The 66,280-nt window shown below is 44.0% G+C and overlaps 7 protein-coding genes across 15 annotated transcripts in view; 2 read left to right on the top strand and 5 right to left on the bottom strand.

The window, feature by feature from the left end:
- The window catches only part of hspa13 (heat shock protein 70 family, member 13), a 4,884-nt gene extending 298 nt beyond the window's left edge, over positions 1–4,586 (bottom strand). The window contains exons 1-5 of the mRNA XM_067246135.1: positions 4,460–4,586; positions 3,638–3,978; positions 3,206–3,419; positions 1,792–1,959; positions 1–1,689 (exon numbers count right to left, since the gene is read on the bottom strand). The exon at positions 1–1,689 is cut by the window's left edge and continues 298 nt beyond it. Of these exons, the coding sequence (XP_067102236.1) occupies positions 1,109–1,689; positions 1,792–1,959; positions 3,206–3,419; positions 3,638–3,978; positions 4,460–4,484 (1,329 nt within the window). The 5' untranslated portion in view covers positions 4,485–4,586 and the 3' untranslated portion in view covers positions 1–1,108. The remainder of the gene's footprint in view (positions 1,690–1,791; positions 1,960–3,205; positions 3,420–3,637; positions 3,979–4,459) is intronic.
- A 3,034-nt stretch (positions 4,587–7,620) lies between these two features.
- On the bottom strand, positions 7,621–12,050 carry samsn1a (SAM domain, SH3 domain and nuclear localisation signals 1a). 2 transcript variants are annotated; one of them, XM_067246321.1, is made up of 8 exons: positions 11,882–12,050; positions 11,067–11,144; positions 10,714–10,848; positions 9,946–10,063; positions 9,656–9,813; positions 9,312–9,524; positions 8,899–9,046; positions 7,621–8,274 (listed from the first exon to the last, which is right to left on the bottom strand). In XM_067246321.1, exons 1-8 carry the CDS (start codon positions 11,933–11,935, stop codon positions 8,111–8,113), a joined length of 1,068 nt encoding a protein of 355 aa, XP_067102422.1. In that variant the 5' UTR covers positions 11,936–12,050; the 3' UTR covers positions 7,621–8,110. The 2 variants fall into 2 exon arrangements, with proteins under 2 accessions (XP_067102422.1, XP_067102423.1); XM_067246322.1 differs by having other exon boundaries at positions 9,656–9,807; positions 11,882–12,049.
- Positions 12,051–24,371: 12,321 nt separating this feature from the next.
- On the top strand, positions 24,372–27,090 carry LOC136952269 (V-set and transmembrane domain-containing protein 5). 2 transcript variants are annotated; one of them, XM_067246983.1, is made up of 4 exons: positions 24,372–24,705; positions 25,992–26,321; positions 26,407–26,550; positions 26,842–27,090. In XM_067246983.1, exons 1-4 carry the CDS (start codon positions 24,627–24,629, stop codon positions 26,871–26,873), a joined length of 585 nt encoding a protein of 194 aa, XP_067103084.1. In that variant the 5' UTR covers positions 24,372–24,626; the 3' UTR covers positions 26,874–27,090. The 2 variants fall into 2 exon arrangements, with proteins under 2 accessions (XP_067103084.1, XP_067103085.1); XM_067246984.1 differs by having other exon boundaries at positions 24,382–24,705; positions 25,995–26,321.
- On the bottom strand, positions 27,065–32,464 carry med17 (mediator complex subunit 17). Of its 2 annotated transcripts, none has more exons than XM_067246981.1 (13): positions 32,358–32,464; positions 31,743–32,009; positions 31,455–31,618; positions 30,961–31,180; positions 30,675–30,811; positions 30,447–30,528; positions 30,094–30,246; positions 29,586–29,716; positions 29,109–29,293; positions 28,825–28,962; positions 28,379–28,496; positions 27,874–28,033; positions 27,065–27,656 (listed from the first exon to the last, which is right to left on the bottom strand). In XM_067246981.1, the coding sequence occupies exons 2-13, from the start codon at positions 31,978–31,980 to the stop codon at positions 27,448–27,450; spliced, it is 1,935 nt and encodes a 644-aa protein (XP_067103082.1). In that variant the 5' UTR covers positions 31,981–32,009; positions 32,358–32,464; the 3' UTR covers positions 27,065–27,447. The 2 variants fall into 2 exon arrangements, with proteins under 2 accessions (XP_067103082.1, XP_067103083.1); XM_067246982.1 differs by having other exon boundaries at positions 32,290–32,369.
- A 497-nt stretch (positions 32,465–32,961) lies between these two features.
- cep295 (centrosomal protein 295) lies at positions 32,962–45,618 on the top strand. Its single transcript, XM_067246614.1, has 29 exons — positions 32,962–33,189; positions 33,318–33,518; positions 33,708–33,832; positions 33,912–34,005; positions 34,334–34,447; positions 34,726–34,866; positions 35,281–35,464; positions 35,634–35,828; positions 37,511–37,747; positions 37,839–37,939; positions 38,074–38,292; positions 38,426–38,502; positions 38,593–39,424; positions 39,660–39,834; positions 40,229–40,414; positions 40,515–40,733; positions 40,857–40,966; positions 41,527–41,647; positions 41,784–42,011; positions 42,125–42,288; positions 42,399–42,888; positions 43,245–43,427; positions 43,560–44,125; positions 44,239–44,388; positions 44,506–44,575; positions 44,656–44,916; positions 45,001–45,097; positions 45,240–45,339; positions 45,447–45,618. The coding sequence occupies exons 1-29, from the start codon at positions 33,091–33,093 to the stop codon at positions 45,486–45,488; spliced, it is 5,781 nt and encodes a 1,926-aa protein (XP_067102715.1). The 5' UTR covers positions 32,962–33,090; the 3' UTR covers positions 45,489–45,618.
- A 121-nt stretch (positions 45,619–45,739) lies between these two features.
- On the bottom strand, positions 45,740–57,309 carry LOC136951477 (tripartite motif-containing protein 16-like). Of its 3 annotated transcripts, none has more exons than XM_067245897.1 (7): positions 56,676–57,309; positions 55,742–55,837; positions 55,304–55,537; positions 54,979–55,138; positions 54,674–54,733; positions 54,358–54,546; positions 45,740–46,303 (listed from the first exon to the last, which is right to left on the bottom strand). In XM_067245897.1, the coding sequence occupies exons 1-7, from the start codon at positions 57,276–57,278 to the stop codon at positions 45,969–45,971; spliced, it is 1,677 nt and encodes a 558-aa protein (XP_067101998.1). In that variant the 5' UTR covers positions 57,279–57,309; the 3' UTR covers positions 45,740–45,968. The 3 variants fall into 3 exon arrangements, with proteins under 3 accessions (XP_067101998.1, XP_067101999.1, XP_067101997.1); XM_067245898.1 differs by lacking the exon at positions 45,740–46,303 and adding an exon at positions 52,324–52,667; XM_067245896.1 differs by lacking the exon at positions 45,740–46,303 and having other exon boundaries at positions 52,810–54,546.
- A 6,501-nt stretch (positions 57,310–63,810) lies between these two features.
- Positions 63,811–66,145, bottom strand: LOC136951478 (THAP domain-containing protein 1-like). 4 transcript variants are annotated; one of them, XR_010877761.1, is made up of 4 exons: positions 65,877–65,978; positions 65,405–65,565; positions 64,914–65,111; positions 64,159–64,272 (listed from the first exon to the last, which is right to left on the bottom strand). XR_010877761.1 is itself a non-coding variant. In XM_067245899.1 (2 exons), exons 1-2 carry the CDS (start codon positions 66,091–66,093, stop codon positions 63,935–63,937), a joined length of 555 nt encoding a protein of 184 aa, XP_067102000.1. In that variant the 5' UTR covers positions 66,094–66,145; the 3' UTR covers positions 63,811–63,934. The 4 variants fall into 4 exon arrangements, 1 of the variants encoding a protein (XP_067102000.1); XR_010877762.1 differs by lacking the exon at positions 65,405–65,565 and having other exon boundaries at positions 65,877–66,017; XR_010877760.1 differs by lacking the exon at positions 65,877–65,978 and having other exon boundaries at positions 65,405–65,685.
- Positions 66,146–66,280: the final 135 nt, after the last annotated feature.

Here is a 66,280-nt window from a genome sequence, read left to right as displayed (position 1 = left end):
CTAATTTACCGATGTGAGTCTGTGGAGGGAAAAGCCCGCTTTGCGTCGAGTGCAAACTAGGAATGATGCTTGCGTTGTAGACAAAGTCAATTGCGCTGGGTGCAAGATAGGGCCCATAATCTACAATGTACAATGTAGACTTGACTGGCACATCTTTTAAGTCAAGTAAGTAGTCAGGTGTCCTAGGGGGTTGTGTGTGTGAGGGGAGGGGGGCGCGGATGGGGGCGGAAAGCTTAAGGGGCCTATGGATCATCACTTAATATGGTACCTGGAAAATCAGGAGGTAGCATGGAATTATTTTTCAAGGCAAGCGTGGGAACCCTGATTATGCTCTTTTGTCAGTATGTAGGATTGACCATGTTTCCTATAAAACTAACTTTTGTTTCTCAACACATTCAACTGGCACCATATGTAACCATTTGGTCCTTATGTGGCACATTGAGGTACTTCAATATACTGTTAATATTGAAGAATACTGAGAACTACTTTAGGCATGTGTTAAACCAGTGTGTGAAAAAAGATGCATTATAGCAACAAACAAATAGGTACTGTTAGTTTTTAAAGTGCAACAACAGGGATGACCCTTATTTCCTTTCAATATCTCATCAAATACAATGACAGTGACAAGAAATCAGCACACAAAACGCTAACTTCTTACAACACTATCAAAGCTCAGTATGCAAAGCTGTTAGACTGCATATTATTAAACTTCTCAGTGATGTGAACACAACAATGCTTAACCTTAGCAGCCCTCAGAAAAAGGCACACGCACATTGAGATGGGAATTAAATACACACTCACATTCACACCTACAAAAATAAATAAAATGGTAATAAAATAGCATGTGTATTGGCTGGCCTCATTTGAAAAATATTGTTCCCTGAATTTAACACAACTGAAATCTTCTATAACAATCAATACAACATGAGATGGTGTTCTCCAGTATCCAAGCTTCAAAAGGGGCCATGACATTTCAGTACCCAATAAAGCTGGAGATGTTAACTCGGCAAACAATTAGTCATATGGAGAAGCATGGTCAGTTGAACAGCAGACCATAATTTTAACATGATTTTAACAAGTTCATCTTTCCCTGCAGCAAGCGATGCTGTCAGTTGAAGTTCGTCTTGCGCAGGTGTCTGTTGGGTATTTCTATGGCGCTGACTTGCAGGGGCCAGGAGCCCCCCATGATTCCTGCCTGGATGGCCACCCCAGTCACTACGGCCATGTCTGGGTCCACAGACGTATTGGGCTCCTTCCCAAAATATTCACTGATCAGCCTCCTGATCCGTGGAATCCTGGTGGAACCCCCGACCAGTACGATCTCGTCCACCTCCTCCTTCCCAAGGTGGCCCTCAGCCAGCACTGTCTCGACAGGGTCCAGAATCTTCTGGAAGAGATCAGCATTGAGCTCCTCGAACAGCTCGCGGGTGACGACGGCTTGGAAAAGCACTGGTCCTTTAGTGGAGCCTTGGGGAACCTCCAGGCTCTCGGGGGCATCCAGGTGGAGGGGTACCTGGAGCTGGACGCTTGGCTGCAGGGTGAGGTTGAGTTTGGCCGCTTCCACAGTCTGTCGGAGGCGGTGGATGTCCTCTTTGAGGGTGGGGGGGAGGCCATACTGCTGGTGGACTTGTTCCATGGTGTACTGGAGGAGCCTCTGGCTGAAGTCCTGGCCTCCTAGCTTGTTGTTACCTAGAACAGATAAAGACACAGTGTTGCCACCCAATAAACACAAAAAGTAAAAGACAATGACTCAAGTCATTAGTAATGACTAATTACTCCCTCTCCACCTACCTGCCATGGCTCTAGTGAGGAACATGCCCCCCTGTTTGTTGAGCAGAGAAACATCTAGAGTGCCTCCTCCCAGGTCAACAACCAGCACGTTGAACACGTCCACCTTGTGCAGCCCATAGGCCATCGCTGCAGCCGTAGGCTCATTGATTACTCTGAGAATCTCCAGCCCTTTCAGTGTTAGGGAGACAAGTCAGACATTGGATTCACTTAGGGGTGGACTGTATAGAAATATACCGGTATGAATTTGGCCTACAATATGGATTTGGACTATACCGTGCTAACAGCGGTAGAGCTTTCCAGAAATAAGATTTGTCAAAGCTCCATTCACAGCATAAAATTACTGTAAGGAACTTAAACGCAATATCGCAATCACTCACGCAAACATAGCAAGCAATCTTCCGCATCCTCATAAGTATTGCACAGATGGAGAAGAGCATAATTTTCTGGCTTTATTACACGGTTTTATGACACAACTTCTACGTTTACAGGGACTTTAATGTAAAAAATGCAGCATGGAATAGTGTAGCCATGCAAGCAAAGATGCCAGGTGATTAGAATTATTAAATGTTTATTTTAGGCCAACAGAATCGAGTATTAAGCCATGTAATAATCTTTTATAGCTAGCTCACTACAAAATATTGAAGTAAGTTTTCTTGTGATCCCATAAACGTCCTGTTGAAATCTACATATTAGTTTTTCTTCCGTGGAAAAGCAACCCCACCCAAATCCGGCCGAGTGTGGTAGATTAGACGCAACTGTGTGGATTGCATTCTATTCAAACGAATGGACTAGAAATTTTACAAAAAACAAATATTGCGATATATACTGTTACCGTCCGTATTTAAAATTATACCGTAATATACATTTTAGGCTAAACCGCCTAGCTCTAGATCCACTGTACAGTCATGGCCATACGTTTTGGCAATGACAAATGTTGTGTTTTGCAAAGTTTGCTGGTTCAGTATTTGAGCAAAATGTTTCCACATGTTTCTATAGAATACTAGAATACAATAAGGCACATTTCATATTTTGTAAAGCATTTTGGGGGCGAAAATGTTCAATATATGCAAATAGTCCCCTCTTTTACAGCAGTCAATCTGCTCTTAAAATCCAATCAGAATGATAGTGATTTCACCTGGCTAGAACTAGTTCACACTTTTCCCTGTGCTGATGATATGACTTACTGAAATTATGTTAGCAGTCATTTAATGCCAATGCCCAGCAAGCTTTGCAAACACAAAATGTATGTCGCTCCCAATACTTTTGGCCACGGCTGTACTATCAGCATAATGTGGGGTCCAGTCTATTACATCAGAGAGTAACCCAATAATCATTTTAATTTCACTCTTTGCTATGTCACTGAGCAAGGGGCCATTGTTTACATTACGAGTTATCAAACAGTTGATATACTGACCAGCTAGATTAGCAGCCCGGATAGTGTAATTTCTTTGCCTTTCGTCAAACTCTGCTGGCACAGATATGACTGCCCTCTGAATGGGCACTCCCAGATGTCGTTCTGCCATCTTCTTCATCTTTAGCAGGAGCCGAGACCCAATGAACTCCGGGGTCACCGTAAAGGTTTGGTTGGTGGAGACCAGAAACTCAGCACTACCATTGTTGTTTATCACCTGAAAAATGTGTACACATAGTTCAGGACTATTGGTTATGGCATTAAGTGTAAAGTAAAGTGTAAGGTGTAAAGTGCCACACAACATTACATATTGTAAGCCTAACGAACATTACCCAATACCCAGGTAGATAACCTATTCTTTGAGGAATTTGTGAATAGACATTAGTTTGGTTACATGACAATGATCCATTCAGTAGTTGAGCAGCCATCACACACCTTGAACGGGTATCGAGCACTTTCCTGCTCTAGGAGCTCCTGTTCAAACAGCTTCCCAATGAACCTTTTGGCATCATAGATGGTGTTTTGAGGATTACTGTCAGCCAGGTCCTGGGCTTCATGTCCCACTAGTACCTCAGTAGTAGTGAAGGACACAGCACTGGGTATGCTCTTCCTTCCCTCTTCATCTCCAATCACTTCCACCTCCCCTGTGCCCGGGTGGAAAACCCCCACTGAACAGAAGGTGGTCCCCAGATCCAGACCAATCACCCTGGGCTTTGGGGGAGGCAGGTACTGTTGACCCAGATAGCCTGCAAGGAACAGAGCCAAAATAGTGCCCCCTGCAAAAGAGAGAGATAAGGCACATTGATTTGATGAAGATAGTAATTTTGTCATGGATTAAGAGCTTGATAACAACTCACTGATTTATATTGAGGCTTTCCTGCCCAAATCCTAAACCATGATGATAGGTGACATTTAGAATAGTGTGTGGTTTAAGTCAAACCACAAATTAAACCGTTTAACTAAGCTCATCAGGCAATCAAATAAACTTGACATGAAGCGACTTCAGCATTATTTTAGTGCTGGTTACGAACTACTATCGAGGTTGTAATTGATGCGTAGGCACTGCCTTGCATTACCGAGTAATGTAAGTATGTAAGTATTTCCGAGATTAAATTACCACTTATATCAATGACCAACATTAGGGTAGCTTGACATCATAAGAACATCTGGCTAACTTGAGCTAGGTAAGGTAAGGCTATATTCATTAGACGGCTAGTATTTCCCAAGCGGACATCATAATTCTCTATCTGTACTTACCGAAAATTGACATTTCTCCTGCCATTGCCAAATACTTACTACCAAGAGAAAAATAGATATGTTCTCAATCAAAACCAGAGGCAACTCAATATTTAACTATTGAAAGCTACAGCATCTGCGTTTTACCGGTTTTGTTGATTAACCACGAACAACACGTCAACGTTACATTCAGTTTTGGGTGGCTGGAAAATGTAGTCCGGTAGTGACGTAATCATGACGCGGTAAGCTTTCCGAAAAAACTATGTAACTACATTAACCAAAAAAACAATCAAAGACTGACGTCTTTACAGTATTGTGTTCAAGACCAAAATGTTGCACTGGGTTTTACCTTAAGCAGCCTATTGTACATTTTTTCTATTTATTTTGCAACACAGAATGGTGATTTAAATAATTACATATTGTAGATGTTCTAATTCTGCCGATGTAACCTTCCAGGAACAAGATAAAAGATATGACACATTTGTTTGCTTTTCTTGTTGTTTTCCCATCTTAAAATTTGACCATTGGCTATTAGATGTAATTGTGTAAAGTACTTCTGGACGTTGAGTTTACCCTTCATGTCAGAAGTTTAATAGGTTTATATTGTCTCCCTTTATTAAAATTCACATTTGGATTTTCAGTCATAATACGCTTATTTTTGCTCTTGGTTGTGTCCTTGAGGTAGCATTTGTAGATGTACTGTAGTCTACACTAGAAGTAACTAAATTCGGCAAAGTACTGCACCTATGTCTTGACTGAGCAACAGAGAAAGTGTTTCCAGTTACCATGTTTATGCATGTGGTCATTTTTACATGCATCCGGAAAGTATTCACATCGCTTCACTTTTTCCACATGTTGTTATGTTACAGCCATATTCCAAAATGGATTAAATTCCTTTTTTTCCTCGGAAACTACACACAATACCCCATAATGATAACATTTTTAAAAGTTTAGCTAAAAATTGAGCTTAGGTGCATCCTGTTTCTACTGATCATTCTTGAGATGTCCACCCGTGGTAAATTCAGTTGATTGTACATAATTTGGAAATGCAGACACCTGTCTATATAATGTCCCACATTTGACAGTCTATGTCAGAGCACAAACCGAGCCATGAAGTTCAAGGAATTGTCTGTAGACCTTCGAGAAAGAATTGTATCTGGGAATCTGGGGAAGGGTACAGAAAAATGTTAGCTCCATTTTGAGTGTCATGGCAAAGGCTGTGAATACTTATGTAGGCCTAAATGTGATGTTTTTTTATCACATGTACGTTTTTATTTTTAATAGATTTGCAAAAATTTAAATATTGCTTTTTTCATGTTATCATTATGTGGTATTGTTTGTAGAATTTTGAGGGGAAAAAAACATTTTATTCATTTTGGAATACGGCTGTAACATGACAACATTTAGAAAAAGTGAAGCGCTGTGAATACTTTGCGGATGCACTGTAGGCTACGTTTGAAAATGACGACATGCATAAACATGGTAACTGGAAACACTTGTTTCTCAGTCAAGACATAACTTCAGTCCTATTTTAATTAATTGCTGAATTTAGTTACTACAGTAGGCTGACATCTACAAATACTACCTCATGGACACAACCAAGAGCAAAAATAATACTCTGAAAAGTGTATTCTAACTGACAATCCAAAGGTGAATTTTTATCAAGGGAGACAGCATAAACATATTAAATTTAGGACATTAAGGGTAAAATCAACGTCCAGAACTTCTTTACACAATATGCTAACATCTAATACGTACACATTTTAAGATGGGAAAATAGCAAGAAAATCAAACGAATGTGTCATATCGTTTATCTTGTATATCGGCAGAATTACACCATCGACAATATGTCATTATTTTAATCCCCAATCTGTGTTGCAAAGTAAATGGAAAAAATAAACAATAGGCTGAATAAGGTAAAACCCAGTGCAACATTTTGATGTTGAACACTTCACTGTAAAGACGTCAGTCTATGATTGTTTTTTGTGGATAATGTAGTTACATTGTTCTTTCGGAAAGTTTACTGCATCCTGATTATGTCACTACCGGACTACCATTTCCAGCAACCCAAAACTGAAAGATGTCAGTGGTATTGAAGGTCCCAATGAGCACAGTGGCCTCCATCATCCTTAAATGGAAGTTTGCCACCTGGCCAAACTGCGTGATCGGGGGAGAAGGGCCTTAGTCAGGGAGGTGACCAAGAACCCGATGAAACTCTGACAGAGCTCTAGCATTGCCGGAAGACAGAAGCCACTCCTCAGTAAAAGGCACATGACACCCTGCCTGGAGTTTGCCAAAAGGCACCTTAAGGCCTCTCAGACCATGAGAAACAAAATGCTCTGTTCTGATGAAACAAAGATTGAACTCTTTGGCCTGAATGCCAAGTGTCATGTCTGGAGGAAACCAGGCTCTCATCACCTGGCCTATACCATCCCTACAGTGAAGCATGGTGGTGGCAGCATCATGCTGTGGGGATGTTTTTCAGTGGCAGGAACTGAGAGACTAGTCAGGAACGAGGGAAAGAGCGCTATGGACCTCAGACTGCGGTGAAGGTTAATCCTCCAACAGGTAAGGCAAGATAGGCAAGATAACAAAGGAGTGGCTTCGGGACAACTCTGTAAATGGCCTTGAGTGGCCCAGGCAGACCCCAGACTGGAACCCGATTGAACGTCTCTGCAGAGATCTGAGAGCTGTGCACCGACGTTCCCCATCCAACCTGATGGAGCTTGAGAGGTCCTGCAAAGAAGAATGGGTGAAACCTCCCAAAAACAGGTGTGCCAAGCTTGTAGCATCATACTCAAAAAGACTTGAGGCTGTAATTGCTGCCAAAGGTGCTTCAACAAAGTATTGAGAAAATGCTGTGAATACTTATGTACATTTTATATTTGTGTTTCACATTTTTGCAAATCTATAAAAATATGAAACAAACCTTTTTCATTTTGTCATTATGGGGTATTGTGTGGAGAATTTTGATATATTTTTATTTATTTAATACATTTTGGAATAAGGCTGTAACATAACAAAAGGTGGAAAAAGTGAAGCTCTGTGAATACTTTCCTGATGCAGTGAATGACAGAGTACTACTAAGCTCTTCTTTATTACACATCTGTGTATTTCCATTCTGGTCAAATACAAGTAGAAGGCTGCTCATTTAAATCCACTTAAGGGGAAACAGGTTCTCATAATGTTGCATAAATAGTTTATTAGGATGGCATAGATTGTGTTTATACTTTCAGTTGTATTTACAAAAACAGTGACTTTTGAAAATCTTTAAAAATCATTCAAATAAACACTCTTACACACACACAGAATATATTACATATAACCATCATAAAGTGGAAATATTACAAACACACTAAGAACGGAATGGAACACAATCCTCCCATCACCCGTCGCAGTGTCCTTTACAAGCTATCCAAATATATGTCAACATCTTGGTGACAGGCTTTCACAAAAACCAAAGGCATTTCCTAACTGTTCTGAAATGCTTTTGATGTAGCAGTCTAATAAGTACATAGAAAAGTTGCATAATACACAAAAGCTCAGAGAGGGGGAAAATGGTTCGAAGGACAATACAACTGTGTCACAGTTCATCCATTGCAGGCATGATGTGGTACATAAAGGATAGTAACTCTTTACAATAGTCTAGTTGATTGTTTTATCCATGGGTGGTTAAACGGTATGTGGCTCTCCTTGGTTGTCTGTATCCTCTTTGCTGTTGTCGGTGCATTCTGAGGGGATGAAGCACCCAGAGTCTCTGGGACAGTCGCTCTTCTCTTCCTTCAGACTGTGTGACGACAAGGACTTAGGCTCCTCGCTCTCTCTCACATCTTCACCTGTGTGGTCGGGAACAGCAAAAGAGCAGTGTGGTTAGAATCTGAAACCCATGCTAGCCCATGTTTGGCTCAGCCTCATTTTAGTCGGTTCAATTAGGATGCCATTCTAACACAATAGCCTAATGGATTTAAGCTTGATTAAATCACTGAATCCCTCTCTGGCTGATAACTTCAGCTGGTGTCAGCCAACAAGCCAGGGGCTGTGCATTAGTAAGTGCCATCTGTTTGGTCCAGACTGAAACCAAACACACGTTCATTCTGACCTAATTTAGACCAATATACAGAACTAGAAGTGTTATTTGGATGTAAACATGATTAAGTTACTTAAACACACCCGTGTACAGAAGGCTGCAAATAAAAACATCCCAGCATTGCTATTTTCTAAAATTAGAGCGATAACAAATGTGTTGAGTTGAATTGAGTCCGTCTACGAATATCGGAGAGAAAAAGGAAAATGCATTGGGCACAACTCTACTTAAGTTGAGAGTTGAGTAGAGAGATAACAATTTGTTATCAATCTGGCTTACATACTGAAGATGTTTCCACATTTGCTGTGGCTTGAGTGTCATGTGCTGGCTGTTTACTCTATTGTGAGAGCTGTTGTCTCGCTGTTCTGACACTCACTCTCAATGTAGCGGTAGTCTGCTGCGGCCAGCAGCCTGCGTCTGTGTTCAGGGTCCATCACGTTGAGTTCTATCAGGTGCTTCTCCTGCAGGTGTGTCAGATCCTCCACGGTCTGATAACCGTTAAGGAGCAATGCAGAAGCATACTCCTGAAACAGACAAAATAGTTATCTATGTCAGTTATCTCATGTAACAGCTGTCATCAGTGGACATCGACTGCTTCCTGTATTTTGTAACAAGGGCTAAGTTCCTTTTTAAAACCGTCATGTCATTATTGTACAATGGGAAGTTTGAAATTGATACTTCTCCGGTAATGTTGTGCTGTGTTTTGTGGAATTTCCTAGTTGTGTATAGGAATAAAAAGACGGAATGTTCAGACATTTAGCGGTGGTTTGACTTGATCAGAATCCTCACCTCCAGCTGAAGACGCTCAAGTAGTTCCAGTAGTGTTTTGGGTCGAGGCCTCCTGCACACCTTCTGAGGTCTGATCTTAGGGGCTTCTTCCTCTTTCTCTTTCTCAACCAGAACATCAACGTAGATGAACTTGAAGTTGCCCACCTTGTTTTCCAGCATGCCGGTCCATATGCCCATGGGAGGTTTACTAATGATGCTAATAATGTCACCAACCTTTCAAGAAATAACATGACTTTAAACAAATGTGGGTTTCTATACCTGGACTTGTTCCCATGGCAATCCTATCTACCTAAACCAAAAGTGCACTAATTACTACAATCCTAATTATTGGTTCTCCTACCTACCTTAAGTTTGAGAGAGTCAGTGTCATATGGGCTTGGGACAAAGTCTGTGTGGACCCGAGCTTTTCCACAGAACTGTCCATGGTAGGACCCATCCTCATCCGCCCTCAGACTGTCTCTGGTACTGGAACCTTCCGAAGCACTGGTCACACCACCTAAGCCCACAGGGGACAACACATGAAAGTATGATTACACTGCTCCACTGGTGTGTGTGCATGTCTGAGTGTGTGTGCGCGTGAGTGTGTGTGTGTGTGTGTGTGTGTGTGTGTGTGTGTGTGTATGTGTGTGCTTACTGGAGGAGCTCTGGCCACTGTAGAGGCTCTCCAAAGAGTTGCTGGTCTTCTCAGAGCCTTGTTCCACAGCAGGACTGCTCTCTGCTTCTCCTTCATGGTCTCTGTCTGTCTCATCCCCCTGCAAAGTATAGTGATACACATAATAGGGATGTTACTAAGGAGCACCAGTACAAGTACAGCCATCCCAACCAAGCCATGTCTACAGTTGTGATTGAATCCTAAGGTTATGAAGACATAACTTTTTGGCAACAGTTCACATTAGCATTACATTGACTGGCATGTACAGTAACAACATAACAATACCTATAGTAAAAACATTGTAGGTACGCAGGCATTGCTATGTAATTAAATGGTATGAAGTGTTGGCGGGATAGGTTATTTGAAAAGTGTAAGAAGGCACAGTATGTGGGAGGGGTGTAAGAGGTAAGTGGATGTTGGAAAGGGGATCAACTAAATTGTGATGAGGGATAACTACATAGCAATTCCCCATGTAAATACAATAATGTTACAATATGTACTGCTCTTTAGTTATATGGTAGTTAATGTAACCTTAATGTAAAGTGTTACATCAAGTAAGCCTAGTGAAAGGTCCCCTAGTCCCAATTGCAAGACAGACATTGTCAGTACATCTCATAAGATCTCTCAGCAAGCTATTGAATGTTGTGCTGGAGGATGTGGGTTCGAGGGAGATTTAAGATAGGTAGCCTACATCAAAGGATTCCTGAGAAAAACAACATACACGGGTTCGAGGTGCAGCATGTGACTCACCATTTCCTCTGAGAAGGATTTGACATGCTTCTTGCCCATCCTTCTGCGCATGGTCAGAGAGATCGCCTTCATCTTCTTCCCCAGGCTCGCTGATTTTGTTGGATCGATACTCTCACCGCCAGACTCCTCTGCACCCTACACACACACACATACACACGCACATACACACACACACATACATATAGATATATATGCATATATATGCATTCACACACACATATACTTAAATTAGCTTTAAAATGCAAACATTTTGAATGTTTGACATATTAACTTTATATGAAGTATATATTCCTGAGTCTTGACACAATTTGTGATGCATACAGTTTACAGTATAGTCCTGTATGGATCTTTACCAATGTGACTCCATTTTCTTCTAACTTGGCTGGTGATGGCTGTCGATTGTTCTCAAACTTTCCAAAACTAGTTGAGCGCTGTATGGAGAGATGGGAGATGGCAGACTGAATATGTGTTTACCAAACTGTACCAGCCAGATCCCTGGTATCTACAGGGTGAATTAACATCTGATTAAACCTGGTACATCATTATTTGAAACTCCCAGGGGTCCTACAATAAAGATACATATTAATGTCTACAGTGTTTTTGTATTTTGACATACACGGCTATATGTGAGTGAAGAACTACAGGAGAGTTAGTATGAGTAATTCCCTGACACTTAATATTGTCTTGCTCTCCAGCAATGTCTGAAGTCAGAAATCCTTCTACAACGGCTATTTTAATTAATGAGATAGAACAGAATACAGCACAGAGATTAGAGTTGCGTGCGTAAACACTATACTGCATTGACAAGTTCTATTCTCCTCAATGCAATACTCTCTATACATTTTCTTTTTTCATATTCTGAAACTCAACCAAACCTCTGATGTGTCTGCTTCAGAACATCCAATATGAATCCATAATCTCTGAAAATCCCTGACATCACAGACCATGTCAGGGCTCTTGGCCAGACCTTATATCTGACACCTCAGACCATTTTTTAATACCTACCACCTATTGAAAACATGTATGAAATCAAATTGAATATAATATGTATTATACAGAGTTTAAATCAACCTCTCTGTCTTTTTATCTTTCAATCTAACTTCTGCAAATGCACACACACTGTTCGCCCCTAAAAATGTCCTTGTTCTTGTCTGTGCACAAAACTTACCTTTGGTTTGCTCTTTGGTTTGTCAGAGACATTTGAAACAGCCCTTTGTAGCATTTTCTATTTGTTCTGCTCGTTTTTCAACCTTAATCTTGGATTGCTTCTCTTTCTCTCTTTTTCAAGTCTCTGACCACCTTCATTTACAACACCAAAGTGTTAACTACCACTAAGACTTGCAGTCTGGTTAACTTCCTCAAAAGTGACAGGATGTGAGGCAATTTACATTCTGTCTATTACTGCGGTATCGGTTTCAAAGGGGAAAACAATTTCTGCCTAAACAACCATTTCTGTGGTCTATGTTTGATAGTCACTGCCAGGAAAACCTTGTTGGTATTTTTCTTCCTCAAATGTCAGTTGTGTAACCTTGTTCCTATTGGTGATGGGGCTGCTCATGTAAAATCTGATATGCAGTCCCACTAGGTCATAGGAAGACCTGTTACCACATATCAATGTGATGATTAGAAGTGTAATTAGATTTGATAGAGTTGATTTCCTTTTTCAAATCAGGCCTGTGACTGGTCTAGGGCAATATCCACATCTGAACAACAAAAATAATACATATAAAAACAAAATGTTATTCTTTAAACTCTAGATATGCCATCTCATCTACTACCGACTGAAAATATGTATAAATGTTTTTTTTATATATAATAAACAAATCCAAATTTGAAAATACGTTTTGCACAAGTGATGACTGATCTTACTTCCTTTTGCTATTTCAACATTTTGGATGAATAATTTTGAGGAAGTGATGAAAAGGGTATACTGAGGATGAGCTGAAGACGGTAACCCTGACATGTTGAAACGTTTTTAGTCTTCAACTAATACAGACATTGTCAGCGTGGAGATTACAACAAGAATTAATTAATTTGACTGTAATTAATAACAGCAGAATCACATTCCCATTTGATTGAGAGGACCAACGTTATTGATTGTAAAACTGTATTTAATGCTACAGTTTACATCTTCACATGTAAACTGCCCTTTCACACACGCAATCTCCCGTCAACCTATTGAAACTAGGACATTTAACTAGTGTTTACAATGGAGCACTAGCTACAATCGACCAATGACAAACAAGCAAGCACCATTGACAATAACATGGCCTAATCCCACTGCGTGCAATCAGCGGCGCTTGTCTCAATCCAGGATTAGAACTTCTAATATATATCTTCAGACCCCGCAGACCCTTCAAAGATTGAGCACACTGCAGCTGTTTATCTCTTGTGACAGAAACGTGTTGTTCTCGATTGCACTGTACATTTGACAGCTGTGGACCAAAAACAACATTGTTTCTTTTCACACACATCATAAACACACATGCTGGGCACCAGATGACATTATAGCTTGTTTCACCTGAAGCAAAACCCTTGCATTAGCACCAATGCAATTCATGTTTTTAGGTAGTCTACATTGTCAATTGTCTACAAATATTTGAGTGAATACTGCAATTTGCAAATAGCAAGAATACAATGCCCATATCACTGTACAAAGCAGATATGTATAGAAAAGATTGTTATATTCCATTCTCCCACACACTTACTGTAACAATTTTTCACACTGGTGATAAACAATAGGTCATCATCCCTCTCTAGGAATGAAAGAAGTGCTTTAAGCTACAGTATAGGAGTCTGCACCACAATAGTGGTAATGTAATCTTGAATAAGCTGCTCGGGTGTCACATGACCCACACAGAAAAGCTTTTTGACCGATGCAGCCCTTAGAGCACATGTTCACCGGATGTCAGGGACTGCATCAACTAAATCTCTAACTGGTCCCATCCTCTTCTATTACCACTTTGAATCAATCTTATCAGTCTTTGTATCAAAAATAGTTCTACAAAAGGGAAGATTATTGGATGTCACATGGAAGATATTTAACTCAAATCGACTCAAGTGGCCAAACTCATCTCTTAGAACAGGCCTGTTTTTGCTACTTACGTTGGGGTCGGAGAGATCCACATCGGTGACAGACCGTCGAGGAAGCCCATGGGACAACTGAACTTGTCTCATGCTCCCACTGTGGGCCGGGTCCTGGACCTGGTCCCAGTCTTTCCCCCTGGGCAGGGTGAAGTCATGGGCGTAGGGGCGGTACTCAGTGAGGGGCCGCCGGCAGGTGTGGAAGGAGGTATCCCAGGCTGGGATGCTCTCTGCTGGGTTGCTCCAGCGCTGGTGGCTGGGCGTGGAGCTGGCGGATCCTCCAGGGCCCTTCCTCAGATCCGGGACCCCAGGGGTGGTGTTCTCCTGGGCAGGGAGAGTTGAAGCTCGGCTTGGGACCGGTATCCTGGCTGGTCCCTGGGCTATGTCCAGATACTGTCCCACAACTAGCAAGGGGTCTGGTGGAAGGTGATCTAAAAGAGAGACAGCATGTGATTCCGACTGAACAGAAAACAGACAACTTATATACCTGGTGCAGTGTTTGGTCTCCCCCCCAAACAAAGAAAACGATCAATGCAGTAATTCATATATATAATAATTTGTTTCAACCTTTGGAATCATGGCTTTTCTTGGTGCCCTCTTTTCCATTCTTTCCACTTGCTTTCTTCCCAGCCTTCTGGCTCCTTTTAGCAGTACCTCTAGGCTCTGCCACACCACCATTGGTGTGAACAATCTGGAACAACACATAGGTAGCAAACGCACACACACGGCACAGAATCCATGGCCCATTAGTAGTCTTCCCATTAAAGTTTCATTTTAGTTGGTGGTGCATCTTTTTGAATCTACAGTAATCCTTTAGGACTACTGGCACTGCTGACCAGCCCCAATCAAATTTTCAGCTATTAGTGCTTTGCATTAGTCTTGTTAGCCTCTGTGTCAGGCTGCCTGCCAAGAGACTGTATGTGTGTGTGTGGGGGGGGGTGCTGAGTGCTCAAGTGTTCATCCACTATTGGCAAGCAGTGTCCTAGAGCTCATTGTGACAGGCTTTACTGACTGGACCTAGACCTGGCATCAAGTTCTCCCCAGTAAAACATCTGCCCCGTATTAACACTCCATCAGCATTTGTTGTAAGTGATTGCTCCATTTGGGACTTGAGGCTCTTTGAATCTATTTGAATGTACCATCAGGATGCCATGGAGCACTGGCACAGGATGACACGGTGCCATCCAGAGGCCCACTCACCAGGTCCCTCTGCCTGCTGTTGGGCCGATCCATTGGCGGCGGCCACACTTCTGAAACTCCATTCTGAGAGCAGCAACAGAAATTGTGTTTGAGTTGACTGAACTTTCAAAATGGCCTTGTTATGAGAAATATTGATCGAGCGCAGATGATATTTGCCATTTTGGCTTGAGACTACACACTTGAAGCTACATTTAGATAGATTTCTAAGGTACTCCTGAGATTCAGTCCAGTCCCAAAAGAAGTTACATTTACGATACTGAGATTGTAGAGTTTGCAGTTATTTCAGAGCAAGTGGAAACCAGCATTCACATTGTTTTGAAACTGGCAGATCCTAACCTGTGATGGAGATTTGTCTTTCTTCCTGGTGCTTGACTGGTGTCCTCCTCTTCCTGCCTTAGCCTGGCCTGTTCTGGGAGCTGTCTTCGCCACATCTGAGCAAAATCAAACACACTTCTGACCCATGCAGTCTTTCCCAGGCAAAGGCAACTGTCAGCCATAATGGTACTTCTGAGCTTAGGTATAGATGCAAGTTGCCCATGCTCAGGTGTTTTTGCAATTGTTAGGGAAAAGTAGGTTACAATAACTTCAAGCTGGCTGGTTGGGCTCCTGCTGCCAAAGACGGTCTTGTAGTACTATTCATATTGTCACCCCCCCACTCACACACACTCACACACACTCCCTGTTACACTAATACTCTGTTGGCACTTAATTAATCCCAAGACTGACAGCCAAGTGTTTTAGGAAAAGCCCTCTAGCTGGTCCAACATTAACGCTCTCCCTAGACCTTGTTTATTCTCCAGACTCCAAAGGTCTACCATAGTATTAGTTCACCCCACAATGCCTGTGGAGAGTCTCAAATGAGCACAAGCAGTATCAGCTCAGCCTCCCAAATCTCTCTCCATAATTTACCTTCATTTTGATTGTTCTTCATGTGGACTAAATCTTCTGGGTTGTTGGCGGGCAGCCAGAGAACAGTATCGCAGCCGGCGTGATCTGTGTGGAGTGGGAAATCAAAACCATTAGTGGGATTTATTTGGGTCGATCGAGGTCAACAGCAGTTGCAGCTAAATCAAAATGAAGAGCGTCACTGTCGCTCAAGAGACAAACAGGTAGGTTACTGGCATCAAGGGAAGTATGAGCCAAGGTTTTAAATGGTCTCTTTTCCCCAGTGTCCCACATTAAAAGGTGGATTATTTAATTACAATAACAGAGCAGAGAACACCATTCAAACCGTTTTTGTGACAAGTCCGCTAGTGTTATGACCAAGCTTATCAGAATAGTAGGCCATAGATGAAACTATTTGATAATGCATCATGGAAGATTAAACATTTTGCATTGCCATTACACTGTTCAGTACATACCCAGGGCTTCATTGTCTGACATCGATTTTGATACATGTGTTCTGAAAAAAAAATGGAGAGACAGAAATTAAGACATATTTATACTCATTACCATATCACTTCTGCATGCTTAACAAATTACCAACAGCTGGATTGATTTTATTTTTATCTAAACTAAAAACTTTCAAGTTGAATACAATCAAGCCTTTGTTGAAAAATTACACCGGTAAAGGATAGGATTCTGAGGTACGTTCAAGGTCATGTCATGATGCACTTCATCATACAGTAGATACATAAAAAAGGTTTGAACTGAGCGTCTCTAGAGATGAAGAGGATGCACTGTGGGACAGCTTTAGTGTCCTATTAGAATCCCTAGTCTGACAGCCCAAGCGAGAAATAAGATTATACCTGAAGTAAACATACTGCAAGTTATCAATAAATATGTGAAAGTACAAAATAAAATATATTTAAAAAGAAAGAAAGAAAAAGATATAATATAATGAATATTTGTTGAGCTGTCATTCTCTTTTCCGCTTGGTTGTAACACTTAGTAAACAGCTAACAGATGAATGCAAGCTGCTGCAGTGTTATGCTGTTTTAAGATGGTCACAGATATATATGTATTTTCTTTGTAAAATCGGAGAAATCATAACGCTTTTAACACATTCAGCATTGTAGCTAAAGTTGTTTTGAATCAGCCAGAAGCTCCATATTGCTCTAAAGTTCGATCCTTGCAGTATTTGAAGGAGGACACCTGATCTAAAGCACTGAGAGGTCAGAGTGGGCAGGAAACAGTAAGTGGATGGACAGGAATCCACTTAGTCCAGAGGGCACAAAGCCCCTTCTGTCAACTCTGGACCAATGGGACGTTTGCTTCTTAGCATGCGACATTCATTCAATCTCAGTGGGATTGGAAGTAAATAAATGAAAGGAACGTCCGATTCAATATTGACGTTTTGTGTTATGTAGGATATTTCAATTGTTTGTCCCTCTGCCTCATCACTCGCTTAAGACTTCATTGTATAAATAGACAGATGCTCTGGGCTTAGGGGGAGAAATCCACATAGGGCCACAAAGGCAGGAAACATGGTATAGAGCCCCGACTTAAGGTCTTACATCTCAGGATGGACAGAGCACCTTTGGCAGTGATTTTGTGAGGAACTGCACTTTCACTTGCATGGACAGACACCTTCCTTCTCATTTACTGTAACCTTGTACTGGATGTGTCCTCTGAGTACGAACTAGAGGACAGATAAATGGGGAAAAAACACACCTTCTTTTCTTCTTCTTCAAGTTGGTGCTCTGCATTTGAGATATCTCCTGAAACACAACATAACAATAAGTTCAGTGGTAGGGCATCTGACTGCAGATCAAGAGGTTGCAGGTTTAAAACTTCCTCTGTATATTGCTTTGGATAGAAGGGTCTGCTAAATGATCACATTATTATTACATTGTCTTTTTAGTTATTTGATTATCCATGTTCTAGAATAGTTAACTACAGTAATAGACACTGTTGTGTATTGATTAGGATAATTACGTTGTCAAACCAGACAGGATAATGCTTTGAGTGACGTGACATTTGTATTTTAGGGCCAGCTGTCAGTGGACTGGTTTCATTATAATAATTTCATAATCAGCTTTATTGTATGGGAACAAGAGGTTCTGAAAGCTCAATTCCACAGGGAACCACCAGACCTAACAGTCTTAGTCCAGATGGCTACAACTTATTGCACACTCATGGCTTGACATTACGCAAATTATACTACACAGTTGAGCATTTGCTGTCATGAAATGCTCTTATCAGATATTGCCAGAGTTCCAATATTCCTTGGATTGGATGTTGCGTGTTTTTGAGAATGGGCATTTGTGTGTGTGTGTTGGGGAGGGTGTTTTTATGCAATATGTGTGTCTGTAAAGTATTTGAATGCATGCCTCTGTAGGTATGTGAGAATGTGTGTGTGTGTGTGAAGCATTTGTATGTGTGTGTGTGTGTGTGTGTGTGTGTGTGTGTGTGTGTGTGTGTGTGTGTGTGTGTGTGTGTGTGTGTGTGTGTGTGTGTAAATGTTTGCATGTGTGAAGTATTTGTATGTGTTATGTGTGAGTGTTTGTAAAGTATTTATATTTACATTTACATTTACATTTATTCATTTAGCAGACGCTTTTATCCAAAGCGACTTCCAAGAGAGAGCTTTACAAAGTGCATAGGTCACTGATCATAACAACAAGATATATGTGCAAGCTTATGTGTAAAGTATTTCTATGTGTGTGTGTAAAGTATTTCTGTGTGTGTGTGTAAGCACCATGGAGATGGAGCGCCCTGAGCTGCTCCACTTGGCGTTGTCCTCCAGCAGGACAGCTGGGCTGCAGGAGCGGCTGCAGGAGCGGCTGGAGGAGCGACTGGGGATGGTGTACACCGGGGCGTCACTGGAGTCCTGCACAGCCTCATACAGGCTGTCCATGGAACCCTCCTAAACACACACACACACGTGCATGTATATACACACGTTCATGTAGATGTTGTCAAACATACACATGTTTAAATACACACAGATACAAACCCCAAAATATACACACACACATTCATACACAAGTATGTACAAGAAAGGTTTATCCAAAAGTGGATGTTCATTTGGAATGCAGGAAGTAGGCTTCATTGGATTAATGCAACCTACTACTGTAAAGTTATCAGAAATGTCATGGATGAATGTTAACGTCCAACTACAGTCCTAGTTACAATCTAGCACAGTTTACTGAAAGTTGTAGGTGAAGAAAAACCCTTTTGCTACAATCGATATTCATTTCCTTGCAAAGAATGCTTGCAAGGATTCTTTTATAGGCTTACATCTGATAGCTTGGCGGATTACAATCTCATTCAACCTGATTGGATTCTTTCAAAGAAAATGATCTGAGCAGATTTATTCTTCAACTATTTCTTGACCTTCGCATATGGACAATGACCATTCAACCATTCACACTGAACCTCCATATTAGAAAACCAAGGCCTGGATTCATTAATGTGGCATCAATCAGTCTAATAAAATAAATGATAGAATGCTTCCAATGCAATACCTAGACCTGTATATATTTCTGGTTTCTCCATGTGACGTAGTGGGATTGATATATTATGTTTACAAGCAGATCCTGTTGAAACCCAATAACATATCTGAACTGCAATATCGGGATCTTAGATCAGTTGGTCAGTAATCCTGAACCGTCACCAGGATCTGTCCGAGTGTAGGAGAGTGGACACACACGCACACACACACTTCACACTCATGCACGCCAGTGACTGTATGAAGGCTTTGCTTTCTATGAAATCTTCACGCTACACCACAAGCGCGGGCTATCCACAACTATAACACACACTTCTGATAACAAGACTGACAAACGTTACATAAGACTGAGAAAAAAGCCAAAGGGAGCTTCAACCTTACCAGTGAGAAACAGAAAAGGTTCATCTCGGCAAAAGAGGTCCCTCTGTCACGCGTCACTCAGGTGCCAGTGAGGAGCAGAGCCAGCAGGGTGGTAGTAGCAGTGGCGGAGGACCCAGCTAGAGACTGACGGAGAGACACGACAGAGATCTCTCTCTCTCTCCAGCCCTGCCCTGCCCCGCCCAGAGAAGCCGGCTGTCCTCCACTCAGATTAATACCACATGAAATCCCTCTCATAATCCAATAGATGGACGCGAACATCACTCCGGCTGAGGCAGACTTCACAGCAGACACCACCAGCCCCCTCCCACCATCCCCACCCTACCTCTCCCACGTGGTTGTGGGTTAGCTAGAAGAGAGAACGTACTGGGTACTGTGACCGCCTACGTTGCCTATGCCTGGAAAGGCCCCTGACTGTAGGTGTTAATCCTGTTGTTCCGCTGTTCTACTGACATCTCTGTAAGAGGCAACAGGATAAGGGATGATGGTGTTTTGGTTGCTGGTGGATGAGTTTTGGTTATTAGTTGCTAGATCCATTAGGATGAGAACAAGAGGATACTGGCATAGTCTTTTGACAAAAAAAAAACTAAACAACTTTAGAAATCTCCAAGTAATCCCATAATTGTTTTGTTAAATCCTAGAAAGCTTTTTAGTCATCTGAAATTGATTGTGGACCTTGTAATTCTTCTGCATGAGCTATATAGATGGAAATATATTGTTTGATTCGATTTACAGACTTAATAAAAATGCCATTACATTTATATGTATTAGTCATATTCTTGGGTGAAGTGTAAAATGTTGCAGGCACCATACACATACGGAGATTCTGTTGTGTTCTTCTAAAAGCCTTGGATAAATAATCTATATCACAGTCCTTTGAGGTCAGGAGAATTCAATTTCATGCCACAATGCATCTCTGCAAGCTCTCTCTCTCTCTCTCTCTCTCTCTTTAAATCTCACTCTATCAACCCCAATTCTCTTTCTTATCTTTGAGTGTGCAACGTTCATCTCTTCCTTCCACGTCAGTAAGCAGTCAACAGAAATCCAAGCACATCATGCATAGCGAGGACCCCCGCAGGGAGCATCGCCAACTGGCTTGTGGATGTAGTCGTGTTATTGTAGCAATACAAATCTTGCTGTGAAGTGATCAAGGTCAAGGCTGCATACTGTGTGTGAGCACATGCAGAAGGAGAGAGGGAGAGAGAAATAGAGACAAAAGAGAAGGAGAGTTGGAGTGCCCACATACAGTATATGCTCTTACTGTACAGTTCTGTTCCAGTGAAGTTCCCTCAAACACCAACTCCCAGACACTCTCCACTCAACACAGCAGGGGGTGGTCTGACTCACAGGGTCGTACCTAATATATTTGTCACTCTTATGCTGTTTTAAACCATGTGCAGAGTATCGACACAGTGGTTCTTACTGTAAGTGTTATGAAACTGTATAGTGGATGGTAAACCGTACATACTCTCTAATGGTTTAGAATAGAGATGTTAAATATATATAAATAATACAAAGCTGTATTGGCAGCAGACAACTCTAAAGTGACATAATAGATTAGATAGCTGTGTACTGTGTACTTTTCTAGGACATTTTATATTGAAAGAGGTGCACAGTGTGTGTGTGTGTGTGTGTCTGTTTGTTTGTGTGTCTGTGTGCCTGTGTGTATGTCTGTGTGTGAAAAGGTGTGAATGTTGTGAATGGGGTTCACGGATGCCCATAGAACTGCACCAAAACCAACCTAAGCCCTCAAGGAAGACAAGGAACAATAACACAATATCTACAATCCTAAACACACATTACAGTATGTAAAGGTGTTGCATCACTGGCTCTTTTCTATATAAGCCCTGAGTTTTTGATCGTGCTCTCTAACAGCTATTGGTTAACTCAAAACCTTTTGATGGATTACCAGAAAGAAAATAATAGATTGTCTAGTGTACATGAGATTAGGTGATGCCTTATCAACACTGAAAACAGTTCACTAAAAGTTCACAATGATTGAATTGTTGAAATAAATATACTTACTATTTGACGTTTTGGAAATATTGGAAGTACTGTCATTTCTCACCTTCCTTAGTAAAATAATGTTTTTACATACTCTCAAGGAACCCTTTATATGCCCATTGTAACACTTTAGAATACATTTATGAATGCTATTTATAGCCATGTAATCCCCCTATTTTCCCTTTGTTGTTGCTGGTGACAGTTGTAGTTGGGTTGCTCGGGAATGCATCGGGTTGCCAGGTAAACTGAGGCCCATAACCCCCCTCCCCCTTTAAAAAAGAGGAAAGGATTTCTATAATCCAGCCATACCCAGATTCCTATTGCCATCCTTGTCCCTTCATTTTCACAGTCTGGCGACCCATATTCCTGATGGTTGTCGTAGTGATGACCCACTCACTTTGGAACATCAGGGGACAGGATTAGGTGTTGCTGTGTGGACAGCCTCTTAGTATTAATTCATAAAAGAATTGCATCCACATGTCAGCCTAGACATTGGAAATCTCCATTAACTTAATACCCCACTGACTGGAGATGTGAGAGTCTTGTATTGAATGTCAAACCAAGGGCAACACCGGCGTGCATGCTATGTACAGTATGTATGTGTGTTTGTAGGCTATATATGCTGCTCTTGACATTAAAATTTGTGCTCACCAGCCACTGTGGCTAGTGGTTTTCCAAAGTTACTAGCCACTCAGTAATTTCATTAGCCACAATTTTGTTGTTGGGAAATTACGTTTTATTTGATTAAAGTTGACTGGTTTGCTACAATGTACTTGAATAACTAGTTTTACAATCCTTTCACATGTAAATGACCATTGTCAACACCCAAATAAAGATTACATAAAATGTATATGTACAAAATATATGAACTAAACTGAAAAAACCCACAAGCAAAACTTTGTCAACTTAAATATTTATAAACAACATCATTATTTTTGTCTAATCAATTCCTATTCCCAAATGTCCTACAAACAAATGTTTATCTTATATTGTATGTTTGTGTATGTGTGAAAGTGAGAATAAATGTTGAAATGCGTGTGTTCCACGGTCAATGCGTGAGGCTTGAGAACCCTGCAATGAGTTTATTATTTTAGATGTGTTTTGAGAAGACTAGCCTACAACAGGGTTGCAAACTTTTCAAAAAGCCTTGGAGTGAGATTTGGTGGGGCTGTCACAGTTACAGTGAACCTGACTCCACCCGTGCAGGGTTTAGATCTCGGCACAAGGCAACACAGAAGACTAGTAGAAGCCGTACAAAAATATATTTTATTATTTAGTAAAAACAAGTATCTCCAGCCCCGCTCAGCCTGATTAGCAACCGGTGCGTCAAAACCCTGCCTCTCCCGTTCCACCCCGCGACAGGGCCAACCAAAATTTTGCTGCGCAACCCAGCCCCGAGACTTCACGGGTGTTCCGTGTTCGCGCGTCGTGAGCTTGAGTGTTGCTTCACTCAGTGTATCTGCGTCTCGTCCATTACTGGTTACAACGTTAGCAGAACTACTTCGTTTCCTTCTCAGCGTGAGAAATACAATGTGTGGCGTGAGAGCGTGTGAATTGGTTGAAATGCGAGAGAGTTGGCAGCCCTGCTACAAAAAACAAAACAAATAGAGATATAGAATTGCTCCCGCCAAAGTGGCTAGTAAGACTGACTGCTTGCTTTACCCGCCACAGACAAATTCTACCCGCATTTGGCGGGTGGGCGGGTGCTAATGTCATGCCCATATGTATATATCTATCAATCTTATCTATTTTATCTTTCTATTTTATCTTCCTATTTTATCTATCTATGTATGTATCCATCAATATTATGTATCTACTTATCTTATAAATCTATCCTATCTAATCTATCTATTATAGATATCTACTATTTTATCTATTGTGATTATTATACATTTGAGCACAATGTCAAAATACACATTCAATATTATTTATTTAGCTTAAAGCTGCACTAGGTGACATTACTGTATACTCTATAAAATCGAAATAAAATAAACAGCGCCCCAAGGTTTTGTGTGCTTTCACAGTACTGCACCACAGCAGTCTAAACCTCAGAAACCTCTTCACAGCCTCAACAGGTATTGTCCTATAGTAGTAAGATGGTAGGGACTACTGTGCTGTTGATATACAATTAACTAACCAAGATGTATTCACCACATTGTGAAAGATGTATGTCACTGCTATTCATAAGACTGACCACAGGGAGGCATAATGTAGATACCGGTAGATTAGACAGTAACTAAGTGTGAAGAAGTAAATAAACACACCACTCCTCCTGTCTGACTTGCCCAGTGAGTGAGTGAGTGAGTGAGTGAGTGAGTGAGTGAGTGAGTGAGTGAGTGAGTGAGTGAGTGAGTGAGTGAGTGAGTGAGTGAGTGGGGGGATTTGATACTGTATCTGTATTAGAAAGGAAGCCTGGGTGAGTGAGAGAGAGAGTATACAGGTGTATTGTTTACTCTACGACCTGCCCCATCTCACTCAGTGTGCGTGTGCTTGTGTGCATGTGGATGTGTGGCATTGTGGGAATGCTTACACAGTGATCTCTTGTTCAACCGGTTTGAAACGTGAGCTGACTCACTCAGCCTCTGCGCAGGTATGTGTCAGTACAGCCTCGACAGCCACAAGGAACAGACCCTCACCGAGAAGGGAGAACAACCCCAAAAAGAAAAAGCGGACAGACAAACTCTTTTCAGAAAACTACAAAGGTCCCACCTCCGACGTGGAAACAAGAAAGAAGACAAACAGGCAATGCTGGAGTGAGGAGTAAGGAGAGAACTGTGAAAGCAAAAGCTCCAGAATGTGGAATGACCCAGTGGAGTTTCCATCCTGGCGATAAACCCATGGGTCTGCCATTCTGATGTGGCCTGCTCTGAAGCACTCTGACGTTCAGGACGTTTCTCTGTTTCTCAGCATCACATTCTATGTGTGGCACATAGGTATGTACTGTATCTACTCTGCAGGAACTCTATGCTAAAGTTTTTCCATCATGTCTCTGCAAGTTCTTGTTTGGCGAGGGAGTTACTGTATTGTGTACTGTATTGTGCTTTGAAGGACATGTAGAAATATTCCTCTGCTTATGTGTGCTTGAATGGACATGCCTATGTTTGCACATGGGTGAATGTACAGTATGTACAGCTTTTTCTATAGAAACTCATCAATCTCAGAGAACCACGTTTGAATTGCAGATGGACCCTAGACTCTGGACTACAATTAATCCTTTGATATTGTTTTAACCAGGGGCCAGTTGAGGAGTAATATCAGAGCTGCGCTCACACACACACCTTGATTCCTTTAGGCATAAATAGGAGTGGAATGGTCTTCCTCAAAAGGTGTCATAGCATACCTTGGCAGCCATTTTGTTTCCACTCCCCTGTTAAGTTTATTGTTTGTGATTCACCTGAATCCCCACACCCTTGGTTGGACAGGTGCCGCATGTGAGTTATGAGTCATGTTGTGACACTTACTGAAGCTCTAAAGCAAGCGTCTTGATGCGAAAAGGTGGCTGTTAGCAAGAAACTAAATTAGAACCTTCCAACTTGTCAGGCAGGTTTCAGGCCCGACAACTTAGAACAACATACTGCAACTTAAAAAATATGCATTCCACAGCTCAACCTACCTGTTCTTTAGAGTTAATCCCTTTATCTTCTTCATTGTATTGTCTAAGAGAGTTGGAATCAACACAAGTTTAGATGAGCATATCAGACTGCCAAAATACATATAAAACAGTTACTTAATTTCAGAATCGGAAAGTCTCTGAGACAGGGTTAGGAAAAGCATTGGTGTGAATCATTCCAGATAAAACAGTAGATTCCATGTCTGATCTGTACATTTGGAAATGTTTAACCATGTGTCACCTCCAATGGATTGATTGCAGTTTATGTCTTTCAGGAAAAAGGTTGAACATTAACTAGGAATTATACTGTAGAAAACGAAGATGAATCCCTGGACAATCAGCATTGATTTAAACTTTTGTAGTTGTCGTAGGTACTTCATTGACCCCAAAGTGGACATCACGGCATTGGAGTAGGCAAGAAGAAATAGGAGAATATACAAAATACACAAATTCGAAAGTGTCTTGACTGCATGTTCATCCTAATTAAACAAAGACAACTAATTAGATTTTTTTACTCAGACGGGGTTAGAGAATTGCAAACAAACTCAAGGTTATAACTTTTGAATATATTTTAATCAGATTAGCAATAACCAAATTGTCTCACACCAGCAGTGGGTGCCATCTCCATCGAGTCTCCTCAGAAGAGCCTGACAAGGTCGGTGCAGGACCATGTGTTTTTCTCTGTGGATGTTACCTGCCTTGGGATCCCCACAATACAATGGACCTTCATGTCGGGGGTTGTGAGCCGGGGCATAGGAATCTGGAAACCTGGGGTTTTCACCAATGTGACGGTGGATTACAGAGACCGAGTGCACACTTACTCCAATGGGTCCATGGGACTGGCAAATCTGCGTCTGCAGGACGCGGGCTACTATGTCGTCACGGTGACGGACGCCTCTGGGAGCAGCAAGGATGCTGGCTTCGTCTTGAAAGTGAACGGTGGGTCTCTGAATCATGCATTTGTGTCCTGGCTCACCATGTAGCTGCAGGCACACTGACATGGTCTGTTGTCTGTGTGTTGTAGAGATCCTGTATGAGGATTTGCATTACCTGTCAGTCTCCATCGTGGTGCTGGGAGTCCTGGCTGGCATCCTCCTGCTCTCCATGTGGCTCACAGAGAAGGCCTACCGCCACCTCAAGGCACAGAGGCGCAAGCAACAGATGCCAGGTACGTTGAGATATCGAAAGGCCTCTGGAACATTCTGCCTACATTCCTTTGACACATCACTGATGTGGCATGACAGGGAGTTCACTGATCCAGCCTGGTTCAACAAGTGAATACCTCTCTCACAGAACAGTGAAACTAATACATATTTTAAATATATTTCACTACCAGATTACTTGCAAAGTATGAAGTTTAATGTTTGTTACTACTTCCAAGATGTGGATTCAAGTGGTGTTTGACCACTTGACCTACAAAACAACCCATCTTCAACCTACCAACTTTTTTGTTTTACAGAAAACGATGAAACTGAGCTACAACATCTCTGATGGTCTGGAACTGAACCCAGTGTTTTATGTCCCAAATAGTTTCTACATCAATGAAAACAGCGGCAAAAGTATTGACACCGGGAACAAATGAAGACTTGCAATGAGAATAACTTTTTCTGATATTCTTTCACTGTACATACTGTGTTAAGTGCTATTTCACTGTCTAAAAAATAATCAAATATACAAATGGAAACAAATTATATATTTATTTTCCGTTTTGAGGTTTCCAAGGTTGTCTTTGCGTTTGTTTTTATTGTAACTTAAAAATATCCAGCGATATGAACTGTACATACAACTATGTCCTCTTTTGAAATGAAATCTCTAGGATATTTAGGTCATAATTCGTTCTACGGAAGATGTAAGTAAGCTTCCCCCAATCCATGGCGACATTACTACGGTTAATCTGATTAGAGAATACTAGCCAAACATGATGAGTGCTATCCTTCCCTCCAGGAAGATATATAAGGCCTGTCCATTTCTAGAGAGTGAAACCCTGACGAGGTATTCATGTCTTCGTATTTACAAGAGAAAGAGAAAGAAAATAGTGAGGGCGAGGTAAAGAGAGCAGTCCTATCTAAGGGCACAGGGTGAGGGCAGCCATGAGGAGCTCCATCTTGTAGACAAAGTTGCGTCCCTCCATCTTGCTCCAGTTGACCTCCTTGTAGGGCCCTCGCAGGTGGTTCCACTTGGCGTCTTGGATCACGTCGCTCTTGGGGAGCTCCTTGCTCTGGCTCCGGGGGAACTGGACCAGAACCTTACAGCCGCTCTCTGGCCCGTTACGCACTGGGTGACATCACAGGGGGAAGAAAATAATTGAATTAGTTCCGAGTGAAATTATCAAACTTAAATAGCATTGTCTAGTTAGCTAGGCAGGTATTCTAATTTGTATGTATATTAGTCACATCTTCCACAGTCAATATAAAGTCTGTAAATCATTCCTGACATTCGTTACAACACCTACAATCTGAAAGAGCCCTCAAATCAGAACGGTTGTCGGTACCTGAGATGGCGTATTCTCCGTTGGACGAGGCGACGGTGATGGCGGAGGCGTTGCCGATGCTCTCCACGGAGCCCAGGCCCACGTGGTTACTGAAGCTCAGCACGTGCCAGCCCATCACCTTGGCCAGCTGCTGCACGGCATGAACCTGGTGCTGGGACATCTGCGGGGGTACGGCCATGGGCGGACACGCGCACACACACACAGCTCAGATTATAAACAAAGATGGGTCGAACCAAAGGAGCTAGGTCAATCCTGATTCAGAAGTTTGCTTAAGAAGGTGCGTTATGTTGATAACAAAAAAGAAAAGAAAACTGTCCTCACATTTGTACTCATCAGTGAATAGTTACTGACTCACTAGTGACTCATAATGCAAATAGAAGCCCAGTAAAGAAGTGGTGGTAAGTGTTCTAGTTCAGGGGTATGTGTGCACCCTAGTGAGACGCTGTGTGAGGGAGGAACAGTCCAGAGTGGTGGAGGGGGTGGTGCTGGGGTCCGGGGGTGTCACCTGGGAGAGGAGGAAGTCCTGCAGCTCCTGTTCCTGGTGGGAGAGAGTGATGACGCGGCCGTCCCTGTGCACCACTCGGATTTGCTCCACCCCGATGTTCAGCTGCAGCTGGATGGACCTGCAGGACAGGAGGAGCGACCACGTCAGGATGGCCTCTCCCACTCCACCCTCATTCCTACCCAATGGTTTGATACTCCTTTACTGGGCGCATACTGATATATGACCGACGCCGAGAAAATCTAGCCATCACATCGCTGAAGGGTATCCATGGAACTTGCAGCTTAATTCCTCACTTGACTGAGTGCTTGAACAAACTTCCAACAAATCCAAAAAGAGAATGAAAGACTACACACGTCACTGTCTAACCGCCCAATTGTACAGATTGGTTGAAACAATTGGTGGTCCGCTGCTTCGGTCTGGTTCCGTATCTCTGCTTCTCCACTCACTTGCAGATCTGCTCGTAGCCCTGGGAGGTGATGAGCACTTTGACGCTGGACTCGTACACGTCGTTGATGTTGGACCAGTGGGCCTGGATCTGGGGGTCCTCAATACGGCTGGCCAGGCTGTCGATGGTTCTTGCTGTCCTGAATCACACACACACACTTCTGAATTACGGCTTAACTCCAAAACTCTTGAATTACGTACTGGGGGGGAGGGGGGGGGGGGGGGAATAAAACCACAAGAGGGACTGGCTAAATGAGGAGGGGGGGGGGGGGTGTTGTCTGCGTACCTGCTGCGGAGGAAGATGTGCTTGGCCTGCTTGATGATCTTCTCCAGCAGCCCCTCGTTCTGCTGCAGCGACGTGATCTCTGCCTTGTCGTAGGCCATCGGCCCGGCCAGGCGCATGCGCTTGTGGCCGAAGGGGGCGCTGGCGGGGTGCGGCATCACCACCGAGCTGAGCTGCTGCTTGTGGAACTGGAGGAGCAAGAGGAGCCGCGGGTATTCTCAAACAGGAACCATGACGAAATATTCGGGAATATTTACTCGTGAATATGAGTAAAGAATTCTATGGATAATGTGCGAGTGTTTATAAGGTGTGGCCTGGACTAGTGAGGATGGCTGTTAGCTGAATCTGAGGAAGAACCAAACATGGTCCTGGCAGGTGAGAAGAAGCATCCGTACAGTTCCACTGAGTTCCACATCGACAGAATACCTCAGCGGTGGAGATGGAACCCCGGTGTTCCTGGGTCCGGTTCTATGGCCTCACCTCTCTCATGAGCTGGTGCAGGTTGTGCTCCAGCACGTAGAGGTGGTCGTCAGGCTTGGGTTTCTCTGGGGAGGCCCGCTGGTTCTTCTTCTCGCCCGTGGAATGGCACAGAGATATGGACAGCTGCAGACCTGCACGACCCCCCCCCCCACACACACACACACACAGAGGAAGACAAATCAACACCTTGCCTCGAGGACGTTCTCAATGCACGAAGCTGCGGATAGAAATAGGTATCAAAATATGTAACGTGATGAGACATTGCTTGCAAAAGAGCCACCGCTTCATCTGCTGTAAACCTATTTCCAACATAAAAAAGACAAGTCACTCAAACGAATGTCAAACAGCTGGCAAATGCTCTAACCATTACCTGATCTGGTGATTGCTTTAGTGCCTATTGGCAGCAAAGCTTTTGGACTATATCAAAAGCTTTCTGGATGGGTGAATGGTTTTATGTCCATGTAAAAACACCTCGATGCTCTGGGAGGAAGATCGACCTCGACCATACCTGGGAATGGCTGGGAGATGATCTGGTTCTTCACTACGATGTGTGGGATCTGGGACTTGATCTGGACGGCCTCTCTGGACAGCTGGGCAAAGATCTCCTTACACAGCAGAACGTTCTGGGCCGCCTCCAGCTTCACATGCCACGGCTGAGTACCTGGGACGACATGGACACATCGACATAAGACGCTATTCAAGCACGTCTTCCTTGGCATGCAGACAAAAACGTATATCCGCCAAATGACAAGCGTTGCATGAATTTAAACACTTTGTTTAAGGACACGTTTGGTCCAAAAATGGTCTTCTTTTGTTCAGGTGAAGGCTATGGTTATTGATGTGTAAGCCATCTGTGTGTACCTGTTTTAGTTTTGGGTTGTCTCCTGAAGAGGTTCACCGTGCCCAGGTCCCCGATATCTGGCGCCTGTTTCTGGATGGACACCTGACAGACAGGATATCCCAAAGATCCAAAGATTATTACAACTCAGAGACGTAAATCACCACAGTATCGTTCATGAATGATGCATCAGACAATCTGAAGCGGAGGTGACCCTCGACAGCTTCAGAATACTAACACTCTGCGCTTACCTTGAGGTAGGCGGATCCCTCCAGATCACTGGGGATCTGAACGTTCAGTGGGCAGTAATCTTCTGGGAGCTTTTTGTCCAGGTCGATGTCTGTGTTCTTGATCACCTCAAAGGTGCCTTGGTGAGGAAACAAGGAGCCTGCCAACGACAATGAGGAAAGCTCACGTCTAAAATCCTAAATCGGAGTCATGCAAGTATCAACAGGATATAAATGGGTGAATATGGTATATCTACAGCGTGATAGAAGGTCAACAGATACAATTCGGGGGGACACAAATTCTGGGTACCTGCGCTCCGGTAGCTGAGGTCTCCCAGGATCTTGTCTCCGACTTTTCGTAGCTTCCACTGCGAGCGCAGGCGGAGCAGCTCAGAGTTGAAGTCCCTCTGCCTCCGGTTCTCCAGGTTCTCCGCCACAGACTTGTTGAGCTTCTCCGCCCCCTTCAGCAGCATCTGGGCCGCCGTGGCCAGAGACTTCTTCTTGCTGATCAGCTGGAACACCTGCGGGGTCTGTGGAAGGAGGAGAAGGGGGAGGGAGGTATGAGTTAAAGATACAATTGGCAAAAGGTTTCATCCTGTGGTACTTCTAGCTTTCTCTCCATCCGTGCTCCTCTGGTAAGGGTTTGTCAGGAATTTGCCTTCAACTTTATTTACAGGTTCGACAGATTGGTTGTTTTTGGTTGGGAACTAGATCCAGATCTATCCAGATGATACACAGTGACAGCCAGAGTGATGAGTCAAGTGTTTTGTTTGACTTGGACTATAGGGCTGAGTGTGACTCCACCTTGCCAGCTGTAGGGTCCTGGGACACGGGGTCCAGGGCCATGTACTTCTTCTCCTTTACCACACTGAGGACGTCGTACAAGACACACATCTCTGTGAGGGAGCTGCGCAGGTTGTTGCGTACAGAGTCCCATGGCCACAGAGACGGCTGGAACTTCACTGTGGCTGTCGGAAGGGGAATGGAGAGGTAGAGAGGGAGGAGAGATTACTCCCTGTTGTGAAGTGCAATTCAGACGAAAACACAGTGTGTGAACAATGAATGTATGTACCAGAGCCTAAGTTAACCCACCTTCATCCTCCTCGTGTTCCTGCTTGCCCCACTCCTGATCCCTGGGCTCTCCCTCTGTCTCCTCTCCGTCTGAATCAGACCCCTGGCCAAAGTCTATCCTCTGGGCCAGTTTGGCCAGGTTCTGGGACATAGAGAGTGGAGGGACGTACGTCTCCATCCCGTCCAGAGAGACCTCCTGCACCTGCTTCTCGCAGGAGGACTCGATGCTGACGCGCACCGCTGGACCACCACCCGACATGATGACGACTGGGAAGATACAGTCCTAGGCTACAAAGGCCAGGGGATATCATCAGCTCCCATTACAGTAGTGACTCACTCACATTATTTGCCTGCAATCCCATTGTACTATTAATTTATGCATTGCTATTAGCTATAATCAAATATGAGTCTAATGTACGGTAGCTATTCGGACATGACCAGACGCAAAACAAAAACATACAGTAAGGATCCCCGACTGATGGTTTGCTGATTAGCATGCTAACGTTAACGTTGGCTACAGTAGCTAGCTAGCAACAACAACACAAGTAAACAACTGATAGAAACTTACTTTCTGCACAAGCGAGGAATATCAGGGCAAAAATGATCATGAAAATGCTTTCAAATATTTGTAAATACCTGTACGTATTTTTCTTAGGACAATGTATTGTGCTAGCTAGTAGTTAGCACAGGAACTGTCCACACTCTTCTTCCTGCACTTCCCACTACCTAGGACAGTGTCTACCACTAGTCGTACAAGCCTGACACCCTCTGTGTGTTCGTGGAATTACAAGCTCCGTTCAAATCAGATGCAGAAACACCAAACATCAATGCCTGAATACGCTCACTGGTTTCTTACTTGTAAACCAAAGTAAAATGTTATGAGTAAAAATATAGATAGAAAAGAGGCATGTGAGAAAAGTGAAAAAGGAGTCAAAGCAGGAGTCAAAGCAGATTTGCACAATGTCGTTGTTGAACACAGCTCACGCTGCACTATTTTTCTATGGCTCTGGATAAATCAACGACGCGGGCCGTTTAAAATACAGGATATGACGAAGGATGACAAATGAATGCGTTCACTCCGTTGTTGGCATGGATTCCAGCTAATAAACAAAACTTCAGGACATGTTTTTTTAATCAAAGATTCGCTCTGCCTCTTCACAAGTTTGATGTACATTATGAAAGGTGAACATTTTTTGCCTTCCTGGTATTGGGAGTTTTTATTTCCTGCTCTTGATCGCTCCTCTAGACTGCAAGCTAGCAAACAACTTAGCTACCAGTACGCAGCTAGCTTGTAAGCAGCTGGCCAACTTTCTGGCCTTTGTCATTTTCTGTCTTCATCAGCTAATCAGCAACAGACAATTGTTCAAAGATGAAGAGGAAGGTGGCTCGATTACGGTTAAGTCCTAACGAAGAGGCTAAACTTATACGAGATGAACACGAAAGGAGGCGGAAACTGCGAATACAACAGGTACTGTAAATCAAGAATATCATCTGTCAATCTAAAATTGCATGTCTTGACAGCCTAACTATCAAGTTATGTGATTCTGTAAGCAACTAGGAAACAAATATTTTTTTACTGGTCCTTTTCCTTTGCAGGTGCGTGAACAGGAACGGTATATTGCACTGCAGATCCGCAGAGAGGTCAACCGCAGACGGGAACACGAGATTCAGATCCTGGCCGAGGAGTTAAAACAGGATTGGGAGCGACAGCAAAAAGAGAAACTGGAGACACTACATAAGTTGTATCAGGAGAGCCTCCAGCTTTTGGGAGAGGGACACAGAAGTGCAAAAGAAAATGTAAGTACTTTAACAAGCAAAGCCCAACAAACAGCAATCTCCAGACCAGCCTCGTCCGTTAATGACTTGTCAAATTATGTTAGGGCTGATTTTCATGTTTTACTTTCCAACATTTGGTCAAATCAGCACTGTATTCCCCTACATAACAGGGTTACCCATAGTTACCGCTCCTGATCTTGTGTTCCCCAGGAACCTGATTGGGAAGCCATAGCACAGAAACATGAGGAGAATCACAACAGAGCAGCAGAACGCTATCACAACGCCCTGAAAGAGCTCAAATCACAGAGGCAGAAGGAACAAGAGGAGCAGAATCGGTAAGGCCATGTCATTGTTTTCCAAGAAAAAAAAAGACTGAGGCATTCTACATTGAATTTTAATTTGTTATCACTTTAGTTTCATCCAGGCCAGGAAGAAATCTGTTCAGGTTGAGAAAATGAGAGCCGCTAAAGTGGCCAACCTGCCACCCCGTCCACCAAACCCTATTGAGGTATGTGGCAAATAAAATATCTAGAGAATAATCACCATCACATAAATAGAACCTAACAACATATATTGAATATTCGACCATTGCAGAGCTGTACACGAGGTAAAACAGGGTTAAATCATGGGATAACATTATATTAAAAAATCCTTGAAGGCTGGGACAAGGTAATGCACATTATCTACAAAATAACTTCAAACAGGTGAAACGCAGGGGTTGTACACATACCGTATATGTAAAACAATTTACAAAACAGCTTACGAGATATATATATATTTTATTTTTAATTTTTAAAGTACACTAATATATTTCATCAACTGTTCCATCCAAAAAGAGTATTCCATCCAAGAAGCTGGTAGCAGTGAAGAAATCGGACGTGGATGCCTTCTCTGTGACCCACTATCACATGCCTGAGACTGTAGTGGACAGGGAGGTGGACACAAGACAGGTAAGCACTTTCTGACAGAGAGTGAGCCATAGTTTTGATAACCCTCAATGCTCAACCCAGCTAGTCCTGTCTTGTTGTTTCCATGGCAACACGAAAAAGTTTCTGGGGAGGACCAAGAAGCAAATCTCTGACATGGTTTTTGCTTGTCCTGTAATCGGTAGGTTTGTGTGCTCAAGCTCCCACCATAGCTGTATTCGAATGCTCTTACATGCGTGTGTGTTGGGCTCTAAAGAAGGTTGTGGTTGTCCACTGTTCCTCATCTGTGTTGTTCACCTCAGCCCAGCGCCCAGCAGTTGGCGGAGCAGGAGATGAGGCGTCTGCAGGAGCTGGCGCAGGAGGAGCAGGCGGAGCACCAGGAGCAGCTGGAGAAGGCTCGGCTGAGAGGGAACCACGCTCTGAGGGTGGAGCAACTCACACAGGTGTGTGACCTTGTGTAGTCGGTGTGTGGTGAAACTCACTCCTCAAGTATGTAACAGGCCACCCGCGTCAACAAAGCTTTTCGTTGGCATAGTTGGTAGTGGTGGCGCTTGGAAAGTCAGAGGTGGCAGGTTCGATTCCCGGTGGGAGCGAACATTGGCCCATATGCCTCTGACGGAGCTTGCAAGACCATGTCTGTTACACTTGCATTCTGACTGGCTACTGACATTCAGTTGATACACATTAAAAGTACTGGATAATATACTGTATATCCGACCACGCCATTGACAATGGCTGTTTGTTCATCCAGTTATCCAGCATTTAGGTTTTAGATAGCAACCACAAACATGTCTGTGATATGGGTGTGACACTTGTGAATTGTCTGTATTGTCCTAAGTCGTGTGTGTGTGTGTCAGGACCGAGATCGCTTCCTTGTGGAGCTGGAGCACATGCAGCAGACAGAGCTGCTCAGAAGGAGACAGGTGGTGTCCCAGATGCCCGCTCAGATCTTCCAGCCCCTCTACAAGAGGCAGGAGGTGAGGGACGACTGGCAGAGGGACATGGAGTTCGCCTTCGAAGACATGTACACCGGAGAGAGACGTACGTTTGGCGCTAGGCTGCCTTCTATTTTTTTTTTCCCAACAACAGAACACTAGTTTTGTCATATTGTGAGGAACTTGAGAATATGCATGGCTCTCGCTGGGAGTAATTATGATAATGTTATGATGCTAGTCATTGATATGTAACTTCCATGTCGTTTTGTGCCCAGGTGTGAAAGGTGACCTGGTGCTCCAGCTGGTCCCAGAGCCCCTCCCAGCCATGTCCACAGACAGCCAGGACCAGGAGCTGGATCTCACTCTAGAGGACGTCCCCTCCGCGGCCACACCCCTTGAAGTCACGCCTGGGGACCAGCAGGGACACGGCCATGACTCCGACCACCAGGTCCCAGCTGCCCAGAGACAAGGTAAGGAGAAGGCTCTTTTCTGCTCCGTTACCCTCGTATTGGGCATGGACAAAACCTGAAGCGCACAGTAACATAGGCCTGTCAAGTTCTCCCAAATGATGAATGAAAATGACCTTTTCACTGCTTGCACAAATATTCGGCATGCGAGTATTCTGATCTCGTCATTACTTCTGTGCATGTTTTTTCAACTCTGAACCAAATTATTATTTATTTTTTTATCAGCTGATATGTATTTGTGTAATGAGGGAAGGTGTGGCCTGGATTTCTTAACACCAGGTGTGCACAATTATTAAGCATCTTCAGTAGCCCAAAAATGTAAAATGCCTTTCAGACAGATGCATCTCTCTGGAAATAGCTTAACTATGAGGCGTGACCACTGGATAATCAAAGTTTTGTTGCAAATAATCAACAAGGTCGCAAAATGCATGGTAAAAGAAAAGGCGCAAAGTAACTGCAAAAGACTTGAGATGAAGTAAAGGTGAAGCTTCCGAGATCCCATTATCCTTCAGTGCCACCATATTCCAGATCTGCAACCTACCTGCAGCATCCAGAAGTTCAAGGTGTCAAGTGCTCAGAGACATGGCCATAGTATAGAAGACTGAAACACAACTACCACTGAATAAGATTCACAAGTTGAAGCATCAAGATGGGGCAAGTCCTGTACCTGAAGACCACATTTTTCACTGCTTTTATGGACAGATGAAACAAGAGTGACTCTTGATGGACCAGATAGATGGGCCTGTGGCTGGGTCATGAATGGACACAGCATGAGTCAGGAACCCTGGCATGGGATATTTTCTGAATGTAGATGGACTGAAAATACCAACAAAAAATAAAAATTTTCTCGATCCAAAGTACTCCTGTTTGGCAAGCCAGTAGAGGCCTCAAAGATTACTGTATAATGACCTGGCCCCCATCCTCACCTGACTTAAATACCATTGAGAAACTGTGGGCCCTTCTCAAACGTGAACTTTACACTGAGGGAAGACAATTCACCTCTTTGAAATGCATTTGGGAAGCTGTGGTTGCTGCTCAGTTGATTGTGAACAGATCAAGAAACGGACAAACTCCATGGATGGAAGACTCATGGTAGTGTAAGGCTGGGTGTCACCCTGCCCCCACCACCTCTCATATGCTAAAATCTGGAATTGCTGGACGGAGTCTCTGCTTGACGGGTCTCACACCTCATTGTGTAACTTACTGTAGCATTGGTAATCATATGTTGATAAGTAAGGGTCAAGATGTGGTCTGATTGGTTGTTCGTGGGTATAAAGGGAATTGTGAAGTAGGACTTCTCGTCAGCTCTGGCTTGTCCTACTCCTTCTCCATCCTCACCCCTTTTCTCTCTGATTTACAATAATCATAGTAGAGTAGGTAAGATTTAAAACCTAAATGTTTTCCTGTAATTGATTTAATTAATTTGCAATGTTATTAAATATATATTTAATTTAACTCCATTAAACACTACACCATTCTTGCTCTAATTTAACGTTTATCTTTTCAGGTTTGAGGTTAAATAAAATTAAAATAAAAGATTATCAGCATGACTATGAGCATTATATATGTTCAACAACAACAAATCCTGAGGAATACGACTTGCCTTATATAGTTAATGTTGCACGAAGTGAGTGGAGTTTGTTAGCATTTCTAAACTAAACTCTTAAAAACCTTTTTGGTTGCAGAAGAACCCTCCAGTCCAGGAGGGGGTGCTCGTCGGCAGGCCCTGAGGAAACTCCTCAACCGTATCAGAACCCAGAAAGGTCAGTGTGGTTCCGGGGGTGTCCGAGACCTGCCAACCGAGCGCCAGACGTCCGACCAGGATATGACCATTGACACTGGTTCCCTGGGAAGTGAGGAGAAGGAGCGTCCTGTCACCTCGGGTGTCCAGCCTGTCCAGTCCCGTCAGGCCCCGCCTCAAGGTTGGTTGGTCTCCGTGTGATAGGGCTGATTCATGGACTAAGCATTTGAATCAGCATAATGCTAATAGCTGTTATTATTGTGTGTGCCTAGTGTTAGAGACGACAGAGGAGTCCATTGTGGCTGGCACCTTGCTCCATCCTGATACGCAAGCCAACAGAATCCACACGTTCGAAGCAGACAGGAAGAAACGGGTATGAACTGTATAAACTGTTCTTACAGCCCCACAAGTGTGCGCTGAAGTCATTGTTTAAAGTGAGGATGCATTCTGCCAAGTCTCAAATTGAAACAAACAGAAACATTTTGTTGTTGTGTCATTGCGGTCCAGGAGGAGGAGCTGGAGAGGCAGAAACAGGATCAGCTGGCCCTGCTGCAGGAGCTGGAGGAGCAGAAGGCCACACTGGAGCTGCTGCTGCAGGAGGCCCACCAGGAGAGACAGCAGCTACAGGCTGCTGTGGAGAAACATGACACTGCTGTTGGGCCCATACAGGAAGTACCCGTCCACGACCAGGAAGTGACCTCTGGTACTCCTCCCCCAGCTGTAGATGTAAGTCCTTTTATATAGCTGACATGTGTCTGTGTGAGGGGCTGTAGTTTGAGCTCATTGGTGGTGTTTCGGTCTGTATCTCACCTGGGTTTGTTACATCTAGTGTTCTTGAACTGGATTGCTTTCCTTGCAGCCTGCAAGCCGCGTAGGCGAGGATACACAGTCCCGCAAAATTCGAGAGTACCAGCAACGTCTACTAGAACAGAACAGGTGTGAATCTTGTCTTGACATGCCAATGTGTTTGTATATCTGTGTTCATCTCCGCTCTGACTCATCTCACTGTTGTCTCTCACGGTACAGGCTCCATAAGCAGTCAGTGGAGCAGGCTCGCCTACGTCTGGAAGATTACCAACGCGCTCTCCGATACCGCTACAACATCACTCTGACAGCAACGCAAGCCGCTCGTGGACCTTTAAATCCCATCTGCCCACCACTCAATACTGGCCGAGCGACGCTACCCGCGGTCTCTGTAGAACTCCCCTCTGGCTCTGCAATGCCTCTTCTCCCAGTAGCACTTACCACCCATTCTAGAACCCACTCCCCTATGGAAATCCCTAATCGAGAGTCAGCCATTTTGCCTCAACCCTCCATTCTTCCTGTTCCTGGGATGCATACAAGAGCCGGCTCAGGCTTTTCCACCAAGGTCTCATCAGTGCCACTAACAGTCACTACAGAAAGCTCCAGAAACCAACACCCCGATCATACTGCTTGGCTGACTGATCATTTCCTCCAAAGAGTTTCCGCCCACCTTCCAGATGGGCTACGCCCCCCCCCAACCCCCTCACACCCCCCCTCCTCCAGACCGCCTGCCACCTTAGGCATCCCAGTCCCATCTGCGGCGGACCCTGTCCAAGCCCTCCACCCAACACCGTCTGAACACCCAGCCACATTTCCAGAGGAGGCCTCAGCGAAGCCTGGGACTCTCCTACCAGGGTTCACCCAGACCGGGCAGCTTTTCAGGGAGGAGATTGAGTTGGAGAGGCAGAGGCAGGAGGTGCAGGAGGCCCAGCGGAGGGTGCAGGGCCAGAGGGAGGCCCTCCTGCTGCAGCAGAGGGAGAAGGAGGAGGACCTGAGGGAGCAGTGGAGGAGACAGAAGGAGGCGTTGGACGCACTACTTAGTGCTGACACACAGGTGACAAGGATATTCACATACCTCTACAACACTAATTGGGTTTGCTACATTCTTATAGTGTGGTCGATTTGAAGCCTGAAAATTATTATATAATAAGAACAATACATTTTTTATTAGACCTTTATTTAAATTGTATTCCTTGTTTAGCAGAGACTTTTGTCCAAAGCGACATACCTATGAGAAGTACAGCAGAAGAAAAGCGGAATGTCTGTACGTTTGTCTTTCTCCCTAACAGCCAAACCCAGAAATTGATGATGATGCAACAGGCTTGGAGAACATAGAGACCGACCGCCTCACTCTGATGGCGACCCTGCTCAGAGCCATCGAGCAGTCTGACAGCCACGGCCCGTCTTCTGTAGAGGCCCATCAGAATAAAGAAAGAACAGCCCACCTTCAGCCACCGGCCAATGGTAAGACACCGGCAGGGTATGCGATGTCAGGGTTTCTCACAGCACTTTTAACTACGTTGTCAAAAAAATGTAGTTTATAGCGATGTCCGCTGCGTTACTCTGTCCTGTTTTCTCCCTTCCATTCCAAACCGTGACCAACGCCAGTCTCCCTTCTCTACATAACGCATTAGTCTATCGCACAACCCCCCCCCCCCCCCCTTCTGAGGCAAACCCAACCCTACCACCTTAACTAACACATTTTCTGCGGGAAACCCTGGATGTCATGACTGTTTGTGTAGTTGCTAGGAAGATGATGGGGTCTAGCGATGAAGCGTTATGGTAGGCAATATGTGCAATCTGTATTTTATGTCAACCTTCATGAAACGGCTTTTTGTTCCTTCCTCTCTTTCACAAGACCCCGCCCACCAGAGCGACCGTTGCCATGTGCCCGCCCCTCCCTCACATCCCCACGCCCCTCGGGCACCCAAACCCCCTGTGGCCCGTGCCAGGCCGGGTGTCATGGAGATGATGAGGATGGAGCAACACGAGCTCAGTGCCATCCAGGAAGTGGAGACGCCAGCCAATGGCAGTCTGGTCACAGGTCAGCCACACCTTTTTTTTTTGGACCGTAAATCCCTAACCGACAAAGCAAAGTGTTATTCTTCCTAATGAAATGACTGATATTGTGTCCTCTTCCCCAGAGGAGACAGCCAGACTGTCTCTCCCAGGAGCAGTAGGAGTCTCTCAGGAGCAGGAACCCCCAGCTCCTCCAGACAGGGGCCCTCCCAGCAGCTCCAGCAGAGAAGAGCCCTCGGCTGGGATAGGGACCGGCAGTGGGACTGGGACGGGAAGCGGTAGATCCAGCAAGCTGTCCTGGAGAGACAGACTGAGGCTAGAGGCAGGGGCCTCTCCGGAACCTGGTGAGGAGAGAGTGGGGGTTGTGGATGGAAGAATGGATGGATTTGATTTATTCCGTCCTTACATAAATGCTTAGTGGGGAGAGATTTGTATTGCCTAATCCTGACACGAGAGGTTCTCTCCAGATCCTGGATCAGCTCACCCAGAACAAATGTCCCAGAACTCTTCTGATTCTGGCAGAGGTGGCCTCGGATACTTTGGACCAGGAACCTCCAGCTTCAAACCCCATCCAGAGGTGGGGCCAGATCTTGTTATTCTGAGGTTCACCATCAATTATGACAGTTAGCCAAATCTGAGGTGGTGTGGAGCCCGACTCCACACCACCTCAGATTTGGCTAACTTTCAGGATCACGTCTGAGAAGCTTTTATTTGTTGTTTTTTGGTGTGCGAATGTGTTTGTTTGGATGTTTGTCTCTTTCTTTCTACTGTTGGTGTAAGTGGGTGTGCGTGTGCTCTGAGCAATGATTTAAAATCAATTGTACCTGAAGTGTACTTGAAAGTACACATTCATGATGGTTTCTACACTTGAACTGAGCTCAGTGTGTGTGTGCGTCTGTGTGTGCGTCTGTGCGTCTGTGTGTGCTTGCAAGGCTGTGTAATGTGAGCTATGATGTAAATCCATTCTCCCTGAAGTATATGAAATACATATACTCCATGATGGTTTCTACACTTGAACTGAGCTCTTTTACACTATAAAAGAATAAGAATAACGGTATGCAGGAAGTATCCAACCATCCTGTTATTTCACTTGTCTCTCCGTCTCCCCCTCTATCTCTGTGTCCCTGTGCCGTCCAGGTGGAGAGCGTGTCTCTCCACTCGGCCCACAGACCCTCGGAGCCCGACGGTCTCTCCTCCACCACCATCTCCTCTGGAAGCTACGTCACCACCGAGCCTGACCACAGCTCCACCCACATAGGTGAGGGAGCTGTGCGGGTTTGATCGTACAGAAACATTCCCCTCAGTTTATTTTCCCCCCATGATAGTGTACCATCCCGATTGCTTGTCGTTACTAAATAATTAATCAGAAGAAATTTTCTTTTTTCTTTTGGAAGATATGTCTCTGCTCTTTGCTGGATTTGGAGAAGGCTTGTCGGGAATGGGAGGAGCTACACCGGATGACTCCTCCTCCTCCCGACGGAGCTCCTCCTACAAGGAAGTGTCTCCTCCAGCTTCGCCTGCAACCGCAGCATCTCCTCTGCACAACAGCAGCATCCAGCGCATCATAGACAAGTATACCAGGGAACTCAACATCTCCCTCAACACGACAGGAAGCCCATCCGGTACACATTCTCTCTCACTCACTCACTCTCTCTCTCACACACACACACACAGGCCTATATAAAAAGAAGAAGAAACCAGTATGTAAGGGTTAGTTCTCTTTCTCTCCACCCAGCTCCCTCAGTGTGTGAGAGGGCATCATTGGAGGACCCCAGCTCCCTGCTATCCCAGCAGGCCCTCCCTGTAGAGGAGGAGGGGGCCATGGACGACACCTGCATACGGCTGGCTGGCTCCCTCTCGACGCCCCCAGACATGGAGTCAGCGGCACAGGGGCCCCAGGTGTGTGTATGTTCGTATTGCATACACTCCCCTGCTGCAGTCACAGACTAGTCCATCAGGACATTATTTGGACTGTTTTCGTTTATAGTGATTTGTCATCTTTTTTTCAGGACTGGGATGAAACTGTCAACCGGATCTTGGCACGCATCTCTGACCATTCATCCTCATTGCCGTCCCGTCCCAGCCAAACTACCGGCCAGCTCTCAGACTGGTCATCCTGCGCAGACACGGACAAGGGGGGGGATTCTGACATCAACCGTATGATTGGCCATCCATCCGCTCAGTCGTCGTCTCTGGGCGACAACCTCGAAGCTGACTCCACAGCCAGCCAGATTATTGGCCAGTTCTCTGGTCAGACGACCTCAGTCGGCGGCGGCCAAGGGTGGGATTCCACTCTGAGCAGGATGATTGGTCGGCTGTCTACCCAGTCAAGCTCTCAGTGGCTGAGCGGAGGGAGGGACTTCTATGCGAGCCAGTTGATTAGTCATACGGGATTGGAGCAGTCGTCTCTCTGGCTGGATGAAGGGCAGGATGAGAGCCGGATGAGGCCCCTGGTTGCTGAACTGGATGAGTCTGCTGCCCAGGGGAATGGTAGCTCAGGTAAGAGTGAATGCATTTAGGAAGGAGGCATGAGCTGTGATGCATAACAAGCTGACCCAGAGGTGTATTTGATTTAAATACACTCATGATGGTTTCTACACTTGAACTGAGCTCATGTTGTATGTGTGCACTGTGTGTGTGTGTGTTTGTGTGTGTACCTATGTTTGTATTGTATGAGCTATGATGTTAAACAACTAAACCTGAGTGTGTCGTTGATTTATTTTGACGTACACTTATGATGGTTTCTACACTTGAACTGAGCTCTGTGTGTGTGTGTGTGTGTGTGTGTTTGAGTGATGCTATTTCTACACAATTTTCCTCACCACCCATGAACATAACCTACTTGTCTCTCTCAGGAGGCGATGGATCCAACCACCCAGACAGGGAGGACCAGGGGGGTTTAGCCCACACCCCTGTTCCTTCTAGTCCAGAGAGGCCTTCTGAAGCCCAGGCAGACAGCTCTGCTCCCCCTGGTCCAGAGTCCCTTGACCAGGCCCTCCAGCCCTTAGCTAGCCCTCATGAACAAGACAGGACTGGAGGTGAGTCACTCCCCCCAAGAAGGAAAAAATACCCGTAGTACAAGAATAACTTGACTTATTTGTTAAAGTGTGATAAAGTTGCCAGGTTAAGTTGTTTCGAACTATACTTAATTCTGGTGGATCCTTCTTCAGACTCTTTCCACCCCCTCCTGCCGGAGATCACTCACAACGAGACAGGTGAACCCTCCCTTACCTTTCACCTTCCTCAAGAGGAAGAGGAGCCCAGCTCCTCTGAAGGAAGCCAGCCATCCTCACATGTGAGGCAACTCGATTTCTCGCAGCGCTCTGATGGAGATCTGGACACGCAGGAGTCCCCCTCATGCATCTCGGACCACTCTTCGGAGCAGATGAGAACAGAGGAGCTGTCCCTTTCCCCGCCTTCCCTCCAGGACTCCTTGTACCAGCTGACCACCTCACAGTGCCACCCCCTCGACTCCGCCTCAGTGGTTTCTCCCGCTGCAGAGGAGGCGGGGCTTACAGCTCTCAGCCTATCGGCTCTCAGGCTCAGTGAGGAGGAGCCTGCTGTGGACCTACCGCCTGAGAGGACAGACATACATATGGAGAGTGTTCTTACACCTCAGAAAGTTCCAGAAGTATTTAAATGTGCTGTCATGGATGAAGACCTTGGCAAAGAAGATGGTACTGGCAAGCTGTTGTCTGACACAATGGCCGATCCTCCAACTTGGGAAAGACTCATGGTATGCAGCTCTGATTCTCTATGATTATTCAGCATTAGGTAGTAAGGCTGTCAGTGTTATGTCTTTGGTGTTGGTTTAACCGTCTAATTAAGGTATCTCCCTCCATATCTAAGGACATTGGAGGAGAGAAGGGGATTCTAGAAGAATCCCAGCTGACACTGGTGAGCCTGACAGACACCACACTACAGGACCAGGAGCTCACCGTCACCGACAAAGATGAGGGAGCATGTAAGGAGGAAGAGGACCCTGCTAAAGATGAAAAGGTTATTGTCCAAGCCTCACAGGTGTAAAGGGCAGGGAATGAGTGACTGAGACCAGCTCCATAATATTTATTAGTGAGTACCGTAGACATGTTGTTCAATCTTGGAACTGTCCTTTAGGAGTCGGAGACAACTCTGTTGCCCGAGGAGGAAACCTGTTCAAAGGAGGAGACATCACCCTCGCATGCAGGTGAGGATACATCACAAGAGCCGTGCTTTCGCTCAGTCCACCGCAAACGCACTCTCACCTGTCCCTGCGCCTCTGCCTAGTGATGCTGCTGGAGTTCCAGGGCCCCGGGGAGGCCCTCCAGCAGAAGCGCCGGACCCTGCTGCAGCAGAGGTCGACCCGCAGGGTGGAGGAGATCAAGGCCAGGAAGGCAGGGGCCGGAGACAAGGCTAACTGCTGGAGCAAAACAAGGAGCCAGTCAACCTCCACTCAAGCCAAGAGAGAGACCAAAAGCTTGGCTGGAGGAGATGCCAAGCAGAAGACCCAGCCAAAACCTCCACCAAAACCCCAGCCCGCTCTTCCGGGTAAATGCACACCGTCAAAACACCGAAACCAAATGTTTCACGAGATGGTCAATGTGGGTCTAAACTCTCTCCTCTCTTTCTCAGTGTGTGAGGCCAAGTTGAAGAAGGTGGGGGAGGTGAGGATCTGTACACCTGAGCAGAGGAAACTGGACGTAGCTGAGATGCACCAGAGAACAGACAGGTAGGAGGTCCACGTTCCAGCTCCGCCTACCTCTCTAATGCTGCTCAGTCCTCTGAGAGATCTAGAAATCTGATCATTCAGGGGGAAAAAAGATTTTCACAATCTTGAAATAACCCCTAACCTTCCCTTGGCTTATCTGCAGATTGTACAACCGTCTGGAAGAGGTGAAGCAGCTCAAAGAAATCAGGAGCAGACAGGAGTTGTATGCCAAGAACAGAGAAAAGGCCAAGGACTTCCATAAGGTAATCGACAAATACCTATAAATTATACTTCAGGCAAGATAGTCAATTTATGTGTTCATAATTTTTTTTATAGATTTGAATACATGCTCTCGCTCCTCTCTCTGCAGAAAACTTTACTGAAGCTAAGAGCCAAGCAGACTCCACATTGATTCTTCACTGGATTTCAATTAGTGCCTTTGCTCTTTGTGTGTTTGTATGCATTTTATACTTAGATAACAGCATATTATTTTTGTACATTTTTACGTCTAACTTAAAAAAATCATTTATTTGTAATAAAGTGTCCATACCAATCAATCGCAAATCAATTTTTTTTCCCCACCCCTAATGAATACGTTCTACATTTTGCAAGTTCATTGATTTCTTTATTTCCAAAAGACATAAATTAGGACAGAAGCAGACGATACCAGGTGCTTTTAAGTCATCAGCTATTCCCCTTACAGTACATCTGATTTTGCTATCCAGGGCCAGTACAATCCATTCAACCCACTCATTCACATTAAATAGTTATAGTACTAAACACAAATATAGACCAAACACAAAAATGCCACCCCTCTCTTCATGCCAGCCCGGTTCGCCCGTGCCTAGAACCGCTAGTGCCAACCAACAACACACCACACTCTCTCAGGTATTTACATCCACTTTACATTGGATGAGCGCAACCTTTGGTTTTCCTCCCTGAGCTCATTACATTCCTTTTGTAATCTTTCAAACTTTTCCCTACATAGTCTGTTGTCACACTGTTGTTCTTCCTCAAGTGGTGCCAGCTCAGCATGAGGCTCTGATGACAGTTCTAGGAGGACATCCACTGCATCTGGCTTCTTCTCCTCCACCCTCTTGTTCTTCATTCGGTTGTGCTGCTCATACCTCTCCATGTCTTTCTCTCTTTTCCTCTTCTTGATGGCTGGTGTGTGTGTAAAGATGGATGGTACCCAGACAGGGGACAACGGTTCATCAGACTTGGCACCTATAATAAGAGAGTTTATGTCCAACAAGTTAGAAAAAAGAGAGTCACTTAAATATGTGATATCATTACTGTAGACTAGCTAACCCCTCTCTCCCATAAACAACTGCCAGCTATTCAACTTTTCCTTTCATTTGTACTTATTACAACCTCAATTCCAAAAACGTTGGAATGCTGTGAAAAACTTAAATAAAAACTAAGGACCAAATGAGTATGAAAAAACAAAGTTTATCCATCTTAACACAAGCCTCACATATTGTCTTTGTTTTACATTCAGTTGATTATCGGTGAAAGGATTTCCAAATAATTTCATTCCAAATGCATTTTGAGTTTAGTTGATTCTAACAACAACCCAACTGTTTAGCTGTTTGGGGCTTTATCAGAATTTGGTTTATTCGCCATGTATGTTATACAAACACAGAATTTACTGTGGCAGGTAGGTGCAAAACACTAAACATATACAAATCTTAAATTAAGTAAAAGTACAAAAGTTTAACTATTTCTAAGAACTAAACAATCTAAGAATACAACAATTTAAATATATATAAAAATAAGAATAAGCAGCGTGAGTGGTCAATATAGTGCAATCGGATACTGAGGTAGGTGGCTTGTGCGTATTGTAATTGCCATTAGATGGACCTATAATAGTTAAATAAGTGAATGAATGTCAATGGGAGTCCTTGGCCTTGTTGAAGAGGCCAGTAGCAGATGGAAAGAAACTGTTCTTATGGTGTGAGGTTTTGGTCCGCAGCCTTCTGCCAGAGGGGAGTAGCTGGACCAGGGTGGGAGGGGTCGGCCACAATCTTCCTCGCACGCCTCAGGGTCCTCGAGGTGTGCAGGTCCTCGAGGGTAGGCAGATTGCAGCCGATCACCTTCTCAGCAGTGCGGGATGATACGGTGCAGTCTGCTCTCATTTATACCTTGGGTTGAAAATCTTTGTCATCTCTCTATGCTAGTTAGAATAACAACATGCAACTAAAAATTTTATTTGAGCTGGCATGTCAAAAACAAAAATCTGGGGCAGCTACCGTGGTAAAAGGGTGCAAACCTTTCACCACAAACTTAGTCACTGCTCGGAGACATTCGTTCATCCTCTCCTCGGTCATTTTATTTTTCCCTGCCTCGAATAAAGAATGGGCCGCGGCCGCCTGTGACAAAGACAGTGTTTGAACAATGCGTGGCATCGGTACCGTAACGGAAACACATGTGGCCCCCCACAGAATAACCCTGAGAGCCCCCCCCCCCCCCCCCCCCCCCCCACGATAAATCCCGACGGGACGAAAAGGACCCCGACGCGATCAACTGAACTCTTAGGAACATTCTGAAGAGCCGTATAATAAATGCAAGATATCGAAACTCAAGCTTTTCTTTTGAGCGAAATGTATTCAATCAGAAAAAACAGCTCAAACAGAGAACAATGCATTCCAACAGAAAAAAAACATAGGCTAGGGCCTATCAAACAGAACATATGTTACTTACAACAACATAAAATGCCAACATATAGTCGATACACCGGTAGGCTACTTTCTACAGGTTTGCAGGTGAATACACATGTGCGCGTCTTTTAGCAAATCTTTGTGCAAAGTCTTTAACCACGCTCTTTACATCTAAACTGCGCGCACGTTTATTCTCTATGCTAAGGATGGCCAGACCTGACAGCCTTGCCACCAAAAAAAAGCACAATTAAATATACTTTTCTTTATTTTTATATCAACTCTGGAAACGCAGACAAGACAATAAGACCATAGTGTGCATCCCATGTAATTCAAATTGGATTAAAAAAAAATAAAAAACGCGAGGCCCCCCGTCCCTGCGAGGCCCCCCCGCGGTGCAGGAGCTGCGGGGGTAATCTCTGCGGGCCTGCGTGGCATAATGCTTGGGTGCTGGTAACTGAAGATGGAGAAGTCAAGCTGCGGGATGTACGTGTGTTGCTGGACCAGGGATATCTTGTTCACTAACAGTATTGTCAGCTTCATAGCTAAAGTTGCTGAACTTACCCTCAGATTCAAGTCTGCGTTTCTTTATCTGGGTGGAGGCAGCGGTCCGCTGGGTGAATTGACGCCTCTTTGGCTGGGGAGGGAGATTGTCTCCCAACCACAACTCTGGGAAAGGATTATCCTTGGTTGGTTTTCGGTCAACAAAGTGATAGGAACAAACAAAAACGTTTCGGGGTGGTTTCTTTAGATTCAATGCTTTCAGCCACGTCGTTGATTCCGAGTCGGTATCAGGCTTGCGAAAAAATTTAAACATTGGAGCGCATGGACATTGCCTCTTCGTAGCTGGTTTGTGGTCGTAGCACTCTCTATCTAACCACTCGTTCAGGTGCTTTCTCGAGTGTTTACAACCAACTACCGCACACGTCGTTCCCGAACCACTTTTCTTCATGTTGTAAATTTTATATCCGCTTTGTCACTGCGATATCAGTGCTTTGTCGGCACAACGGAGCCAACTAGCAAAACAAACCCATCCCGCCAGAACGGAAGTGGATTGCATCGAGGGGAGGAGTTTAGGATGTAGAGCGGAAACGGCTCAAAAACTGCGTCTTCACATCCAAGAGGAGCATGTGCTTTGGCAGCTCTGAAAGGCAAACACACACAAGTTTACAATAAACAATATTATAGTACATGTAGTTTATCATTTTAAATTGATCATAATCTGCTCATTTACTTTAGCATTTGTATGTTGGGCTATTTGGCTATGATATAAAGAAAGTATTTTAAATGTGTTCTTACTTAGGAGTTCTTGCTTCTCCTGGAGGATTACTTTGGCCATGTGGGATCTCTTCATCCATACAACCACAGAACAAATCCTTGCCACCCAGTTGGAAATCGTAGTACAGTTGTACAGCTTCTGAGCTCCGAGGTTCAGTGTGTGCGCGAAACATGGCAACTTGATCAGGTGTAGTCTTCACGGCTACACTCATGTTTGCTGCGTTGTCAACAGTGGCTGCCACTACCTTCAGTCTCACTTCAAACTCCTCCAGGATCCCATCCATCTCCTCTGCCACAGCTGGCCCTGTCTGTGCCTGGTACACTTCCTTAGTTTTAAGGACTTTTTCCTTATTCTGACCGTCCCTCACCCAGTGCAGCGTTACTGTTAGATCATGGTCCTGACTGAAACTTGTCCATCCATCAGCAGTGATGGCTGCCTTTTTGACAAGCTTCAGCTCTGACATAAGATTCCTCTTTTCAACCTCATACCAAGCAGGGATCAATTGGTTTGCCAAACTGTCTCTGTTTGGGGCTTTATACCTTGGGTTGAGAATCTTTGTCATCTCCCTATAGAAAATATATAGTGGGATGAAGGAATGAAACAGAACTATGCTAGTTAGAATAACAACATGCAACTAAAAAATTTATTTGAGCTGGCATGTAAAAAAAAAAAAAGCCTACCGAAAATCTGGGGCATCTACCGTAGTAAGCGGGTGCAAACCTTTCACCACAAACTTATTCACTGCTCGGTGACATTCGTTAATCCTCTCCTCTGTCATTTTATTTTTCCCTGCCTTGAATAAAGGATAGGCCGCGGCCGCCTGTGACAAAGACCGACTACCAGCCTCTGAACCTGTCTCACTCTGAACGTCATCATCAGCTAAATTAAATGGATGGAAATTGAGATTATTTATCTAGTGAAAGCTGTACTTACAGTTCAGTGCAGCGTAATTGTTTGCCGTGATAATTGGTAAATGATAGTGTGATAATAAATGACCATTTCAAATCATACAAACTGTCATGATACAATATTTTAATGCCCCCCCCCCCCCCCCCCCCCCCTCTTTTCATGAACGAGATTCTAAGAACCGAGTCCGTAAAAGGATCAGAATTTCCCATCACTACCAACTGGTTTTCAAACCTACTGGTTTCCCAGTTGTGCGTTCATCTATTAGTCCGCCTCTATCACCAGATTCGTCACAAATTCACAAACATATTACTGGCAATTTTCCAGTCGGATCTCATATTTGCTGCGGCGAATATAAAAGTATAGGCTACGTGCGCACTACATTACCATTAACGACAAAATAAAACATTTGCAGGCTCGCATGAAGTGGGATTCGATCGCACTCGAGCAAAACACGTAATATACCAAAGGCCATTGCTTTAAACTGCGAGCTATTCTAGCTCATAGAATATCTTTAAATCAGTTACGTACTTATTAATCACCTTGGCCTTCAGGTAACATCTTGATTTCGAATCTGGATTTGGCTTTAATATGTTTGTGAATTTGTGACGAATCTGGTGATAGAGGCAGACTGATAGTTGAACGCACAGCTAGGTTTGAAAACCAGTCGGCTTGTAACACCGGGACGTGCGGTCAGGGGAGGCAGAGCCTCATAATTAGTTAACACCGTTACGATAAAACATTTCTCAAAACTGGACTTTCAATCAAAACGTGAAGTGATCAATAATGGGAGACCAATGCCGGAGCTAAAATATATGCTTCAAACGACGGGACAGAAGATAACTTGATCGACTACACACAATAAAGGCAAATTGCTTCAAACAGTGACGGTTGTGATCACTTTTGAGGAGTTTACCTTGGATAGATGAAGCGCGAACGTTAGCTGCACTGCTGCTGCATGCAGCATCGAACACATGGCATTCCTGTACATTTATTCCATGCTGTTTCTTCAAATGTTTCATCATATTAGTTGTGTTTCCTCCCGTCGAGGAAATAGATTTTGAACACACGTTACAAGTGGCTTTGTCATGTTGTCTTCGTGTAAAATACAACCAGACTTTGGAGCGCTTCTTCCTAGTTGCCATGTTTGCTGCAGTCTGAATCTATAAAAGTTCGCACATGCGCAACGGCACAGAATCGTTATTAGATCGTTAAAGAATTTGGCTGACGATTCCAAGGAATCGATTCACTGGGAACCGGTTCTAAACAAGAAGGTTCTCGATACCCATCCCTACACATAATTCGTCCAAAATGAACGTGGATGTAATGTTAGATACTTCAAATTTGTCAACATCACTTAAATCTCTTACCTTTATGAAAATGTCAAGAGCAAACATACATAAAACGAGATATGTTTGCAAAGGTGCTGTTTTTGCGCCGCACCGCTGCAACCCAGGCGATCCGACGCCTCTTCGTTACGTCCGCTACATGCTGTCCCTGTCCATTCTTCAAAGTGGAAAAGCCAAAAAACCTATCCCCATAGGTAAGTTTTTGACATTTACTGCCGTGAGACTTTATACTGCAGCCTATTACGCAACAAGAACATAAGGCCCTTTGGCAGCCCTCATGAACAAGACAGGACTGGAGGTGAGTCACTCCACCCAAGAAGGAAAAATATACCCTTAGTACAAGAATAACAAAATGTTTTGTATCTGAATGCATACAAGCAGAATGCTACGAGCTTTTATTTGTTAAAGTGTGATAAAGTTGCCAGGATAAGTTGTTTCGGACTATACTTAATTCTGGTGGAATTTCTTCAGACTCTTCCAGATTATGGAGATTCTCTCCATAATCAGGGGCTGCAGGTAACCTGAAGACTGCCTGATACAGTGTACACAATTTAATGGAGCAGCGGCGGAGTTCAGCAGAACAGCAGCTGCTGAACAAGACTGCCCAGATGCAGAAAGAGGTGCACAGGCTGCTTCCACATATTAAGAAATCAGAAAATCAGACCAACACTGGCTGCAGCATTTTCTGTCAAAACGGAGAGATTGGAACAGAGCCTTGAGGAAGAGAGGCAGAGGGCCACATCTCGCCAGGAAAAGCTAACTGAGGCAGTTACAAAGGCCCAGTCAGACGATGATGATGATGATACATCTATCCATCTATGTACCATTTCACAGGTTTCATGTCCACAATCTGCTGGTTCTCAGTCAGGTTCCTCACAGTGTCCAGGTCTGTGTGGTGCTGCCTGCAGTAACTCTGGTTCTCCGTCAGGTTCCTCAGTGTCCAGTTCTGTGTGGTGCTGCCTGCAGTAACTCTGGTTCTGTCAGGTTACTCACAGTGGCCAGGTCTGTGTGGTGCTGCCTGCAGTAACTCTGGTTCTGTCAGGTTACTCACAGTGGCCAGGTCTGTGTGGTGCTGCCTGCAGTAACTCTGGTTCTGTCAGGTTACTCACAGTGGCCAGGTCTGTGTGTTGCTGCCTGTAGTAACTCTACAGTAATTAGTAGTAGTAATTCTGTCAGAAACAAACTTGGCAAGTTTCTTATATATATCTGAACAGAAAAGCATATTTTTAACAATCAACAGACTCAGTCTAAATGATTGTGCGAGCAGGGAGGGTTTACCAGACGGCTCTCCTACTTCTCAGAACCAAATGTTTCTCCTGGTGTCGCTGTGTCTCAAACAGCTCCCGTATGGAGGCATGGAGAGAGATTCCACACACAATTTGGAATGATAATTCAACTACCTAAAAGATTAACAAACATAATATAGGTATTAACGTGTATGAAAAACACATCCCAATACGTGGACCGTATAATTCCACTTTGCACTGCCCTCTCGTGGGGAATCTCTGTTACTGCATTGAGAGAGAAAGAGGGAGAGATGAAGAGATGTAAGGTGAGGGAGGAGAAGGAAGGGAAGGAGAGGAAAAGATAAGCAAAAAGAATAGAAGGGAGAGAAAGGGAGATTGAGAGAGGGACAAAGGGAGAGGGGAGAGAGACTAAACACTAGATGTGTCAGAAAAACAAATCCTTCTATGGTATAAATAAGAAGAGATTTCAGCTTCACATGTCTTTATTCAGCTGTTCAGGTCCATTATAAAGTTCAAAGTAGCAGAGAGACAACTATAAACTGATCACTTCAACAACAGCAGTTATAAACACTTCCATCTCAATAGTGAGTAGCACATGTACCCAAACATTACAACACATCGTTAGTTAAAACTCTATTTACTGAGTAGCTGTGACAATCAGGTTCCCCTACCTCAGATCATCATCACCTGAGTACTAAGTGTACTCCCTCTTCACGCCTGCAAACAATGAAAGCGATCAGTCCACTGCCTTCTGCTCGGTGTATTTAAGCCAGTCACTTCCTTCACTCCTTGCTAAGTCTTGAGTCAGATGGCTGAGCGGTTAGGGAATTGGGCTAGTAATCAGAAGGTTGCCGGTTCGATTCCTGGCCGTGGAAAATGACGTTGTGTCCTTGGGCACTTCACCCTACTTGCCTCGGGGGGAATGTCCCTGTACTTACTGTAAGTCGCTCTGGATAAGAGCGTCTGCTAAATGATTACTACTACTACTACAGTCTTGTTAACATTATACTGACATTTCGGGGCTATTTTTGGATAGACTTTCTGTTATATACTGACCTTGTTTTTGCCCCCGACCTCGTATCTGCTCCACCTGTATAATTCTTAGACGCCGTGATCCAGACCCTTGTCTGTCCTATGGAACCTGACCAAGCCTTGCCTTCGTTGCCCAGTCCGCCCCCGTTTGACCTACGCATGTGACCTGACTACCCTTTTGGATCTCCTCTCTGGCTCTGATATCTGTGTATGACCCCTGCTTGTCCAACTACGCCCAAATAAACCCGCACTTGGATCCAGTACCCTTTGTCTTGGGAGTCTGTCTGTTACAGTGACAGGAAGTAAACAGTGATTTCTATTGTCCAGTAGAGACAAAACTAAATGATCATATACAATCACACTATTATAATTTACAGCTGGAATTATGGAACCAAAGAACAATGATTATAAACCAACTAAAACAATGACATGGTTCTGTATGATGGTATGAAGGTTACACTCCTCTACAAGACCCTCTACCACAGCTTTATAATCTCTGCACTGTTACCATGGTTACCAAGCCAAAACCCAGGGTAGAGTGGCTGGGTGAAGGTGTTCTGGACTCTGTGGAGGAGGGTCAGTGTGTCAGAGATGACACTGTAGAAGGAAAGAGTACCTGCCTTATGATCCAGGTACACTCCTACTCTGGAGGACTGAGGGCCTGCTACTGCAGTATAAACACTGTTATGTCTGAACGTGTAAACACCACTAAAACACTGTAACCTCCAGGACTTGTTATTGTTACCAAAGTAAGAGTTACCCTCTGTTCTGCTGATGTCTTTATATGAGACTGCTATGTCAACACCGTTACCTCTCCTCTCCACCTCCCAGTAACAGCGTCCAGACAGAGCCTCTCTACACAGCACCTGACTGTACTTGGTGAACCTCTCTGGATGGTCAGGATATGGCTGCTGCTGCATTGGATATGTCACCTTCCTGTTCTCAGACAGAGAAAGGCGTTTATGTGCTGTGTTTAGGTCCAGAGTGAGCTGACAGGAATCTGGTAGAAGAGCAGAGACCAGATCAGAGTTAATAACACATCCATTCATGTGTCACCATGTTAAAGCTGCTGTTGTTCTGGATCAGACGTGTCAGTGGAGAGAGACCTGGACACTTCAGAAACTCACATGGTAAGAGGTCTGCTCTGGTCTTGGGCTCTGGAGGCAGGAACACCTCCACTGTGGAGACTGGAGACATACACACACACACACACACACACACAATAATACAGACACACATTCGCACAGATAAACACACATATACACACATGTACATGCACTCAGACACACACACAGACATAGAAACACATACACACACACAAACAGAGAGACGCAGACATGTGTTAAGAAGAAACATTCTACTCTAAACCATGTCTGGGTCCATGAGGCTTAATGTGCTGTTCCTCCAGACCTGCTGTGTTTAATCAGCTCACCTGTGGTGGAGATGTTGGAGCACTCTCTCTGGATCAGCTCCTCTAGTTTGTTTCTCAGCTCAGAGACCACCTCAGTGACATGTTTGAAGTACTGAAGAGGAGGAACAGACATGCTGGGGACATCTGAAGATACACTAGTACTGGAGAGAGACTGGTAGTTCTGGAGACAGGGAGGGAGGAGAGAGATAAATAAAGACAGAGGGGGAGAGAGAAACAGATGGAAGAATGATAGATAGACAGACACACAGGTTGAGCAGAGATCCTACATAGATGATCAGACAGTGAGTGTAGCTTCAGATCTGAGCTGCCAGGGTAGTCTAGTTACCAGGAGGAAGTGGATGTTGTCCTCTGTGTGTGAGAGCTTCTCCAGCTCAGCGTCTCTCCTCTTCAGCTCAGCTATCTCCTGCTCCAGTCTCTCCAGCAGTCCTTCAGCCTGATTCACTGCTGCCCCCTGCTGGGCTCTGATCAAAGCCTTCACCTCAGAGCGCCTTCTCTCAATGGAGCGGATCAGCTCAGTGAAGATCCTCTCACTGTCCTCCACTGCTGCCTGGCCTGAGCGCTGGATAGGGGGGGGGGGGGGGGGGGGGGGTGGTGGAGAAGAGAGAGGGGAAGGAAGGAGAGAGAGAGGGGAGAGAGAGAGAAAGAAATACATGAAGATATGGCTCGCTCGAGAGACACCAATCTTCCTGAATGTAGAGTCCACCTGTCCTATCCAGGTATCTCCCAGTAGCACAACTACAGTAGTGGAGATCCTGATGCTGACCTTGAAAGACTCCACAGCCTGTTGGAGCTCCTTCAGCTCCTTCTCTCTCTGCTGGACTCTCTGCTGGACTTCCTGCTGACTCAGAACCAGCTTGTCCTGGAGAACAACACACATGACAAAAACACAGTGTAGGAGTTACAGTACAGGACTCTGGTGACGTGGACCTCTGTCAGAACACACTGAACACCAACATTGAATTCAGCTGTTAACACAGCTGCTAAACATATCTGTACAGCCATTAGCTACATAGCTGAATGTGGTCTGTCTCGTTCTTGTTTGTCACAAGAGAATGTAGCTTTGTATGAGGGGTGAAGAGAGCGAGAGGCGAGAGCTAAAGTTAGCTTGCTAGCTTGGCTAACTTCACACTTGGAGCTAGTTTACCTTTATATACTTCCTTTCTAATCACGATAAACGTTTGACTGGCTCCAGTCGCCTCAGTAAGTGTTGTGTTGTAGAATTTACACACTGTTGTGTGTTTTCTACCGCACAATGTTTAGCTGATACACTCTTTGTGGTGGATTAGTTACGAAAGTTAATTACAGACGGTTTGGCCGACATCTCCCAGTCAGTCAGACACCACTGCACCCGTCTCCACTTTCACTCAGTGTTGCCAACTCCTCAGTAAGGAAAGTAGCTATAGTTTCACTTAGTCTGGACTGAAGGGGGGCGGGGGGTGACAGCCTTACAAAGTTCCACGTTAGAAATGGGTATATTATTGGTGGCAGTTTTATATAAAATCAACAATAATATTAATAACTTGGACAATGCACATGTAATTCAGTAATATTCCTGCAGTTGTGGTCTTGACCGATCTTAAAATATTGTAGCGGACCAGAGTTTCCGAGTTCTCAGTCCAAGACCGAGCAAAGACCGACTAAATATGCGGTCAATTCTGAGACGAGACTGAGATTACTAGAACAGGTTCAGGTTTTACCTGTTTCTCCTTCCTCTCAGTTTTGGCTGACACCGTGTCATGGCCTTTATGTTCTTCCATGGTACACAGAATGCATATACACTGCTGGTCTGTCCGACAGAAGACCTCCAGCAGCTTGTCATGACTGGAGCAGATCATCTCCTGCAGACTCAGTCCAGACGTGGCTTCCACCAGCTTGTGATTCTTCATCTTAGAATGGTAGTGGGGCTGGAGGTGAGTCTGGCAGTAGGACAACAAACACATCAGACAGGACTTGAGCGCTTTCTCCTTCCCTGGCCCAGTGCAGAGGTCACAGGTCACCTCTCCTGGCCCAGCTGGACTGGTCAGCTCAGAGGGGGCCGCCTGGGCTCCTCCTGTCTCCTTCAGCTTCTCCACCACCTCAGCCAGCATGTTGTTCCTCTTCAGAGCAGGCCTCAGAGTGAAGCTCTGTCTGCACTGGGGGCAGCTGTAGACTCCCCTCTGCTCACACTGGTCCCAGCAGCCCTCGATACAGCTGCTACAGTAACTGTGACCACAGGGGAGGGTGACAGGATCCTTTAAGAGGTCCAGACAGATGGAACAGCAGAACTGGTCCTGGTCCAGCACAACTCCCTGCCGGGCCATGCTAGAGAAATGCGAGAGAAATGCGAGAGAAAGAGAGATCAGTTTCGTTTCTTCAGAATAACAACTGTTGTGGGAGGAGTGATTTTGTGGTTCTGTCAGAGGGTGGAGTTTAGGGAGTACAGTGAAGGACCATGTGTGCTGCGGTGTTGTCCTTGTAGCCTAGTCCTAGCCTACTATTTGCTTTCCCCAAATATAAAAAACCTTGTTGAAAATTCCTTCCTTAATTTTTACAACTCAGGTTGGACAAAAGGTTACATTATATGAATAAAAGTACAGGAGACGAAAATGACACAGACGTGCTCACCTTGGTTGCAGATGACGGTTATTCTTAACAAGCAGGAAGTGTCATACCACTTGGTGGCATGTCCAATCCCAACACACAATTTGAAAAATACATTTGTGGGTTCGCCAACATACCAGTTCCTGAACTCAGCCTGTCCCTTTCCATCTGCCAGAGACCACCTCCAGCTGTTGATGTCATCATACAGACCTATCCAGACTGCCCTATTATAACTAATGAGTGTTCATGCCCGCTATCTCGACTAGTTTGTTCATGTCCTCTATGTTGTCTATGGTGGCCAGGTCAGTGTGCTTCTGTCTGCAGTAGCTCTGTGCTTCAGTCCAGTTCTTTGGGTCGTTGAAAAGGTGATAGTGATGGAGGCATTTACATTACATTTACATTTAGTCATTTAGCAGACGCTTTTATCCAGAGCGACTTACAGTTAGTACAGGGACATGCCCCCGAGGCAAGTAGGGTGAAGTGCCTTGCCCAAGGACACAACGTCATCCCCCGCGGCTGGAATCGAACCGGCAACCTTCTGATTATGAGCCTGATTCCCTAACCGCTCAGCCACCTGACTCCCATAGGCATGAGGCATTATATTATTATGTTTCAAATACATCTGTGTAACTGTTTAATAGTTTGCATGACTGTACTATGAAAGTATTTGTCTTTCAAATGGTTTGAAGTAAAAAATGAAACATATACAAATCATAGATGACCATTTGAACCCTTGATTATTTCATTGAGGTAATGCATCGTACAATTTAGCAAATGTTGCATTTCTACTCCTTCAACCTGGGTAACGAAACACACACACAACACATACTGACCTGAGACTAGAAGTATGTAAAGTTTGTAATCCTCCATACCTGCCTATAACAAGTTTTTCAGTTAGCGTCTCTTATTACTTCTGCATATTGCATAATCCAGCTCAACAACTTCCGGTAGCTGGCAGTTACGTTAGTTCTCACACAAGTAGGGAATGTTTTTAGAGAAGTTTGGACAATCTTCCCAAAATTACAATTAACGATGTACATAGGATTCTATGGTTGCTGCCCTTCAAGCAAGAGGGAAACGGTTTCGAATTGTTTCGAACTACATTGACAACTAGAGAGGGTACAATTTCTGGGGAAATTGTAGGGTGCTGCTCATTTACAACTGAAAATACGAGTGAAGTGTAGAATGAAATATATGTCTTCTCATTTCCCCTGCAAGAGGCAGCCTCATCGTTGAATCAAAACGAATAAATTTGGCAGACCGGTGTAAAAATGGACCTAATCTCTATGACTTAAACTCATTTTAAGTTTTTCCCTTCTCGTGATATTTTCAGGCATGTAGCCTACTCATTGCATTCATTCATTAATAAAGAACCCCCTTTGAAGATTATTCTACGACGTTACCCGGCAGTAGAAGATGGAATCGCGATTCAGACAGTCCCATCTGCTAACTGAAAATATGCCCCCCAAAACGTAAATAAGCTTGACATTTATTTAGTGGAAAATTGCTCATTCATAAAAAGCTCACTGGTAGCGATCATTGTCAGTAACAACGCAAAATGCGATATAGCCCTGTGTGGAGAAGCTGCCCCGGTAAATTGTACTACTACGGTACAGTACTAGTAGACTACTGCTGTGTTCGTCTTGGTAGCGATTGCGTTGGTTGAATTGGATTTAACGTTCCGTTGTACGGTTTAGGCTGAAATTAATTATTTTCACGAACAGATTGGCAACGTCTAGGCTGTGGCAATGAAGTTCAGGTTAGTAGTGAAGGATTCTAAATCTATGTGTCTATTCCAATAAGTAATGATGGTATTCTATGACACAAATCTGTGTTCTAGAAAGAGTGGTCTGGAGTCGCAGAGGTCCGATAGTATCAGCTTTAATGCAGCAGTTGGAAATCAACAAGTACAGAGCTCTGGGGCTGTCTACGTTTCCCTACCCGCAACAGAGTTTGGGCTGGTTCACGAAGTCCAACTGGCTATCTGTCCCTCCCCAGCATATATTTATACAGTGCAATTGAAACACAAGTATTAAAAAAGGGTTGAGCTTGTTCTCTCGTGCATCAGGGAGTTGTTCTTGCCTACGCGTCCCACCAGCTCGGGTGCCATCTCCACCCGGTTTCAAGGTTGTTTCTGAAAATGAAGAGATAGAGACACAGAACAGCCTGCTTCCCACACCCAGTGTGAGACCCAATGTTTAATCCTGAGCACACTTCTAAGTTCATAACTTTAATAAGCACAATGCATAACTTTAATAAGCACAATATATTCTTTAGTAGTTAGATACACTTTTGATTAAGTAAGGGGAGTGCCGAACATGTTCTGTCGCCGTTTGACTTCCTACAGCTGTGTAGATGTTTTTGTAGTGTCTGGCGTAGGCTACAGCATTGCAGTGAGCAACACTGGTTTGAAACCACAGGTAATGATAATTTCACCCACAAATCGTTTACTTGTAATGTAATGTCATAATAAATCCTACAACGAAAATGTATTTGTGAGGAATGTTTATTTTAAAGATTGAAAACAGATGCATCATAGACCACTGTAGTATGTGTTGCCCGGGCAACAGAGGCTAATGTCATGATGCTAATGCTTCAGTGAAATAGTAGACTACCTTTCCATAAGTAGATGTGGGCCTACTTCCTTAATAATATCAGCTAATATTGTACATTACATTTCATAATTGTGTTTCACATCACAAAGTAAAATAGTTATCACCCTGGCCTCTTTGCTTGTGGCGTTCCTGCAGCTGCCTTGCAGTAAAGCTATAGTTAGCCTAGCTATCCCCCAAGTTAACAGATGTGAAACGAATGTTCTGCTACAGGTAGTCACGCGTGTTTTCGTGACGTTAGTGACGTAAGTAACGTCAGTGACTGTGGCTAGCAAATTAGCCACCGTTAGCTTCACTTTTCACCACAAAAACGCAATTTCTACTTAAACCATGCAACGGAACGTAAATAAAAATACAACCAACGCAATCGCTACCAAGACGAACCTTTTGACACCGCCGTTGTGTATGTTGTCCAAATATTGACTGATCCTTAGGGGGGCGAAAATAAATAATAACTAGAGAGGGTACAATTTCTGGGGAAATTGTAGGGTGTGCTTACTTGCGTCGGTTGCACAGGGGTCCGTTTTTGAATGACATTTTTACAACTGATATTTCTGTATATTTTATATAAAAATGCATACTTATTATTTATAAAGATGACATAGATTTAAAAGCATTTTTTTTTGCTGCTCATTTACAACTGAAAATACGAGTGAAGTGTAGAATGAAATAGATGTCTTCTCATTTCCCCTGCAAGAGGCAGCCTCATCTTTGAAACAAAACGAATAAATTGGGCAGACCGGTGTAAAAATTGACCTAATCTCTATGACTTAAACGTCATTTTAAGTTTTTCCCTTCTCATGATATTTTCAGGCATTTAGCCTACTCATTGCATTCATTCATTAATAAAGAACCCCCTTTGAAGATTATTCTACGACGTTACCCGGCAGTAGAAGATGGAATCGCGATTCGAACAGTACCATCTGCTAACTGAAAATATGCCCCCCAAAACGTAAATAAGCTTGACATTTATTTAGTGGAAAATCGCTCATTCATAAAAAGCTCACTGGTAGCGATCATTGTCAGTAACAACGCAAAATGCGATATAGCCCTGTGTGGAGAAGCTGCCCCGGTAAATTGTACTATTACGGTACAGTACTAGACTACTGCTGTGTTCGTCTTGGTAGCGATTGCGTTGGTTGAATTGGATTTAACGTTCCGTTGTACGGTTTAAGATTAAATTAATTATTTTCATGAACAGATTGACAACTTAGGCTGTGGCAATGAAGTTCAGGTTAGTAGACTTTTGATTTAAGTAAGGGGAGTGCCGAACATGTTCTGTCGCCGTTTGACTTCCTAAACAGCTGTTTAGTGTAGATGTTTTTGTACAGTAGTGTCTCGCGTAAGCTACAGCGTTGCAGTGAGCTACACTGGTTTGAAACCACAGGTAATGGTAATTTCACCAACAAATCGTTTTCTAATGTCAGAATAAATCCTACAACGAAAATGTATATGTGAGGAATGTTTATTTTAACGATTGAAAACAGATAACGCTACATCATAGACCACTGTAGTATGTGTTGCCCGGGCAACACAGGCTAATGTCATGATGCTAATACTTCAGTGAAATAGTAGACTACTGTTTCCGAAAGTAGATGTACTTCCTTAATAATATCAGCTTATATTGTACATTACACATCACAATTGTGTGCCATATCACAAAGTAAAATGAGTAAATAGTTATCACCCTGGCCTCTTTTCTTGTGGTGTTTCTGCAGCTGCCTTGCAGTAAAGCTATAGTTAGCCTAGCTATCCCCCAAGTTAACAGATGCTAAACGAATGTTCTGGCAAAGGTAGTCACGCGTGTTTTCGTGACGTTAGTGACTCAGTGACGTTAGTAACGTCAGTGACTGTGGCTAGCAAATTAGCCACCGTTAGCTTCACTTTTCGCCACAAAAACTTAACTTAAGCTTAAACCATGCAACAGAACGTAAATTCCAATAGAAGCAACTCAATCGCTACCAAGACGAAACTTTTGACACCTACGTTGTCTATGTAGGCCAAATATTGACTGAGTTTTAGGGGGGCAAAAAGAAATAAAAATACTAATATATATGTGAGAGAACAAAGGTTGTGCTCTCGCCGAAGGCTTGAGCACACCCAATAAATAAATAAATATATATGTGAGAGAACAAAGGTTGTGCTCTCGCCGAAGGCTTGAGCACACCCAATTACGAAGGTAAGGTGTATCCAACTCACATAGTAAAAATTGCTAGAGCTATAGCTATCAAACGGATGTGAGCAGTAACATTAGCTAGTCTAGGTAGTTAGCTATTTTAAAGATACATTATAAATGTAGGCTACTCAATTATTGCACTGGACTATAAATCGCATTTATTTAGAAATTAATGTCACAATCCAAGAACAGACATTTAATCTGGAAAGGCAAATTATTCAGCTACACAATAGCACAAAGAACATACCTGGGAGGCTGAATAGGCTAAATTAACACAAGCTAGCGAGTCCAACAACCAAGTTACTGGTAAGCTAGTTCACCAAGCTCCCGATCTCATTCCACATCACTGAATTCGGTTATTATTGTGTTAGGTGACATCATATAATATGACTTAAATCTAATCAAACCTTGTTTTCAAATGTCAGGTAAACCATTCCTACAGTGTAAATGACCCTCCACTAACAGCCTGGGTTTGCATTGGAGAAGTAGGGATTGGTGCGATTTGGCCACTGCACCTGTATGGCAGGTTTAGGAGAAGTTTGTTTACATGTAGGTGCCATATTCTACACTTTGCTAGCAGCTGTGAACAAACTGAGTGGCACTGCATGCACAGATGAAGCCTGTGTCTGGAATGAGCCTAGTATGGCAGTCATCAGGAAATGAGGGTATGTATGCACCAGGGAGCCAGATAGCTTTCACAAAGGCCTAGAGAAAGAGATCTGTTGATGGGTGTGGTGTCCTCCCCCTCACCCCTGCCAAGTTTCCACCTCCAACCCCAGATGAATGCACATCGTTCTACAAAATGCTACATCTATCTGAAGACACTGAATATCAACCTGTCAAAAGCTCCATTTTGTCTGTTGTCCCTGGCCATGCAAAGAGATATATACCTCGGCGGGCCGTCCAACTGAACATCCCTGCACCCCTAAGCAAAATCTACAAGCCTGAGTACAGGTCACTGTCACACCAAGAGCTGCAGGCAAAGAGTGAAGAGGTCTTTACAGGGTTAAGCATAACAGAAGAACAGGTCAATCAGTAAATATGATTGAAGATAGGAATATCACAAGCACAAGTGTAGAAAAGTTATACACAGAATCCAATACTGTTCCTAATGTTTTGAATAAACGTTAATTTATCATTGTTTACATTTGTCACATATTACAAACTTGTTAACTCAGTTGTCATGCAATAGAAAGGGAGACAGGACGTCAATCAAAACGTGCCATGTGGTTTGACCAGAAGGCAGGAAGGGTGACTGCATCAAACATTAGAGCTGCCTGTCACACGAGTCTTGAGGAACCAGCTGTCTCCCTGCTGAAGAAGCTGTGCTACCCTGTGGCCTCCAAGGCCCCAACCAACAGTGGCGGTCCTAGCATATTTGGCACCCCGGGCAAGGACGTCTCCCCCCCCCCCCCACCCGGACGAAGTTTACCCTTGCCGCCCCCCAAACCAAGTTAACGGCACAACAATGGGTGTGCCCCGCACTACTTTTTTGCTGTGTTTTCTGGGCCAAACACAAAAATGCCACCCCTCTCTTCATGCCACCCCGGTTCACCCGTGCCTAGAACCTCTACACTCTCTCAGGTATTTACATCCACTTTACATTGGATGAGCGCAACCTTTGGTTTTCCTCCCTGAGCTCATTACATTCCTTTTGTAATCTTTCAATCTTTTCCCTACATAGTCTGTTGTCACACTGTTGTTCTTCCTCCTTAAGTGGCGCCAGCTCAGCATGAGGCTCTGATGACAGTTCTAGGAGGACATCCACTGCATCTGGCTTCTTCTCCTCCACCCTCTTGTTCTTCATTCGGTTGTGCTGCTCATACCTCTCCATGTCTTTCTCTCTTTTCCTCTTCTTGATGGCTGGTGAGTGTGTAAAGATGGATGGTACCCAGTCAGGGGACAACGGGTCATCAGATTTGGCACCTATAATAAGAGAGTTTATGTCCAACAAGTTACAAAAAAGTCACTTAAATATGTGATATCATTACTGTAGACTAGCTAACCCCTCTCTCCCTTAAACAACTGCTAACTATTCAAACGGAAAGTCAACGTTTCCTTAAATTTTTACATATTACAACCTCAATTCCAAAAAAGTTGGAATGCTGTGAAAAACGTAAATAAAAACAAAGGACCAAATGAGTATGAAAAAACTAAGTTTATCAGTCTTAACACTGTTTTACATTCAGTTGATTATCGGTGAAAAAGGATTTCCAAATCATTTCATTCCAAATGCATTTTGAGTTTAGTTGATTCTAACAACAACAACCCAACTATTTAGCTAAATTAGTTAACATTTACATTGTCATTTAGCAGACGCTCTTATCCAGAGCGACTTACAGTAAGTACAGGGACATTCCCCCGAGGCAAGTAGGGTGAAGTGCCTTGCCCAAGGACACAACGTCGTTTGCACAGCCATGGAATCGAACCGGCAACCTTCTGATTACTAGCCCGAATCCCTAACCGCTCAGCCACCTGACCCCAGCTAACTTTAACTCACTACGACTACTGCAGTTGGTCGCCTCGATACACAACAAACTACGTCTCATCCTCAATGTGTCGCTCACCGCCTCCTTCAGCCTTGTGTGTCTCATCCACAGTGTGTTGCTCATCGACTTCAGCTGGCTGCAGTATGTTTTTTCTTTGCTCCCTCTTCCTTCGCCTTGCAGAGCGTGCAGTGTTGGTGCGAGTGATTTCTGTGTGACCCAGATGAAGGGAGGGTGCCCAGTCTGGGTCAGTCTCCATCATCTCATATGCAGGTTGACCTGCAATAAAATGAAAAAGGTTTTAGCGTCATAACATGGGACCAGAAGTTTTACTATAAGTCAGAAATTATACTAAAGTAAGAGTACATATGTTACAGCCCTGTATATGACGATTGCATGACATTTAACGGTATAAACAGAAGATTTTTCGCCCATAATAAAAGACTTGAACATAATCGCTGTTACAACACGCATTGTTTTGATTTATCTGTGCCACACATAATTCGTCCAAAATGACACGTGGCTGTAACGTTAGATACTTCACATTTGTCAACATCACTTAAATCTCTTACCTTTATGAAAATGTCGAGAGCAAACATACATAAAACGAGATATGTTTGCAAAGGTGATGTTTTTGCGCCGCACCGCTGCAACCCAGGCGATCCGACGCCTCTTCGTTACGTCTGCTACATGCTGTCCCTGTCCTTTCTTCAAAGTGGGAAAGCCAAAAAACCTATCCCCGTAGGTAAGTTTTTTACATTTACTATCGTGAGACTTTCTACTGCAGCCTATTACGCAACAAGAACGTACCATTTTGACACCTAAATTAAATGAATTAATAACACAATTCTCTAACAACAGAGCAACAGTGCATTGATACCGTCGAAATGGCGGTTACTCCCACAATACCCTTCGGTTCGCGCAACTGTGACGTCACCTGACAGATCGATTACTTAAAGACACTCTGATAAAGATGTTTTATGGCAAAAAAATACGATAATTAATATACCTGTATATACTTGTGTTTAACTTTACTTTTCTTACCTTTGATGAAGTGTTCGCTGCAAATACGTGTATATTTGGACGGCTGCCATTGTTTGCCCTCCCCGGAGTGAGAGGTAACATTACGTTTAATAATGGCGCAAATCCACAATCTCCTCCTCTCTGGGTTTTCTTTATCAGACGGAATTCTATAGAAACACAGTCCAGGCTTGCCTCCTCTTCGATTAGTGCATCCGATAGCACAACAACTATCCGGCATTTTGGCAACACAAAAGCAACAGACTGAAAGTAAATGTATGAATTGCTTACTAGTTGGCGGGCAGCGGAAAGTCTTTTTTGCCCTCCCAGGGGCGTGCCCCTTGGAACGTGACGTCACGTGAAAACAATATAAACCATTTGTAATAAGCGACGTTCTCCGTAAATCGCTTATTACATCCGAGATCAAA

The sequence above is a fragment of the Osmerus mordax genome, chromosome 11 (assembly GCF_038355195.1).
Source record: "Osmerus mordax isolate fOsmMor3 chromosome 11, fOsmMor3.pri, whole genome shotgun sequence".
Classification (NCBI taxonomy): Eukaryota; Metazoa; Chordata; class Actinopteri; order Osmeriformes; family Osmeridae; genus Osmerus; species Osmerus mordax.
The sequence above is the reverse complement of the archived record's forward strand: the minus strand, read 5'-3'. Positions and strand labels throughout refer to the sequence as shown.

Excerpts from the sequence above, each read along its gene's own strand:
- LOC136951477 (XM_067245897.1), bottom strand. The coding sequence starts at position 57,278 with ATGGCCCGGCAGGGAGTTGTGCTGGACCAGGACCAGTTCTGCTGTTCC. Across the intron at positions 55,838-56,675 it reads CTGAGAGGAAGGAGAAACAG|GACAAGCTGGTTCTGAGTCA; the intron begins GTAAAACCTGAA and ends GTTGTTCTCCAG. Across the intron at positions 54,734-54,978 it reads CTCCAACATCTCCACCACAG|TCTCCACAGTGGAGGTGTTC; the intron begins GTGAGCTGATTA and ends GTATGTCTCCAG.
- med17 (XM_067246981.1), bottom strand. The coding sequence starts at position 31,980 with ATGTCGGGTGGTGGTCCAGCGGTGCGCGTCAGCATCGAGTCCTCCTGC. Across the intron at positions 30,812-30,960 it reads CCTCAGCTACCGGAGCGCAG|GCTCCTTGTTTCCTCACCAA; the intron begins GTACCCAGAATT and ends TGTCGTTGGCAG. Across the intron at positions 29,294-29,585 it reads TGCACCAGCTCATGAGAGAG|TTCCACAAGCAGCAGCTCAG; the intron begins GTGAGGCCATAG and ends TTGCTCCTCCAG.
- LOC136952269 (XM_067246983.1), top strand. The coding sequence starts at position 24,627 with ATGTGGCCTGCTCTGAAGCACTCTGACGTTCAGGACGTTTCTCTGTTT. Across the intron at positions 24,706-25,991 it reads ATTCTATGTGTGGCACATAG|CAGTGGGTGCCATCTCCATC; the intron begins GTATGTACTGTA and ends GTCTCACACCAG. Across the intron at positions 26,322-26,406 it reads CTTCGTCTTGAAAGTGAACG|AGATCCTGTATGAGGATTTG; the intron begins GTGGGTCTCTGA and ends TGTGTGTTGTAG.
- samsn1a (XM_067246321.1), bottom strand. The coding sequence starts at position 11,935 with ATGCTACAAAGGGCTGTTTCAAATGTCTCTGACAAACCAAAGAGCAAA. Across the intron at positions 11,145-11,881 it reads AACCAAAGAGCAAACCAAAG|CGCTCAACTAGTTTTGGAAA; the intron begins GTAAGTTTTGTG and ends CTCTCCATACAG. Across the intron at positions 8,275-8,898 it reads AGACTACCGCTACATTGAGA|GTGAAGATGTGAGAGAGAGC; the intron begins GTGAGTGTCAGA and ends CCGACCACACAG.
- cep295 (XM_067246614.1), top strand. The coding sequence starts at position 33,091 with ATGAAGAGGAAGGTGGCTCGATTACGGTTAAGTCCTAACGAAGAGGCT. Across the intron at positions 38,293-38,425 it reads CTCCTCCCCCAGCTGTAGAT|CCTGCAAGCCGCGTAGGCGA; the intron begins GTAAGTCCTTTT and ends CTTTCCTTGCAG. Across the intron at positions 41,648-41,783 it reads CCACAGCTCCACCCACATAG|ATATGTCTCTGCTCTTTGCT; the intron begins GTGAGGGAGCTG and ends TTCTTTTGGAAG.
- LOC136951478 (XM_067245899.1), bottom strand. The coding sequence starts at position 66,093 with ATGCCGGATAGTTGTTGTGCTATCGGATGCACTAATCGAAGAGGAGGC. Across the intron at positions 64,273-65,876 it reads CAGCGAACACTTCATCAAAG|GTGCCAAATCTGATGACCCG; the intron begins GTAAGAAAAGTA and ends CTCTTATTATAG.